This window comes from Ambystoma mexicanum, chromosome 11, assembly GCF_040938575.1.
Source record: "Ambystoma mexicanum isolate Mex_15411 chromosome 11, UKY_AmexF1_1, whole genome shotgun sequence".
In the NCBI taxonomy this organism is placed as follows: domain Eukaryota; kingdom Metazoa; phylum Chordata; class Amphibia; order Caudata; family Ambystomatidae; genus Ambystoma; species Ambystoma mexicanum.
This window is the reverse complement of record NC_090934.1, coordinates 491,903,306-491,975,394: the sequence shown is the minus strand read 5'-3', so window position 1 is coordinate 491,975,394 and position 72,089 is coordinate 491,903,306.

Sequence of the window (72,089 nt, the reverse complement as noted above, 5' to 3'; positions counted from 1 at the left end):
CACAACACCTTTAATAATCCGGTGCTGGGGATTTTAAAACCAAACGGCCAGTGGACACTCTGTTCTGACCTAAGGGAGCTAAACAAATGGGTCCACACGTCCCAATGGCCTCTTCTCTACATTTACCAAGGCCTGGCCAGATCCAGGGGTCAAGGGTATACACTGCCATTGAACTGACCAATGGGTATCAGTAAGGGGGAACCAATACAAGCTGGCCTTTACCTTCAGGGGGGCAGCAGTACACATGGACCCGGACTCCCTTCGGATACATCAACTCCAGCAATGAATTTAATATCTTCTTACACAAGGCCATGCCCGACTTGGGTGAAAGGGATAACCTGGCCTATGGCAATGATATTCTGATCAAAAGCTTAACTGTGGAGGAACACATAGTGGAAATCCGTTATGTTCTGACACAGTTGAGGGTTGCCAGAGCAAAACTATCTTTCCAAAAGGCACAGTGGTGCAGGACCTGTGTCAATTTCTTGGGGCATGAGATAACTTCTGAGGGTCTCTGTCCCCAGGAAAAGTGGAAGCACTCCTGAAACTAAAAGACCCCACAACTCTGCATGAGCTAAGGAGCCTCCTTGGACTGACTAATTATAGCAGAAAGTGTATTGATGATTACGCAGAGATCACAAGACCCCTGATCCAACTGTTGAGCGGGGGGTCAAGTGGGAGTGGGGTTCAGAACAAGCGAGGAAGTAAAGCAACTCAAAATAAGCCTCTCACAAGCACCTTGTTTAGCTTACCCCGTCGTAAACAAGGAGTTATTCTTGGAAACAGGGTTCTCAAATATATGCTTGACAGCATTATCATACCAAAAGCATGACAAGGTCAATAAAGTCATCTCCTATGCCAGCAAGACTTTATCCTCTGTGGAGGAAAAATTAAATGATTGTGAGAAGCACTCTGTTACGCTCACCACGGGGGCGCCACACGATACTGGATGGAGGTCTAAGCGCTATCCCGGACCCCCCTCTGTTTGGTTATGTGCCAGACATTGGGCAGTGCCTTAGGCTTTTGTGCGTTAAACTCTCCGTCCTGTGTCTCTGTGCGGGGGCGCGTGGTTGGTGCGGGCGTTCCGTGGACCTAGTTGCTTCACTGGTCCGTGTGCCCTTATGTCGGGTCCAGACCAGCTGTGACTCCGACTCTGCTTGCTGTCTTGCAGGTGAGTTATAATGTCTTTTCAGTCTTTATTCTGTCTCTTTCTTTCCCTGCACTTTCTCTGTCTTCTCGGCATCTTGCTCCACTACGCTGTTCCCTAACAATGTCTCTTTTTGTTTTCACAGGGATGGTTGCGATCTCGGAGTTGCCGTGCCGATGGAGAAGACTACAATGAGTTATTGATGTGCGGATCACTGCGCTGTTTATAGGTGTTAATTGCTAACCTGTTTTCTCTTCTCTTCTTTGTACAGGTTGCAGTAATGTTCCGGAGTGATAAGCGATCGAAGCGCTGATTGCCCAGGTAAGTGCTTTGTTAATGCTGATCTTGTTCCTTCTCCTTTGCAGTTTGCGGTGAAACCCAGAGATGGGCGAGGTAAGAGAAGCGCAGGGTGCTGCCAGGACTCGCTGCTTGTCCAGTTAAGAATTGTTATTAATGCTATCCTTGTTTCTTTACCTTTGCAGGATGCGGCAAACTCTGGAGATGGGCGTGGTAATCTCAGGATGGATTCAAGGCTGGTTACTTCACAGGTAAGTGTTCTTGCTTGCTAATACTGTTCTTGTTCTTCCAGGTTATTAATGAAATCCGGATCTAGGGAAAGGATCGGGCCACCGGAGGCGCAGATGAGCAGGAGCTGGACACTGTGAGTGTTACGCTGCAGGAGTGCAGAATAACTCGAAACATGTTCTGCTGTTTGGTTGTGGTTTAAATAGCCCAGGTAAAGTTGCTCCAGGCCCAGCCACACCCAAAACACTTGACCGCATGGCTTGGTTCTAAAGAATTGAGCTGTGTAATAGGCCTCCATGTTGGATTAAGGTCCAAAACTGGTATTTAGTGGTGGTTTGACCCGAGTTCCAGGCTTAACAGGTTTTAAGAGTGGCATGTGGAATACGGGATGGATCTGCATATTTGGTGGTAATGCTAGTTTTACTGCCACAGGATAGATAATAGCCTTGATGGTATAGGGCCTTAGATATCTGGGACAAAACATTCAAGTTCCTCTTATGGGCACATGCCGAGACGCCAACAAGACTTCATCTCCGACTTGGTAGTCTGGGGCTTTTCTTAGGTGTTGATCAGAGAATCTTTTCTGTCTTTCTTTGACTTGGAAGTGTTCTGCTGCCTTTTTGAAGGCTTGAGTGATGGTTGTATTTAAAGTCTTCAGCGCAGGCATTTCCAAGGCCATGGGGTATCTATTTCGGAAGTACGTGAGTGCCTTCCATATATGGCATAGATGGACTCTGTCTGGTACTGGTGTGTAGCTAGTTCTTGTAGCCATATTTGGCTATCCACCGCACATCCTTCAGCTTTCTTCCACTTGATGTAACATGCACCGTAGGTATTGCTCTAGTGTCTGATTTGTACGCTCCGTTTGGCCATCAGTTTGGGGAAGGTGACTAGTGGACAGACGGATATCGATTTGGGCAATTGCACAATTCTTCCTCCAGAAGTTAGACACAAACTGACTCCCTCGGTCAGAAATCAGGACAGAGGGGAAACCATGTAATCGAATGATTTGCTCTAAAAACACCTTTGCCAGACTGGATGCATTTAGTAGACCCTTAAGTGGAATGAAATGGGCCATTTTAGAGAACAGGTTAACAACCACTAGGATAGTGGACAGGGCGGCAGATCTGTGATTAAATCGAGGGAGTGTGAGTGCCAAGGTGCAGGTGGAATTTCCAGGGGTTGAAGAAGGCCTGCAGGTCTTTGTTTCTGGGATTTATTCTGTGCACAAATGCCACATGACAGAATAAACTGTGTAATGTCCTTTTGCCAGATCGGCCACCATTAATTTCTTTTCACCTTGGCAAGGATCTTGACAACGCCTGGATGTCCTTCTATTCGGGGGTCATGATAACCAGAAATGACTTGTTCTTGTAGTGCCTTATTCAGTAGATATATACGCCCTCTGAAATACGGGAGTTAGTTCTTTGTTGTGTAATGTTCACCTTGAGTGGTCCAGTCTTATAGAGCCTCAGTGTTCATTAGGAGCCGAATTTCCTTTTGGAGTTCGTCCAGAGATAACGTTGTTGTAAGTCCTAGTAGTTTGTCACCTGGAATAATGGCCACCGGGTCTGGGGTTGAATATGCATTCTCATCAATACCCATGTGGGATAGGGTGTCGGCTTTTCCGTTCTGGACTCCAGGTCGGTACGTGATTATGTAATCATATTCTGCGAAGAATAAAGCCCATCGGAGTTGATGGGATGATTGAGCCTTTGACGTCTTGAGTTATTGTAGGTTGCGATGATCAGTGATTTCTGTGATGGTATGTCTGGCGCCTAGGAGGTAATGCTGCCAAGCCTTAAAGGCTGCCTTGATCGTAACTGGCCTGTTTCGGGATCCCTTTGGAAAAAAACAGCCCCCATTGCCATGCTGGGGCATCTGTTTCCACTACATATGGGAGATCTGGGCGGGGGGTGTCGTAGCAGTGGGGCTGAGGTAAATCTTTTCTTGAGTTCCTTGAAGGCCTTCTCTGCTTCTTCTGTCCATTGGAACAGTTTGTTGTTTTTTCGTAAAACCCGGGATGAATCGGCGATAAATGTTCGCAAAGTCGAGAATACTTTGGGCACCTTTGACTAAAGACGGTGATGGCCAGCTAAGGATGGCATCTACTTTGTGCATATCCATCCGGATGCCTCTGGGAGTGAGGACTAAACCAAGGAACTCAACTTTGGTGACATGGAAGGAGCATTTTTCAAGTTTGGCGTATAGCTGGTGCTGTTGGAGTTTTGCAAGGACTGAGCGAACGGGCCTGACATGGTCCTGTTTAGAAGAGGAGTACACCAAGATGTTGTCGATGTAAACTAGGGCACATATGACGATCAATTCCAGTAGTACATCGTTCATGAAGTACTGGAAAGTGGCGTGAGTGTTGCAAAGCCCAAAGGGCATCACCTGATATTCGTACAGCCCATACTTAGAAAGAAAGGCGGTCTTCCATTTGTCTCCTTTCTTTACATGCACGAGATGCCCCCTGAGGTCCAATTTGGTGTAAATTTGGGCATCCTTGACTTGGTCCAGCAGATATGATTTCAAGTGGAGGTTTTCAGGTTCGGTGAGTGCATAAATTCGACTACACAGGATTTGTGCACCAGGTATGAGGTCGATCTGACAGTCATATGGCCTGTGAGGGGGTTAGATATTAGCCTGTTCTTTTTGGAAAACATCATGGAAATCATGGTATTCGCTTGGTAGTATACTTGTTACACCTAGTACCAACGCCTCTTTATCTTGAACATGTGTCTCTGGGTCAGACGATGGCATTTCCTCTTGGTAGCACGCATAAGCACTCTCATTGAAGAAGGCTAATTTCTTGGCTCGCCAGTCAATGTTAGGATTGTGAGCCACCAACCACGGCATCCCTAGATTCACTCGGAACTGAGGGGCCTTGATAAGGTCAAAGGCAATGGCTTCCCGATGTCCGTTTTGGCACAGAAGGGTCAATTCTGCTGTGCATTGAGTTACAGGACCAGAAGCTAGCTGTCACGACTCGCTCCCTTCGCTCCCGTTCCCACCACTTGGGGGCATGATTTGGGGTTTATTCCCTACTGGACCTTTCCTCCGAACCTTATGCTACAGTGCTGTGATGAATTGGGAGCGCTAAATCCCTATTTTCCAAGCTACTTCCCTTCCGGATCCATTCCAGGTTTTTGGCAGCCAGCATGCTTCTTTAACCAAATGACTATGCTTCCCAGAATGCCTGGCCCACTGCTCCACCTCCACCCTTGCAGGACAAGGTTGGGTGGAGGATAGGTAACAGCTGTGGCTGCAGGTGCAGCAATCAGCACACCTGAGGCGTGTGCTCGTTAAGCAGCTTTAAAAGCCTCAGTCTTACTTCAGTCCAGCGCTGGTCATCGTTGCAGTGTTTCCTGTTGTGACTAGTCCCTTTTTTCCTTGATCTTAGCTTTTGTACCTAGTTCCTAGTTCCTGTTTTCTTGTTCCTCCGCCCTGGATTTCGGATTCATACGCTAATTGATTTCTGCTCCCTTGATTCCCTTTTTGTCTTCCTCTGTTTGCAGGCAGCATTTCTCAGTGCTTTCCCCTTTTAGATGCAGCCCAGTTTGTCTGTGTTCTATATTTCTTTGACTCTGTCCTTTGCTGCTGTAAACCCGTATGCCTTAGCCTTCCTCTTAGATTAGCTTCCTGTCTTTTCCTTGGAGGGGTAGGGGGAAGTTTGCATTGGTTATTTCGTTTTTCCCTGCTCCTGATCCTTACTTTCTATTGGGATCCATTCCATGTTTTCCATTGCACTTCTGCATTTATTTCCCATTTGATTATTAGGTGTGGTGTGCGGTTGTAGCTAGCTCCTGTGTGAATGCTTATGTTTTCCTCACTAATTTGTAATCACTATTCCAACTTAGGTATTTAGTTTTCCTCCCATTGCTGTTATAGCCTTTCTGGGTCCCAGTTTCATCAACAGGATTCGTGGGCTAGCTGACATTCAAGAGTTTTATCTCGTCCTCGTGAGTACTGTTCTTTAGTTCCCTTATTTAATACCATCAAGAGTGTTAGTTCACAGATCCTGTCATTGCTTGCCCTCCACGTGGGTTTAGCGCTGTCAGTACCTGTAACAGCAATTGGGGGTAAGGCGCTTGCCGACTTTCCTCGCGGTCAGGTGCTTACCCCACATCCCTTTTCATATATTGGTTTTGTTGTCACACTCTATTTGCACTCCTGGGTTCTAGCATACATGAGTCGTTGTTCCTGTGTGCACGTAGTTTAATTCGAAGCTATTCACTGTGTGATTTAGTGCACATTTCCCTTGCCATATTCGCTGCCTTTGTACTCGCCTGACTAATCCTGATAGAATGACCAGCCCAAAATTCCCATTGAATATGGCAAGTTTAAGAAAGAAAGGCAGCAAGGCCTCTAACAAGTTTGTACAGAAAGCTTCCCCTACATTTACCTGTGACAATCAAATCACTAGTCCTGACTTAAATGAACTCCTTGTCACGAATGGGCATTTACGTGCAAAGTATTTTTCCCATAGGATGGCACATCCTACATTGCCTGATCCTAGTTCTATCTTTTGTTTTGATCCCGATTCTATGTCAGCGCAAGCCTTAGCCGCAGAAAACAACACACTGTTAGACTTACTATACAAGAGTACCTCTGTTGTTGAACCCCATGATTCCAGTTGTGCTTCACCTCAGATAGAACAGTTTCATGGTACAAACATAAAGAATGGAGGGGTTCCTTGCATAACTTCTGTTTTCTACCCTCAGTCTATAGCATACTCCTTTGCACAGGTACATACTGTAGTCCCTAATGCCAAGAGGTCTAATGTCAATAGTTTGCTTAAGGGAAACACAGACCAAGTTGGTAAGAGAAACTATACATCACAGAACCTGCAAGCAGTAGAGGACAATGTACAATCGGTGCACATCCAGATTGCTAGTGCAGGATCCAGCCCTGATGCCACTATGCCTCCCCCTGTGCCTACTGATAGTGATGTACAGTTAATGCAGGGCATGCTAAGAGCTAAGCTTGAGGAGTTAAGACAATAATTCATTTCTTTACAAGAGGAGAATAAAACCTTGCACTCTTTACTGAATACACCTCAGACTTTATCTGTTGATGTTGAGGAAGTGAACACTGTTCAGCCCCTGAGTGCAGAGACTTTGGTAAACCATGATATTTGTCAATATGTTAGATCTATTGGGAGTGAAGGTCTTTCGTCTAGCACAGCGCTTAATCTGGGCACAGTTTCTAACAATTGTTCTGCTGTTTGTCAGGGGTTGCAGTTAGCTGAAGATTTACAAGCCACTCCTTTACCTAAAATTTCCTGTGTAGCAGTTTGTCATAATTCTGAGCTAGCACACATACAAGCTTCTGATTTCCAAACACAATCCACAATGGTGGCATACACAGATTCAGTCACTACAGTAGGCTTAGGCCCTGCTCTTGATACAGCTGCTGAGACTGAAGTAGATGTTAAAGCTGATGTGGAAAACGATGTTACCTCTGGGTTCACTCTTCCTTCTGCCAATTCTGATCAATACGAACAGTCAGAGACAGTACAGATTTCATGTTCTGATGGACTCATTCCACAGTATACAGAACCAAAAAACCGGCAGGCGATTCCTGAACTGTTGATTGTTAATCTGCCTCTTTCAGAAGCTAAAACAGAGGAATGGACAATTGACGAAATCCTGATTAACAGAGACTTTACTATGGTGATTCCACTGGTTGATTTTGACTTCTACAAAGAAAGAGACTCTGTGTCACCCACTAAAGAAAGGGACTGCAAGGGTACAGCTCAGTCTTGGGTTACTGGTGCCAAGGAGTCTACTGCCCTAAAGGTGCCCTCCATTCCTGAGCCACCAATGTGTCTGTCAACTTCTGAGACTTCTGTCTGTCCTCCTGCAACCATTGACTCTTCTATGATCCAATCCACAGCCCTGCAGTCATCTTTGGCACACGTGTCTTCAACCAATGAACCGCTGCCATGTCTGCCATGTCTGCCATTTACTCAAGAGCCAGTCCCAAAGACCTGGACATGTTTGTATCCAGCAACCGAGATTGCTTCAGCTTGCATGCCTTCAGCCTCAAGGTTTCCCCTGGCCTGCCTGTCTTCAGCTACAGTGACTCATCCTGTAGATCATCCTTCAGCTTTAGAGCCTCCGGTAGTCCATCAAAAGTGCATGTCTTCAGTCCCGGAGTATACTGAGTATTTGCCTTCAGTTCATGAGACGCCTGTATCCTGCTTAGCCTCGCTGCCAATATCAGAGGTATACCTGTCTACACCATCAGATCCTGCTGTATTTTCTTCTGCTCCAGCGATTCCTCCTGAATCCCAACCATTTACTGTCGATGAACGTCTAGCTTGCCTTTCTTTTGCTTCAGGAGGAACACCAAAATGCCTGCCTTTTCCACAAGACGATTCTCCCAACTGCTTCACTTTAGCATCAGAGCCTCCTAAAAATGCAGCATCAGAGTTTGAGACTTTTGCCAGCTCCCGCTTCAGAGTCATCAAGCTGGACCAAGTGGTGAGTCAGAACCACTCACCTGGGTGTGCACAGGGGGTGGTGCAGACCGGCGTATTACCTACAGGACTTGTGCAACAGAATTCCGCCAAGAAGCACCAGTTGGGTGCTAGTAGCCAAAGGAAGGGAATGACTGCTGCAGTTCAAAATGTGTCTGTTATTGCTCCTTCTGCGAGTGTGCCTGAAATACCAAGTACTGCGTCTATCACTCCTATCAGTATGCCAAACGTCCCTGCTGTTGTATCCCACGTGCAACAAGGTGGTTACACGACTGTCACCAGGAGTACCAGCCTTGTACAACCCATTGGACTTTCAGGTCTCCAAGGCGTAGAACATGTGCAGTCAAACCTTAATCACTTTCAACCACAAGCCTTTTCCCAGATGGATGACAGAAGAAAATCTGAACCTCTACCTCAGCCGCCACCTTCTCTAATGGCTGAACATAAACCTTTCCTGAAGCCAGCAATTTCCTCACCTCCCGCATGTCCACTCTCGGCAGAAAGGCTAACAGGGCTTCTACCATTGTCTAAGGCATGTTGCACCAGCCTGCCTCCCTCCTCAAAGACTTATAAGGGTCCACTCCCAGTGACTGAGCTTCCTGGACCTTCCAACTCTGCTTCAGGTCCTGCAAGTCCTTCATGCCTTTTTTCGAACCATGAGTCTCTTCCTCACCAGAAGCCACCGTTTCCATCAGTACCACCTCCAAAGACAAAGCACTCCTATCATGGAAGTCCATCTGCCTTTGCCCACAGGCCACCATTTCCATCAGTGCCACCTCCAAAGAAAAAGCACTCCCATCATGGAAAGAAGATGTCTCGTGCAGGTGGCGGGCACCCGAAGGTGGCCGTAGGAGGGGGTATACTGTCACGACTCGCTCCCTTCGCTCCCGTTCCCACCACTTGGGGGCATGATTTGGGGTTTATTCCCTACTGGACCTTTCCTCCGAACCTTATGCTACAGTGCTGTGATGAATTGGGAGCGCTAAATCCCTATTTTCCAAGCTACTTCCCTTCCGGATCCATTCCAGGTTTTTGGCAGCCAGCATGCTTCTTTAACCAAATGACTATGCTTCCCAGAATGCCTGGCCCACTGCTCCACCTCCACCCTTGCAGGGCAAGGTTGGGTGGAGGATAGGTAACAGCTGTGGCTGCAGGTGCAGCAATCAGCACACCTGAGGCGTGTGCTCGTTAAGCAGCTTTAAAAGCCTCAGTCTTACTTCAGTCCAGCGCTGGTCATCGTTGCAGTGTTTCCTGTTGTGACTAGTCCCTTTTTTCCTTGATCTTAGCTTTTGTACCTAGTTCCTGGTTCCTGTTTTCTTGTTCCTCCGCCCTGGATTTCGGATTCATACGCTAATTGATTTCTGCTCCCTTGATTCCCTTTTTGTCTTCCTCTGTTTGCAGGCAGCATTTCTCAGTGCTTTCCCCTTTTAGATGCAGCCCAGTTTGTCTGTGTTCTATATTTCTTTGACTCTGTCCTTTGCTGCTGTAAACCCGTATGCCTTAGCCTTCCTCTTAGATTAGCTTCCTGTCTTTTCCTTGGAGGGGTAGGGGGAAGTTTGCATTGGTTATTTCGTTTTTCCCTGCTCCTGATCCTTACTTTCTATTGGGATCCATTCCATGTTTTCCATTGCACTTCTGCATTTATTTCCCATTTGATTATTAGGTGTGGTGTGCGGTTGTAGCTAGCTCCTGTGTGAATGCTTATGTTTTCCTCACTAATTTGTAATCACTATTCCAACTTAGGTATTTAGCTTTCCTCCCATTGCTGTTATAGCCTTTCTGGGTCCCAGTTTCATCAACAGGATTCGTGGGCTAGCTGACATTCAAGAGGTTTATCTCGTCCTCGTGAGTACTGTTCTTTAGTTCCCTTATTTAATACCATCAAGAGTGTTAGTTCACAGATCCTGTCATTGCTTGCCCTCCACGTGGGTTTAGCGCTGTCAGTACCTGTAACAGCAATTGGGGGTAAGGCGCTTGCCGACTTTCCTCGCGGTCAGGTGCTTACCCCACATCCCTTTTCATATATTGGTTTTGTTGTCACACTCTATTTGCACTCCTGGGTTCTAGCATACATGAGTCGTTGTTCCTGTGTGCACGTAGTTTAATTCGAAGCTATTCACTGTGTGATTTAGTGCACATTTCCCTTGCCATATTCGCTGCCTTTGTACTCGCCTGACTAATCCTGATACTATCTCTGTGCCGTCGACAGTGGTGACCTTCTCTGTTGTTGTTTTCTGACAGAAGGGAAGCCCCATACTTGTTGCCATGCCTTGGTCTATGTAGTTACCAACAGCTCCGCTGTCTATGTATGCCTCTACAGCATGCATCCAAGACGGTTGTTGGTGACTGATCAAAATCACAGGCAGGGCAAAGTGTGAGGTCTGTGGCTCTTTTCCTTCATTCGACAAACGGACCTCTACGCTTGCCGGGCCTATAAGTTTTCCGATTCTTGTTCTCCTCCTTCTTTCTCTGTAGCTCCGACTGTTCTCCTAGGAGATTTTACGGGACATTCTCTGAGGAAGTGACCTGATTTCCTGCAGTACAGGCATAATTGCTGTTGTCTCCTTTTGTCTCTTTCAGCCTTGGTTAATGGGCTCCGTACCCCCCAAATTTGCATTGGTTCCGAAGTGTTTTCTGACAAACGCGGGCTGTTCTTCTTTGTGCGTACATACACAGTCTGATTGTCCATTCTGGCTTGATATGTCCTTCGATCTTGCAGCCTGTGGTCTAGCTGCACCACTAGGTTGATGAACTCTGCATAGTCTTTGGCGGGTTTACCACCTGAGCTAGGACGTCTTTCAATTCCCCCGGTAATCCTCGATGGAATAACGTTGTTCGTTTCTCCTCAGGCCACCCAGTTTCAACAAAAAGTCTGTTATAAGTGGCGATATATGTTAACAAATCTTGGCTGCCTTGGCGGGGGGACAGAAGTTCATTATCCAGAGCTTGGCCCTGGGTATGTCAGACGAACAGCTTCTCCATCTCCTGTTCAAACCCCCTGAAATCCCACAGGAGTGGGTCATCCTGGCTTACTAAAGGTATGGACCAATCCGCGGCACTGCCACTCAGATATGAGAGAATGAAGGCAACCTTCGTCTGATCGTTAGGGAAAGGCTCTGGGTCTACAAAGAAAATGGAGGCGGCACAAGTTCATGAATACTGCATATTTTCTTGGGTCCCCGTAAAATGTTCCGGTGGGCCAAAGGAACTGCCCCAGGAAGGACCACCTGCAATGGATTGACGCATGTGGCTGGGACCGATGGAATACTTCCTGGCAACAGAGCCTGCCCAGCCTGTTTTTGGAGCAATTGTCTGGCTAATTCATCGGTGTGGTCCTTGGTGACAATCAACTCCCTCCTAAGGGCATTGGTTTCTTGCAGGGCGGAGTACACCTCGGCCCCTAATTCTCCCAGTAACTGGGCTAGTTGGTCAGTCTCTGATGTTTCCATGACACCCAGGTGGATGGTTTAATTAAGGCTTCGAGTTCTGTTACGCACACCTGGTATCCACGGGGGCACCACACGATACTGGATGGAGGTCTAAGTGCTATGTCGGACCCCTCTCTGCTTGGTTATGTTCCAGAAATTGGATAGCACCTTAGGATTTTGTGTGTTGAACTCTCCGTCCTGCGACTCTGTGCAGGGGCGCGTGGTTGGTGCGGGCGTTCCGTGGACCAAGTTGCTTCACTGGTCCATGTGCCCTTATGTCAGGTCCAGACCGACTGTGACGCTGACTCTGCTTGCTGTCTGCCAGGTGAGTTAAAATGTCTTTTCAGTCTTTATTCTGTCTCTTTCTTTCCCTCCATTTTCTCTGTCTTCTCGACGTCTTGCTCCACTACACTGTTAACAAACAATGTCTCTTTTTGTTTTCACAGGGATGGTTGCAATCTCGGAGTTGCTGCCTTGTTGGCGAAGACCACAGTGAGTTATTGATGCACGGAGCACTTCGCTGTTTATCAGTGTTAATTGCTAACCTGTGTTCTCTTTTCTTCTTTGTACAGGTTGCGGTGATGTTCCGGAGTGATGAGCAATCTAAGCGCTGCTTGCCCAAGTAAGTGCTTTGTTAATGCTGACCTTTTTCCTTCTCCTTTGCAGGTCGCGTTGAAACCTGGAGATGGGCGAGATAAGAGAAGCGCAGGGTGCTGCCAGCACTCGTTGCTTGCCCAGGTAAGAACTGTTATTAATGCTGTCCTTGTTTCTTTACCTTTGCAGGTTGCGGCGAACTCTGGAGATGGGCAAGGTAAGTGAAGCGCAGGATGGATTCAAGGCCGATTACTTCACAGTTAAGTGTTATTGCTTGCTAATGCTGTTCTTTTTCTTCCAGGTTATTAATGGAATCTGGATCTAGAGCTCCAGGATCGGGCCGCCAGCGAAGCCGATGAGCAGGAGCTGGACACTGTGAGCGTTACGCTTCAGGAGTGCAGAATAACTCGAAACGTGTTCTGCTGTTTGGGTGTGGTTTAAATAGCCCAGGTAAAGTAGTTCCAGGCCCAGCCACACCCAAAATACTAGACCGCATGGCTTGGTTCTAAAGAACTGAGCTGTGCAATTGGCCTCCATTTTGGATTAGGGTCCAAAACTGGTATTGCTTTATTCCTGATAATGAGCCTTGCCCCAAAGGTGCCAGGACTGACTCCATGTATGTTTCCGATGGAGACTAATGCCCTTGGGGCCAGTGTCAAGGGCTTTAGCCCCACTGCTGCCATGGAGCTGTTATACCTGAGGGGGTCAGGGGCATGGATTGTGACAATGGCACTCCTGGCAACGGTGTGGGCATTGAAAAAATACTGACCGTTCATCCAGGTGGAACACATCATAGTGGAGACTCCACATCAGCCTCTGCAATATCTTTATAGTGACAGAAACCGGGCCGGATTGTGTCCGAGAAAACTGTCTTGAGGACGAAAGTATTAAAATGCAGTACAACATGGAGGCGTACCTCAATTCCCCGCACAAAGTATATGAAGAGGGCAAGTGTAAGGGAATGCCCACTCTCTATGTGGATGGGGGTAGCCAGTCATAATGTCGAAAATAAAATGTCGAAAAAAATAATCTAAAAAAAACAAATGTCAAAAAAATAATTAGCATGTGTTTTTTTAATTTGTATGTTATTTTTCGGTTTAGCTAGTAAAAAAAACAGGGGGCTAGGGGAAACCCACCATTAAAAAAATAAAATAAAAAAAAATATTCAAAATTGAATTTTTTCAAGATTATTTGTTTTCGACATTTTTAAATTCAACATATTCACTATATACCGTGGATGGGTGCTCCTACCATGTTGACAACAACAGGGAAAATGAACCAGTGGCCGGCATGGGGAATGCCTGGGTGAATGATGCACCAGAACCCTCGGCTGGGTACAAAATCAGTCCCCGTAGTAGTCAGGTGGCAGTGCTGATGACAGTTCATCAAGCCATCCTCACTGCTGTCCAACACCAACTCCACAAACTAGTCATAATCACTGATTCAGATTATGTACGGAACGGGTTCGTGAGGCACTTGGTTAATTGGAAAACTAGAGGCATGCTATGTGCTAACAACAAACACTAAAACATGGAAAGCTAATACAAAATATTGATGATCTGGTCACCTCTAGTAGGATGACCATCTACTGGAAAAAGATCAAGGGTCATTCCAAAGTAAAGGGACCAGAAAAACTGGAAATTACTTAGCTGATCAGCTGGCCAAAACCAGAGCCATCCAAGGGGATCTCCTTGAGATCGAGTCCCTGTTGGTGGAAATTCAGGTCACTGCTATCACTAGGTCCCAGGCAAATGCTCACAATGAACTCTCAACTGCCCAGTGGAGTAAGGAGACCTCAGATGCTGATTTAATCATGGCTCAAAAAGGGGATCCAATAATTGTTAAGTTTTATCAACACATTGAGGACCCTCAGAAGGAGATACTTGGGGTAAAAAGGAACCCACACATTGATTACCGGCGTCCTCTAGTGTTGGAGTTGAGAGGTACAATAAAACCATTGTGAGCATATTAAAAAAGTTTGTGGCAGACTCTGGCCAAGTTGGGATATTTGATTACCCCTTGTCCTGATGGCCATCAGATCTACCCCTTCTTCTGCAACTAAAATGTCTAATTTTGAGCTGATGACTGGATGAAGGATGGTGCTACCCCAGCATTTGTTCTATAGAACCAAAGAGCAGACATTAATAAATGCCTCCACAACTCATGAGTATGTTCAGAATCTGAGAAGACACCTTCAACATGCTTTTGCGTATGCTCAGCAGAACCTAGAAAGATCTGCAGACAGTATGAAGACCCACTATGACCTTAAGACAGCCAAAAAGGAATATCAAGTAGAAGACAGGGTCTACTTGTACAATTTCCAAAGGAACCAAGCCAAGGAGTGCACACTTTTTTTGACCTAGTGAAATTGTGGACAAAATCTCACCAGTTGCCTACAGAATCCACATCCTCAAGGGCTATTTGACAGGAGAAGACAAGTGGGTCCACATAAACCAGCTAAAGAGTTGCCATCCCAGGTATACTTTGCAGCAAATAGAAAAGCCTACATAAAACCCAGAGGGAGAGAATGATGAAACCTAGGGAAATTTGAAATTGTCATTAAGTACATGTGAACAATATTGTAAATTGTCACTGAATGCATATGTATACCCCACGGCTGTCATCCCCATTGGAGGCAGTAGTGGGAACATTTTCATAACTGAGTTATGTTCTTTTTTCTAGTATTGGCACTAAGTGTACCTAATCACTAAGGAGGACCTCCTCAGGGACGCGGGAGGAAAAACCAAAGAGATCCAGAGCGTCGCTCCACACACCAGAAAAAAAAGCATGAGAGAAGATGGGGGTATCATTCCTATTCAATCCAGAGCCAGCAAGGAGAGCGTATTGCATCATTCACTGAGGGGAGAAGAACTGAAACCTGAAGAAACCTGTGTGCTTCACATGGATAGAAAGAAAAATCCCACGTGCCCGACTTCCCCATGACTGGAAGTCAAGCCAGAGTCGGCCGAGGGGGGCTTACGTGGGATATTTTGACCCATTCCAATGTGCCCCACTGCATCACTTTACAAATAGGGAAAGAAACAGACAAAAATGGATGCGCTAACCCCTGTGTGCGCAAAAATCTGCAAAACTGCATTTGGGTCACAACTGCAGGAGCATGCCAGTGGGTTCTGTTACATTCAACATGGAGCAAGGCAGTAGAATTGTCCTGAAAATCGAAATGCCTTTTAAAATGTAGCTTTGCAACCTTCAAAGTGCTGTTTTGGTGCTAGATCCATTTATTTTCCAGTGAATCCTTGAGAGTAAAAGGCTTACAGATCATCCAGTGTGGCTCAGAGGAGGCGGGCCTCATTGACTGACAGCAGCTAAGAAATGTATCTCATGAAAAACCAGCCCAACAACATTTGTTTTCAGTTCCACAGGGAAAATGTGGCTGAAATGGCAACATGTAACAATTTCAACTATGCAGGCAGCAACTTCAAACAAAGGCTGGATACATAAATCCAGACTGCAAAAAAAATCCTAGCACTCAAGGAAAGAACTGGTGCTGAATGAAATGTGTGCTGCACAGGACAATCTGATTTAAAAGACTCAGTTTAAATGTGCTTTTTTCAGGAAGAAAAGCATGTTTTGTTGAAAGCCTAATTCAGTAAGAAATGTCAAGGGATTGCTAAATATCAAAATCCGCCTACAAACTGTGTTCAATGTATGTGTTTTAATGAAAGATGTAGGCTACTTAAAGTTAAAACCCAGTCCTGAGTTAATGAACTATTTAATTATAATCTGAAACCTCAGCCTGGGAATGGGTGACACCTCACTGCGGGCAGGAAAGGACTAATTGTGCTGCTGGAAGATTTTGCATACTCATGACAAGAACTCATCAGACGTTTGTCTGGGACCCAGCCAAAAACAATGGCAGGTTTTAACACTCATCCCTACAGGGGAGGGGCAGGAAACTTCCCTCTCAAGGAAGAGGACCCTCACCCTGATCAAAGGAATTTGACAGCTGTTGCCAGTTGAAAGAAAAGTAAAAAAAAAAAAAAAAAAACTGCGAAAGACTTTTGGTGGTTAAACGCCTATTTGTAATTGACCTTTAAAGACGTTTAACTTTGCCAGAAGAAGGGGGATAAATCTAAAAGTTGGTAGTTGTAAATCTAATTTTATGCTCTTTCTTTGAAGACGTGATTGAACTCTGTACTACATAAAGACAAAAGTTATACAAAAACACTAATTGCGCAAAGACTATTGAGGCTGCAAATCTAATGTTGTATACCTTTGTTCTAGGGGTGATTGCACAGATATGTATCAAGTTAGGAATTGTTAGGCCAAACCTTTATGATTAAAATTGACAAAATTCCACAGAAAGACAACGCCAGGTCTCATTGACGTGGGAGTTGGATGTAAAGGTAAACCACACAATATGTAATGTATGTGTCCAATTTGATTAGAGGGCATAATTATAGGAATGTGTAGTTGTGAGAAGGTTAAATTGGGTCCAAATAACTGTTGGACCAAATAACTGTCAGAGTTTTCATCATAAAATATGACAGCCCTTTCTGTCTTCCAACCAGAAAAAGGCCAGTGCCTTTGACCAATTCCAGCCGTATGGGTGTATGTTGTAAATCTACCCCTATCATAAACTTAGTGATGTCACTTGGCATGATAAATAAGGGAACTTCGCAACACACAGACACACACTAATTCCTGACTACATCCTGAATTCCGCATGATGCCCTGTTCCAGAACTCTTCATTTTGTTCCTGATTCCATACTTCTTTGAAAAGCCAAGGCCTCAGCATTTGCTGAACTCTTTTTCAGCTACTTCCAAATCCTGAACCATCCCAAACTTCAGGGAAGCAATTTTGATCGAGTCTGTCTTGCTTCCATTCATGCTTGCCTGCTGAAACTCACCATCCAGCAGATCTACAGTGTCCAGTGACCAGAGGGCCAATCGAATCCAGTCTGAGGTGCCAGTCCAATTGACCAGAACCATCCAGCTGATCCAATCCCACCAGAAGTGCCCTGCTGTCTCTAGACCCAATCTGGATGAACAGAACCCTGATGGTCCATTCTTCATTTAAAGTAGATTGTAAGTATAAATAGGAATCATAGTGAACCATAGCATATCTTGTTTTACCTTGTCCTATCCCCATCTCTCAACCTATCCCATCCTTAACCTAAGAACCTCTAATAGTGTCAGAATCATTCTTGCCAACTTGCTTGTAATCCGTAGTGTTAGCACTGATTTTCTCTCATTTATTTTACTAGACCACAAACCATTAGTGATTTTGATTAAATAAAGTAACTCCCATAAAAGAAAAAAGGAGTATCCACCATGTGAAGGTTTACAATCAGCAATGCATAACTGTGGAGATTCCCGGGTTGCATTCTTCTTTTTCTTAGCATTAATATAGTTTAAATACAACCAACCTGTCAAATTTAAAACCGATTTGCTGTTTTTGTCTGTTCATTTTCCCAGAAATGCCTCTCATTCAAACTTGCATAACTTCCTCAGTTGTATAGCGTGAGACTTAATTTTAACTCTGACTTAAACCTAAGTCCTGTAGCTACATCATCTATGACCCGTTGTTATAAAAAATTGCATAGTGAAATTTAAGCGGGAATTGGCAATTTTGCAAAAGTTTTACATGTATGTTTTCGCATTCAGAGTATTTCCAAACTTCCATTCTGATTCAAAGTGTGTACTGTTACCCCTAGTGTAGCTTATGTTTGTTAGGACGTGTTCAGTGTTGCTCTCATGGGAATTTATATCAATTTAAGTATTTTTGCACACTTTTCATTGTTTTCCTAAGTCATTTTCAAATGTTATTTTAAAAGTGTAAATTTCCAAAAACACTTTTCTCTCTTGTTTGGGGAAGGAAGATTGCATTCTAACCCTACACACTGTTCTTTATTCCTAAATACCTGCTGCTTACTTACATCTGTGTAGAATTGCTTCTTCGTGAGTTGAGAAATTTGCAGGGGGAAATCTTAATCTAAGTACTATCTTTGCAACAAACCAAAAATTATTTTCTATGTGTTTTATCTTCTGTGCTGCTCAAAAGTGAAGTCAACTCCCTTATTTAGTTTCTGATTTGTATTGTCACCACATTGGTGATTGCTGCCCCATCTATTAAAACGTGTGTTTGATCTGAATTTTAAATAAATATTAATTTTACCAACTAGCCTGATTCCTGGCCAGTGTGACCTGGGGGGAATTTTGAGAAGGGTGTGATACGAGTGGTATATCACTCAGAATACTGAACCTATAGACACAATAAATAAGTATTTCATTTGTGCATTACATGCTAGGCGAGACCGGATGTATTGCCTGATTGAAATCCTTAACAAGTTGACTATATTCTGGGAATCATAGTTTAGATTGTGATTCAATAGGAGTATCTTGTTTAAAACCCTATTGAACAGCTTAGAGCATTTATGTGACTTACGTTTTATGTTCTATGCCCTAACTCTTCCATATTCTGTTACTATCTCTCTCCCTCTTTTGTGTACCTTAGTTGTTGTTTCCAACATGTACTGCCCATTTGTTTTTTTAACATGCATGTGTTGAAGCCAGCGATTTGTGGCATGACAACCCCCCTCATTTCTCCTCCTTTGTTGAATTGATCTGTATTTGGCCCAGGATATGAGGGTTTAAGGGCGAGTCTATGTTTTGTTCTCCAATTGATAGTTTACAACCATCAATGACTGGAACTTGTACGAGGAGATACTGAAGATGTGTAGAGAAAGATACTGGAGATGTAGGGATACTGTATTTGAGGGGTAGTAAGTGGGACATGACATTCATAGAAGGCAGTAAACTGAATACAAAAATACAGACAGCAAATGGAAATGCACATTAAGCACATTTAAAAATGATTCACTTCAGGGTGAATAGGTCATATGTCCAGTTTGCAGTGTATACATATATTAACCCAAATTAACCAACTAACAATTTCCCATTAACAGATCATTTACCTTTAACAAAGCAGTGCAAAATGTTTCACATGAAATGTCAAAAGTAATGTGCTGTTTTTCAGTAGAATTATAACAAGCATGCAGTTTTTTTAGCTGTGATTTCAGTACACAAGCTGCAAAGGAAAATATGCAAGTGTAGAAGGCTCTATTATGTGCTGCAGAAAACAATTGATACACATATCCTTGGGACGTGTTTCTCTGAGGGAAGAAATGCCAAACAGCTCAGATGATGTGCATGAGACAGGAAAAAAGGCATGTTTAGTGAGATTGACAGGGCTAGAATACAAATTCAGGGGACAGAAGGGATGGAGGGAGTTCTGCCCACAGATGAGCGAGTAACTGGCTGGAACCGTGGAGTGCAGAGAGGCAAGATTCTCACAGGCAGAAGACTGAGAAGACAAGCAGTAGCCGGAGAGAGGTTGTGGCCTTCTACCTGAATTGCCTCAGTGCGGGAGATGAGATACTGCTGCATGCTGTCTGGAAAACAAAGGAGGATTGCCCATGATAACAGTGCAGAAAGCTGGCTCATATGTGATGCGAGTATATCAGTGATAAGTGAGGCGCACATGTGTGAATGTATTCCGAGACAGCCAGGGAAGTTGTATTTTTATGTAAGAGAATTCAGCACCTTTCAAATGTAATTTGTAGAAATTGCATTTTATACTACGCGTGGTTCTTGCCAAATATTCACAACCCAAGATCGAAGTGGGTGAAACTCTCATTGTGTCATTGAGCTGAGTCATGTAGTATAATTTATTGTATTTTGGAGAGCAGCGTCACTGCATGGGATCACATTATTGCTATGATGTGGCACATATAGCCAGCCAGATGTTGCCAGTGTAACATATGGATATGCAAATGAAGACAGCTTACAGATTTAAAAGCATAATAGAATTTTTTTTTCTCTTTTCTCACTTGAAATGCCTCATCCCCAGGAGACCACATTAGTTATATAATTGACTAACTTAATTAACAAATACTAACACTAATTCTAACTAAATAACATTATAATTTGCTCTCCATGTGGAAAGAGAGGCAGAAGAGATTTGCCCTGAGAGTCATTTTTAAACGTGCATTTTTCTCTGATTTTCTCTTGCTGCATTGAAATGTGAAGGACGGAAAGGCAGCAGGAAGCAAGAAACAGAAACAGTTATTGCAGTATGAAGATCCCATTGTTTGTGAAACAGGGGTGGCAACCTAATACAATTTCTGTTAATATGATTGGAGGGAAGTATATCTGAAGACAGGCTGCATAAGCAACAGAGCTGTGCTGGACGAGCTCTGACAGAATTAGAGTTAGTTCACATTTGCGTAGCTGCTGTGAGGTTGCCTTTGCCGGGCTACTGGGAGGAGTCGTTCCAGCTGCACTGTTGACCTTCACAGACTGGGGGTTCCTGGTCACTTGGCAGCGGCTTGAGAAATGCAGATTGCAGATTGAACTGCATGTTCTCGCTGTGTGCTTTAAAAAAGAAAACCCCAGACCCACTTCTCGGAGGAGGCAAGCCAAGGGATTTCATGTGCCAGAGAGCTACAGATAACTGGTAATTATCACGTAAAAATTGAGGGTGCGCCGCGTGGATGAAGTAATTCTCAGGCAGGAAATATAACAATAGGGAATCCCTCTGTTTAACTGCCACATTATAATGTTGCAATGCAAATGCTGTCATATTGATGTAAATTTTATTTTTCTTGTTGCAAATGTAAAGTGAAATTCGTTGCATTATTGCATGTGTTTCTCTTCTGTTTATTTCAGTAAGGACTGTCTCACCAGAATGGTAATGTATCATTTTGAAATGAAACTGTTATAACACACAGTTTGTGTAAGACTATTTCTTTTTCCTTTGGTGCATCTAAAAAGAAATACCCTGCAAGAGAGGGAATGGTGTTTAATGTGCCAAGTTTCCTATACAGATGAAGCAATGTCATTAGCAATTATAAATAGCTGTGTGTGTAATTTCACTCAGTGTATGTGTGTGTGTGGTTTCCGAGTGGAACATAATACAATAGTTCTTGCTGAGTGTACAGGAATCAGCAAAAGAGGCCTATGGAAACATAATCTCACTAATGTAAATAAATTAGTGATAATATCACAGGGGATTGGGAATGCTATTGGTGAAAATTGTGGTATCCGTGAATGCAGGTCCGAGGCCTCTAGTGATCACACGAACAGTCTAAGCAAAAAGAAGGGGTTTTGCATATTGGGGCCATGAATAAAACAGAAAGATATGCTCACCAAAATACCACCAACAAAATGTATTCCACTATAAAGCCAAACCCAATCTGAATGCAAGGAGTAGTCATCATCAAATTACCATTATTTTTGGCGGTAAGAAAATACTGCCAAGCCCCAAATCTACACAAAATACCCTACATATTTATGGTGCGTTGCAGGCCAGGAAAGTGATCATAGAGCACCTTCTGGGCGTGGCAAGTGTGTCTCACACTGCCATCTGTATATTAAAGGGACCCCATTTCATAATAGCAGTGTGTCACTAAAAACACATTTCAGAATGTCTCAAATGGAAGCCACATTCCCAGAGCTAGTGCAATATTTAGAGGCAAATGTATATGCACATGGGACATGGTAATCGAACAGTGCCACAGAATGGCATGACCGCATTCAGGGTGAAGTGCAGAAAGAAAAATTAGACAATATTTTTGCAGAAGGCAGCATAATTCAGGTCTGCTTTCTGAGGTTATTAAATGCAGCTGATAAACATGCAATGAAAGATTGTCTGATACGGCTATGCGCCAAGATCTGGTTTATTTTGAATAGGTCCCTGTGAATGCAAGAAAATGATGATAAGCTGATTAACAGGTTAAAAGCTGACCTAGATGGGGCAAGTAAAAAGGAGGAAATGTTAAGAGCAGAATTAGAAGGATGTCAAAAAGACATGCAGTTAAAATGCAGAGATTTTGATATTCAATTGTCCAAAAGCAAGAAACAATTTGAGGACAGTGAACAAGAATTGGTACACTTAAAAGCATTAGTGGACCACATTAGGCAAGATAAAGATGAGATGGTTTCAGAAATGCAGGTCTTACAAAAAGAACATTTTGAAAAAGAAAGTGATCTCCAAAATGCAGAACAGGAAATGGTTAAAATGCTTCAAGAAAGAGACAAGAGAAACAAAGAATTCAATGAATGCCAAATGCAAATGTGCGACATGCAGGAGGTAATTAATAAAATGAGTGATGAAAACAATTACTTGCAAAACGAGGTAGACTGGCTCCTTAAGAAGTGTAAGGATTTGGAACAACAAATGTGCATTCCCAGGTCCCAGGATAGACGGCAGGGCACCACATTCAATGGAGTTGAGGTGAATTCTATTTCTACCCAAAGAGCTAGTGCCCCAGTGACTGGGCCGGTGACTGAACTTGGTTGCAGCGCCCTTGGGGGATTTGATACTCCCCGTGGGGGCCGCCACCAATCCCATACACCTGGAACCAGGGTTGAATCACCAAGTAGTGCAATTCCATGCATTGCAACAAGTAGCCCCATAAAGATAATGAAATCCATCAAAGCCCTGATCAAACCATTTAAAAAGTGAGGGGAATGCTGCATAGGGGATCACTTAGAAGCGGTTCATGACATTTTTAAAGCCCTCCAGATTCCTAAGGAACAATACAGGCAGTATTTTCATTTAACTTTAGATGCTCCCATGGCCAGTATCATAAGGGGATTGAATGAGCAGCAGAATATGACATGGGCAGAGTTTGAAAAAGAGATTAGGTGTCATTTTTCTCCTTTCCAGTCATTGCAGGAGGCAAAGAAAGTTGCTTACACAATCACTGCTGGGCCTAATACATCCCCTCGCCAGTTTTTACGAGACTTAAAAAGAGCATTTTCTCGCTTTGATGTATCTTTTGACCCCAGTTCTAATGAGTTTAAAACTGCCTACTTCTATGGGCTACAGGAAGATATTATATCACAACTGGTCCGTGAATTTGATTGTGACAAGTCCCTTGAGTGGATTGTGCACCAAAGCACAAAACTATATGAAGTACTCTATTGTCAGGTTAGAGAAAGTGATAAAATAAAAGACACTAGACCAACATCTAAAGAAGCCTCAACAACAGTGATGAAAATCAGGTCAGCCAAAATGTCCCTTGAGTCTGCTCAAAGTCCAGGTAAAAATAACTTGACACCTGAACAAAGGGGTAATCAACAAAGATCATCATTCCTGTACCAATGTTTCAATCACATGATCCCAGTAATAGGGAAAGCTACACCAGCCCTAGGTACTTGGGAGATAGGCCCCGGGCAGGCTATCGGCCTGATATGTCAGGTATGAACAATAACCAGAGACAAAATCTGGATCAAAGAAATGATGGTCCCTACCAGACATTGGGGACACAGAGCAGATTTGACCCCAATACCATGATATATGGTAATCAAGCTAGACCCTGATATGTGGATCGATTTGCTGATAATGGGAATCAACATAGGGGTCAATACCCACAACATGAGAGATAGGACATGAGGCAGAATATGAATTATGCAACACGTCAGTACAATGATTCCCCACCAGGGGATTACAACCAAAGGATGGGTGCACCCCGATCCCCTCCACATATGAATCAAGAGTTCAGGAACAACCCCAATAGAAATCATTCACCTGAGAGGTACCGGAATAGATCCAATCAGGGGGAAAACAACCAATATCGATCTAGGCCACAGAGAGAGGATTCTAGAAAGATGGAAAGATTCCAGTGTCTCGAGGCCCAAGTGAAAATGTTTGCTGAGCAAATAGGAAAGCTCTGTACAGCACAACAACAGTCATCAAAGGAGGGGGCAAAAAACCATAGCAATGACCGGGGGGTTTCTGAAAAGTGACTAAGTATTTATAATACCTGCAGTGCCAAAAATACAGATTGCTCTGATGCAATTATGCATAATGACTCTGAGATGACTAATTATTTAAAAGTGAAAGTACCAGTAAATGAACATGTGACAGAAATTGCAAATACATCTAAAAGAGGGGTATGGTTTAACCTAGAGCTAAATCAACCATTGGAGATCTGTACAAATGAAAAAAGAAAACCTGAAATTCCAAAAGAACAAAGAGACAGATTTAAGAAAAATGACTCATGCATGGGGAATACCAGTGAACAGGGAGTAAGTGGAGATGCTATAACTCCTTCCTTGGGCAATCAAAACAATGACCAAACACAGACAGAAAAAAGAAATACTCAAAAGGAGGGTACAGGTAAATCACCTGAAGAATTCTTTGAGCCACATATTTTTGAAGAGGTTAAAAGGGCTGGGACCATACTAAATGATCACAAATGCACATAACTAGACAATGACAAATTGCCAAGTGATGTTGTTACAGATGTTCAGTTGGAGGATTGTAATGTGGTCTCTGATATTACCTGGATGGATGGGCGAACAGTGGCCACACTCCAAAAAACTTCTGAACATGGAGAAATGAATAAAGTCTCCCACGCAGAAATGGGCAAAAAGGAGGGAAAAATGTCATACCAATGTGCTTAGCCAAAAGTGAAAAAGGCCTGAGAAAGGTGAGCCCTGAAATCAGTACGAATTCTCACTTCTTCTGTGTGTTAGAGGAAGTTGTAGACAGGTATTATGCTCCCATCACTGTAGAAAAAAAATGCAATACATTTGCAATGATTGACACTGGCGCACAGGCCATAATTATGTGTAAAGAATTGGTAAAGAGTATCAATGAAGGGAGATCCCCACAGAATCAGATCACAGTGAAGGAAAATCAAGGTCCAGTGCATAATTTTAACGGGGAGGAGGTGCCAATTATAGGCGTCAATGAGGTTGACATAAAGATAGGTAAACACAGAATGAAACAGGAGGTATTGGTCACATCCATTTGTGAAATTCCTTTTCTGATGGGAACAGATTGCCTGAAAGATTGTCTCCTCTCATAGATGGGGTGAATGGAGTACTGAGGTCCTTAACCAAAAAAACATTGAGACCTAAGAAATTAAAATCACAAAACAGCAATATAAATGAATGTCACACTGTTGCCAAAACAAATGATGCAGTGGAGGTATATCTCCAGAATAGCTGCATCCCTAGCGTCACTGTTATATTAATGTTTCAAAGACAAAATGCAGAGTGAAAATGAAAAACTACCTGTACAAATATACTTGGACCCAAGGAAAAAATGGCAAACTGCCATAGATGAGCACACATTACGTTTTTATTTAAAAGAGAAGACATGTAAACAGAATACTGTTCCTAAAGCAGATTCGGAAAAACACATCACCACTCTTGCTGAAATACACATGGAAAATGAGCAACCATGGGTTCACATTGGTATAAATGATTATTCTAAAACAACAAAATCCACTTTAGCACTTGAACAGGAAAGGTGTTTCATTAATGAGAGACTGTTGCAAAAAAAAATGGAGAGGGAAGAGATCCCAACATTTAAAATTAAAAACCAATATGTCTCTGGTTTGGACAGTCCAGACTTTGAAAACCGAATTGCAGGCAGATGCATGCTGAAAATTGGTATTGGACAAAAAACAATTCACCATAATGTTTGGATAGTGAGTGGGACACAAAATGACTTTTACATGGGCAATGATATAATGCACAGACTGTGCATGGTGTTAGATTTCCTTAATCAGAAAATATGGTCACACCTAGGTGGGCCGGCACCTGAGTGTGAAGATAAAAGAAGAGCTTATCATTGCGCACAGCTGGTCCCATATGCAATTGAGTTACAGCTGAGGAAGGATACTATTATCCCTGCATTCACCAAACAGGTTGCAATAACACTGAAATGCAAAAATGGACAGCAGATGAAAGATTCTGATGCATTTGTGTGCTTAAATGAATCCATAAAACAGCAAGGCCTGGATTATGAATACATTACATTGATAGATATTGGTGAAGGGTCTGTAAAAATGATGGTGACTAATAAAGGTTGTCAAGATATTCATTTAGAGGAAAACTCCTCATTAGGAATGGCCATACAAAAATCACATTATACTGCAGATCTTAAATAACATGCTGATTGGAAATATCCCTGAAAAGTATGTGGATGCCAGGGGTGAGTTGCCAGAATACCTGGACTCTCAGCCCAAAGGAATATTTAGAATTCATTCTGTGTACCCTTATGATTCAAATGAGACAGTGTGCTGTCATCAAGAGGATTGCATAACATTTAACTTAAATGGAAATGAAACAGAAAATCAGCCCATTGAAGTGGAAGCTGATATGCCAAAATATTTAAAAGTGACAGCTTTACAGAGAGACACAGCCACACAGTTAGAGGAAAGCACAGAGATTCCTCTACTGGAAGATTTTCCAGAATTTTCCAAAATGGTAGAGGAGCAGATTTTATCAGCGGATGCATGTGACAGCGATGAGGATAGAAATGAACTGAGGAAGATATTTATGGAGTTTATAGATATATTTGCAAAAGATGCTTATGATTGCGGTCTAACTGATTTACATGTGGCCACGCTGCCGGAAGGGTGTAGTAGAAGCCCAGTATTTGTGCGCCAGTACAGAATACCACTGGCATGTTTAGAGTCATTGGCAGAGATTATTAAAAAATTGAAATTGAATTGAAATTTCTCTCATGCTGCTTCTTTTAACTGAATTATATTCACATGACCATTTGTATCGCTATTCAGTGTTGCTGTTTTACATCAGAAGTTAATTTGTAAATGCACATTCTAAAAGTTGTGTGTCTTGATACATTATTCATGGTGCTCGGGTTGTGTCATTTGATTTACTGTGGGTTTTATAGAAAGACAGATTGTCTGAGTGTGGTGTCTAGGCTTTGCATGCTGACAGCTGAGCAGATTTGTCAAAGACAGTAGGCCAGCCTCATAAATACGTTGCTGGAGTGACATTTAGCTCTGTCAACATTTCAAGTGTGTGAGGCCCAGAAGTCTGTATTTAGAGTTGAACCCAAACAGAATACAGGTATTAGAGGGGAGTCTTGTCACACCATGTAGGTCAATATCATAATAACGCCAGTCCATTTTACCACTATTTTACCATGGTACTAAAATACCACCAAATTAGGTATAGCCCTCTGACAAAATCCCTAACAAACGGTAAATGAAAGCAAGGAAGGCACAATAGCATTTGGAAACGTTAATGCATACTCTCACAGGCATATATACAATCAGAGCACAGCAAAGGGCAGTGTAGGGAAGCAAGATAGGGGAAGTAACACACCAATGATCACTCCAAATTGATGGAAAGGCCACACAACATGAGAACAAGTTGTTATGGCAAACACAATCAACTCTAATGCGATGCTTTTGAGTAGAGCTCAATACAATTCACACAAATTCCAATATAAGATGATTGTCTATAAGGGATCATAGATGAGGGGTTGAAGATTTCTGTCACCATATATTAAAATCACCCAATGGGTTTGCCTGGTATGAATCAATCTTAATTCTGTAGCAAGTTGTGAAATAGATTCAGCAAATCAAATGGTAAGACAATGTTCGTGACCAGGAGAGCAACAGAGGTCTGAGAGGCAGATTTTAATTTTGGCTAGGTGAATTGTGGCTCTAGTTGTTGAGGTAATCATTAGTTGTGTTACTAAAATGTGAACCCTTCTGGACTCTGAAAATAGATAAGTTAGGACATCACAGAGAATGAAATATGACTTCCTAGTGAGGAAGTAGAAAAAACAGCAGATATGAGACTTTCCTGTGAGTGGGAATACCATCACAGAAGGTAACTCCTGAATCTTTCTATGGGAACAACATATTTGAGAGTGACATCTGATTTCTTTGTGAGGATGCAGAAAATCGCAGAGTGGCACATGATTGCTTGTGAGGGAACCTATAACCAAACAGAGCAGGATGTGTTTTGATGTGAGGCAGTTTGAAAACATAGACGGTTGAATGAGTCAAAAGGTGTATCAGGTTCCAATATGACCAAAGCCTCCAAACATGTCATGTGCAAAAGCCAATAGGGATAATCGGCCAGTAGATATTTCATTCCTGTGCTCCAGTTGCTGAATGTGCTACGGATGTCCAAAATGGATATGTCTGGATATGATACTGCTCAGCCATGCTCAATATTTAAAAGTAGTGTGTATCCTACCTGTCACTAGATGAGGGCAGTCTACCACAATTCACTCTGGTTTGCAACAAGTTGTAGTTCATTCACTGGTCTTTCAGGCAGATCAATTAACAAAAGGTGGAGGACCTTCAGTCCACTTTATGTTGGGTGGGTGTGGCCAGATCACATCCATTTATGCTCATCCAGGATAATCATAACACAGTGCAGAGGAGCAAAATGTCGGAAATTCCCATCCTGTCGATTACTGTGTATCAGATAGTGATGATGATGAAGCTAGAGATTGCACTCTCTCCCATTGCCCAAGCCGTACTGAATTCTTGATGGAAGACACCACTGATACCAAGGAGGCAAAGCAGCAGGCAGAGAGCAAGGAGGGATACGGGAAGGAACTGAAGAGACTGGTTGTTGATTAGTGCCTGGCAGCAAATGCCATATGCACACCCATCTATGTACAGCCATGGGTACGGAGTTCTTGCTTGGCCAATGCCTCCACCTTGCAGTGAAACATTTAATTAGCCATTCCAACCTCTCACTGCCATGATTAGTATGGCCCGGAAGGGGTGTTCACATTTCAGCAAGTCACACAAGGGCTAGAAATGAGTTGCACACATTGCCACACCACCAGCTAAAGTGTGGTGTTGACTATGATGAATTGCCCACATACGTATAGCGATGTGGTGTGTGACTACTGCAACAATTACAGATAATCCCTGGAAGAAATATCCCTCACACAGACTCGGTAACAGCTGCTGAGTAGTGCCTGTTCTGAGCTACATGCATTTGACAAAGCCCACCGACGTGTTAACCTGTACGTTCCATCACTTATCAAGATGCTGCCACGTTCATACTTACTGGGACTGGTCCTGCTCAACATAGAAAGATAACATATCTTTGCTGATGAGGAAGGTAACGTGCGGTTCGTTAGGCAACTATGGTCTACATTAGGCGGGCAATGCACACATTGTTGCAATCAAGGGACACATTCAATAACTCAGGTTAAAGTCAACGTGGCTACCTATTAGAATCATGTGGTTGAAGATGGCTCAATGAATGTACACTTAGACGAAGACAGGCTCAACATGTGCCAGGATGCATTGATGAGGAAAATCAAGTGCGCGGGCAGCAAAGACACACTGCAAACCCTGATGTGTGCGCTGCACCACAGCTATTAAGAAAACCACAAAGCATGACTCAACTTGTGTTGCCTACATCTGATTCACATGTAGGGAACAACACTGTATATGCACTGTAGACAGCCATTAGAAACTCTGGGAAAAGTTCTCCTTGTATCGTCGATTTTATGTATATGTATTTTTGTATTGGGTGTTTCTAATGTGCCTATAAACAAGGTGTTTCAGGGGACAACAAGACAGGGTATGTGTGAAAAAACAGGGAGGAAGAACAACTAAAACGTTACTACAGGGTCTTGTGACATTCACATCGTGCAAGTGTAGTAACAAGAAGTGCAGAGGGGGTGCAGATCAGGGCGGAAGGGCCCGTAGGTAAAGCGAGAGCCAGGGGAGGCCAGGTGGACAGTGGCAGGGGAATGTAGAGACTGCACGGGAAAGAGGGTCCACGTGGTAATGTGAATCTGGGTTCACACCAACAGATGTCAGCAGTCCTGCAGCAACACAGAAGACGGGGACACGTATCTGTTTAACACAATAACCAGACTGAACATGCATCACTAAATAAGAAGAGATACATATAACCGATGACTATGTAATTAATGTAAACAGGAAAAATAATATAATTTTGAATTAAGAAATTAAAATATGTTAACGTTTTACATTTACTTGTTTTCCATAAAACAAAGAGTGTCCAAATCTATCTATATGTGTTTAATTCTTGGGTTTCTGGTTCCTTATTGACATGGTGGTACAAGTGAAACCCCTGGCACTTCACTTAGCGCAACCTAGCACCCACAGATTGCACCTACCTATTTTCACCCTTTAAGGTCTATTTTCAAAACAAGGGGAACCCTATAGATTCTAGTACCCTTCCTACTCTTCTCCACCCTCTTGACCTAGTCTTAACCATACTGCTCCTGCCCAGAGGCGTTCATCCTTTGGCTTTAATCTATTATTTATTTATTTTATTTGTTCATAAAATGCATTTTTATTTCTTTAATTTCAGTATTCTAATAAAAATCAAATGATGGTCAAATCATAGCCAAGACAAGATAACAACCAAGATCACACCTTCGCCAAATTGCATCTAGGCGATGTTACATTTCTCACTGGACCACTGTCAAGGCATAACTATGGTCACATCCCAGCCAAATTGTGAATAACCTCATTGCATTTAGCATTGGAATTCCATCATCACTCGTCTAATATGTTGGCCTGTGCTGCCCCCGTTTGATGTTCGCATTTATTCCCCTTCCCACTGAGATAGGTTCGTAAATCGTCTGCTCTTACTTCATTGCTCTGCTGTTATAAAGCTGGGACTGTTCCACCTACTGTTTGATTGTGTGTTCTAAATGACTGCTTGTTTGACAGACATGCCATACCAGCCATGTTTTCAATACGAACAGTCATGTTTATTATCTTGCTGAATTATGGCAAAACATGTCTGCTAAACATGACCTAATAATATTTGTAACAGTTAAGCAATCAACCAAAACATTGTATATTATTAACTTTCTACTGCCCAATTTACTGTGCTATTTCAAATAGTCTGGAATTTCAAGCATTGTGGCCAATCAGGGTATCAGGGACGTCATTTGGGGTCGCCAGGGGGTGCACCTCTGACCCCTGAGGCCTAACTTGATACCCCTGTGGTCTCCCTTGCTACCTGAAAAAAAACATTTTTTTGAATTTTAATTTGAAGCTCCTGGGCTGTGGCCAGCGCCATGTGGCTCTTTGTTTCTGGAGTGGATGGCTTTCTTGTCCAGGCCTCTTTAAAAAAAACAGAGGGTTATCCAAGTGTAATACTCTGAGCAGTGACCCTAAATAAGAAAGCATAGGAATATCAAACAATTTGTCTTTCTGGAATTCAATACAATAATTGCTAGACTCGCTAAAGGTTAATTTCAATCATACTTCAGGGGGTGAGTCACTGATTTAGTCTGTTCTTAAACACCTCAAATTCACAATGCAGACAAAACTTCCAAAAAGCATTTAAGCTTTCCACCTATGGCAGCAAGTCTCCCAGCCGCCGAGATTGAGAAATGGATAAAGGATTGCACCTCTAAATTGGCGGCCCAAAAAGAGTATCATAACATTCTTAGCCAATCCACTAAGAAATATCGGTACGATAAAGCCACCCGCAAAGCAAAAAGGGCCCTCAGGATCGGTTGGAGCAGTATTACCTTAGAGGATGCTGTGACTGCAAAGCAAATAGCAAAACATTGATAATGTAGGTGGCTGCTGAATCGGGTCCATTCTGGCAGAACCGTCCAATGGCAATACCTGGTAAGTGTAGCCAAGACAAAGGATTCACTAAATTTGTGGAAACTATTGAATTCTTTTAACTCGCATGCTACTATTCGGGAGAAATGTGCTATTGGCGAGCAGGAATGGACCAGATATGTATGTGAGACTTTTTACGAACACGCTCTCCTGTGGGAAACCTACTATGGCCTGGTGAGAAGTTCCGTCTGAACTTCACAGATTCTGAAATCATGATAAAAATCACTGCATTAAAAGACTCTAGAGCCCCCGTCCCAAAGGGGCTCCCAAGGAGGGTTTGATTCCTACATCTTGGCTTCATTCAATATGTGTTCCCATATACAAGAAAGGGCCCAGAACATGCCCCATGAATTACCAACTCTTAGCCATGCTAGACTCCATCAGGAACATCTTTGCTTCCCTAATAATAGATAAATTAACCAATTGGGAAGAGTCTGTGGCCTATTGAGAAAGTTCCAAAGGGGTTTTAGAACCGGCTCGGGTACGTCCACTGCCTGCTGGTTTTTCACTTTCTTATTAGACGGGCGAAAAAAAAGGGGCAACCTGGACTATATGTTGTCATGATAAACTTCCGGGCAGCCTTCGACACAGTAAATAGGAGCAATCTATGGGGTAAAATGAATCGTTTGGGCTGCCCACGGGATCCATTGCTGGCAACTGCCGACCTGCATGAAAATACTTTGGTATAGGTGAGGCTGGATAGTAGAGGTATGGTAATGGCAACAATTAACACAAATCTTGGTGTAAAACAGGGGTGTTCACTGGCCCCCCAACTGTTCAATATATATTTAGCTGAACTATCGCGTGTACTTGTGAAGGTGCACAACTGTCCGCCAAGGATATGGCGGCACAAGGTATATTGACCATAATATGCAGATGATTTGATCTTGTTCAAACATACCTTTACTGGTATTAAAAGACCTATGGAGGCACAACTACGCTTCTCTAAGGAACATGACCTTATATTGAAGTACGAGAAAACTAAGATCATGTACTTTTCCCACAATCATGTTAGGGTCCCCAGCCTGGTAATTGATGGGAATATCATAGAGCAAGTCTGCAGTTTTAAATGCTTGGGTGTTGAATTCACTTCCAAGACAGACTACGTTGAATTGGTGGAGGTCAGGAAAAGAAAGGCAATGTCTAAAATTAACATGATATATAGATGTGTAAACGTGGTATCAGGCTTTAGCTTCCATGGTATACTCACACTGTATAAAAAATGCTTTTACACAGCAGTATTATACGGTCTGGATGCTATCACTATGAAGGACTTTTCCTGGCTTAATGTTTTAGAGGGTAGATTTTGGAGGAAAATGCTTGGATTGGCCCCAGGGGTACTGGTTGAAATCATCGGTCTAGAGATGCGTCTTATGTCTTTGGCTTTAATGGCACTGAAAAGAACAAATTAACTACTACTAAAAGCTTGTAAGTCCCTTATCTGCCGCCTCCTCTCATTGCTGGGACAGTTACCCCCTGGTAAGACTTGTGATTCTATGGTATCTCTGCGCTTAGTAAGTTTTGTTAATATGGGATGTAGCCCGTTCTGGTAAGATAATGGGCCTCATTACAAGTCTTTCCGGACCGGCATACGACAGGTTTGCCTGCCGGAGCTACTACGCCTGACAGGGCTGACCCTGCCAAATCCAGCGGCCATGGTAAGGAAGCTGTAACAGCGCCAGTGCTTCCATGTGCCCTATTCCCATTGAGTCCTATGGGACTCAATGAGAATGGGGAATTACAATTTACCGGCGCCTGACTTTCCGGAATGCCAGGGTTGTAATACCCCGGTGTTACCGGCAAGCCGGGCGCCAGTAAATCTTACAAGTCCGGCAGCAACCCAAACTTGTGATGGGGCACAATTTGCATGAATTGATCAAGACATCTATTGTTAATTTACCACAATGGGACTGGTGTGCTAATTACACTCACCTCACGGCATAAGTAACTTCCGTCCTCTTATCAATTCATTGGCTCCTAGTTTTATGACCGTCCGCTTCCATTGCATTGCACCGGTTTGTTCTCTTGTTGCGAAATGGCAAACTGCAATTGCTAACTGCCATTGGCCCAGAGCAGGGTATCTCGAAAGAAAGGAGAATCTGCTATCATGTGGTGTTACGGGAACACTGGAGACCACACAACACGTCCTGACACAATGCAGGGAGCATGAACCCTTTATGAACCCTTTATATACAATGCTGCTGAGCCCTTTGTGTCGACTGTAATAACATCAAGAGTGATCCATTTTGGCTTTACTGTTTGAATTCTGGCCACAAAACCATGCACATAACTCTGTTTAACATCTGGAAGGCCGTTTTAAGGCTGGACAAAGTTGGGAATAATGCTTTGATTGCATCGCCAGCTTTCTAGTTTTCAGTTGGCTCTCTAACTGTATTTTGCACAATTGTATTTTGCACAAACTACCCGACTGCATCATGGACACCATCATTGCCAAACATGCAATAAAATGGGAAGTTTGAGTTAGATTCAAAACTATACTTGAAGACTGTAATGAAATTGCGAAATTAAGTAATTTGAAGAGACGGAATTAATTCATTGTCATGATGATATTCGACATGTATTTGTGATTTGATAGTTGTATTCATGTATCTATTTCTGTGAATTTAATGCGCCTGCTATGTGTCATTTTATGAGTGTTATGATAAAGCTCTTTCAGTTATAAACATAACAATAAATAAAATAAAACATTCAGGTATAATGAACATCCATTTCAGACTATGGGCCTCATTCCGACCCTGGCGTTAACTAAGGCACTATTAGCGCCTTGGTTGACGCCGTTATTTTTCCGACTCCGCCATGGTGAAAGGCGGAATTACCGCCCCATTCCAAGGTTGGCGGGGTCGGTAATTCCCTATTCACCAAGGGCCCTTCCCCATTCCCATTTTTGCCCCATAGGGCTCAATGGGAATGGGGAAGGCGCTAATTACGGCACCGTAAATTACGGTGCCCTAATTAGCTCCTAGGTCCCTATGCGGGTTGGTTTTTTAACGCCTGCAAAAAGCAGGCGTTAAGTACCAACCCGCAAAGGGAACTCGGAATAGGGCGGTAAAGGTTTAACGGCACCAGTCTCGTTACCGGTGACCGTTAACCCTTACCGCCCTACTCGGAATGACCCCCTATGTATTTTGTTTTTTGGAAGTTGCAGGTACCATGTTTTTATTTTCTGCCATTGTCTTTGTTACGATTATTACAAGACATTCCATCTCAGTGTCCTCGGTCACTTGACAAAATCCTTGTACCTAAAAGCCTGTGTATAGTGTAGAAATGTTTGATAATAGCATATAAAGTGGTCCTTGATTTCATTATGCCACAAGTGAGGCTTTGTTGTAATGTGTCTATCTTTCCTGTCTCCATGGCATGCTTTTCAGGATGTTTGTTTGCATGTATGAGGTAATGAGTGCCCAGAGTACGGGATGCCTGTAAGAACGTTGTTCCCCTGCCCACTACTGTACATGCTTTAATACACAGTTATGAACCCTCCCAATGGAATGCATTTTTCAAACCCTGAAGCCTGAAAAGTAGATTCACACAGTCATGACATGTGGCCAACTTTGCACCAGACCTGCAGATGAGCTGCCTGATGGTACCAGTTTTATGGTGTCCACTACAGAGTGTAATTTGCTTTCTGAATTTGAGAACATTCAGACATAGAATTGCTCATTTTACTGTAGCCAGTAAGATAGCCATAACCCATTGAGCACCTTCTGCTGTGATGTGTGTCTGATCTGCAGGTTGCAGGTTTCAATTCCCGCAAGGCCAACTCATAAACACAGTGTTTAAGCTTAAGTACTATATAATAACACATCATTATCATTTAGCCTTGGACGTCTGCTTGCATTCACAGTAATTTGGTATTATAGGCATATGAACACTGATATTATTGATACATATGGCGATCCATTCTTGTATGAAAAGTATATCACATTACAGTGATATTGTAACCATATTTTTCTTAGTGCAATTAGTTACAATGCTATGTTCTGCCACTTCCTGTTTTGTCAAGGGGAGAACGTCGTGTTCCATCGCTTCCATTGTGTCACTTTGGGGTGGGGTGAACTGACACCACTTCCTGCGATGTCATCAGAGGTCAACGGTCATGTGATGTCACTTCGACTACCCCTGGAATTTTGGTGAAATTAGGTCCCGCAGGGTATGCAGAATGTCCTAGCCCATTGTTCAAAATATCTCCACGCCCTTTTTAGGAGAATTTGTCAGCCTCTCAGATTCTCACACATTCCTGCTGAATTTGAGGTATTAGCCTAGTTGATCATTTATAAACGATCGAATGGTACATTTGACCAAATTCGGCCAGTGCCATTTGATCGATTATAAAACATAGCGAAAATGTGGAGCGGGGGATGCGGGGGTTTCCCATGCTTCTCATGTTCAGTATTTTTGGCCTTGGGGTTTGCGGGGGTGTCCCCTGCTTCCTCAACATGGGAGATGGGGGGCCAGAAAAAAAGGGGAAAAAGAAGAAAAACTGGCCCTGCGGCATCACATCTCACCCACGTTAGAGGGACGGATCTGACGCTCCAGGGTTGCCAGGGACCTGGAGGGGAGCAAGCAGGTTAAGTAGGGGACTGGGGGCATTTTGGTTGCACGTGTACAGGGATGAGGGTTATTTCTTAGTTTGGTAATTGTTTGCCTGCGAGCACATTTATTTCGAACAGTTTGCTGTGAAAAATTATCAGCGTACAAACAACTTCAAACCAAATTTGAGAGGCCGGTGGTGCTAAAAACAGAAATCTGCACCATAGGCAGAATGGCACTCTGGTAGATTTTGCTCTAAATTTGCCAATTTTGCCATTGCGATCTGGGGTCTTCCACTGTTGTTCGTGATGCCTGTGTCCTTCAATCACAATCAGATCAGTCCCAGAATCCTCCCTTTTGTTGTAAAGATGCTGTCAAGTGATCCTTGGTCTTCGACTGCAGTATGTGTGTTGTCTTAGTCCTCAGCACCTGTCTTTGCTGAGACTACAAAGAAAAGTGTTCACTTGCACTTTGCTAGCTGTGCAACCCTACAAAACCTGATCTTTATCTATGCTGTTTCTGTAAATCGATCCCTTTGATGCTATGCCAGCTTCCAAAGTCAATCAATGCAAAAACTCTCTCCTTTATCAAGGACAAGAAAACGATCTTACTAGACCAAGTGAAATTGAGATTGCGCAAGTGCGGGGGATAGGGAAGAGGAAAAGTGCAAGGGGAAGAGGGGGAGGAGAAGTGCGAGACATGGATCAAGATATAGAAAAAAGAGTGCGGCCAACAGGTGGCAGTGCAGGGGTTAAGTGCAGACAGCAAGTGTTGGATAAGTTCAATTAGGGGGATTGTAGAGATGCAGATACAGCCCCCAAGTGCAGGGTTGCTAGGGGGCAGTTCAGGTGTGCAACTGGGAGGGCAGGGACCCGGGACCGTGGTTCAGAGGGTAGCCAGGTAACCAGTGTATTATCAGACAACAGATCAGCAAGGAAGTGGAAGAAATAAGGCAGAACATAGAGGAAAGACTTGAGCTGCTTCCGGAACCGGAGATGGTTCTACTCAAGTTTCAGAGAGGCAGGGAGGCTGTTCCAGAGGGCGGCACCGGCCGAAGAGAGAGATCTGCCCCTTACTCGTTCCTTAGAAAAGCGACTGACCCTCAGGGAGTTGGAGATGGAAGAGCGAAGAGATGCTTAAAATGAGCTTTGTCTGGTCTTTCTATGACTGCATGGATGTTTTGCTGGTTTCACACAACTGTCTCATGTGTAAAGGGGCTGAAATCCAGACAAAGGGGTAAGGTGTCCAAATGTCAAATAGCCAGTAATGTCTGGAGAGTCCGAACAGCTAACTGTGCAAAATCTGATGCAGTTTGGTGGAACAGTGTGGAATTGTATACGGAACAAACTAACACTTCTTCTGCTTTATATATATATTGAGAGAGTGATTCTATATTATGTGGGAAACATGGTCTGCATTTTCATGAGATATATGCGGGGAGCTGTTAAAAAAAGCCTTTTGACTTAATGTGTGTCTGGGAAAAGGGACTGGGACAATGTTGCAACTGAAGAATTAGGTTATACATGAGTTAGATTTAACCACATTCATGTAGCTAACACTCAGGCTAAAATTCCTCAGCTGCTTATAGTGGCTGTGGAAAGGATGTGGTCTTTGCTTCCAGTGCAATTGACAAGGCTCTTAAGTCATTTGTATTTCTTTGCTCCATGTCCGAATTCTTCTGGTGTAAGATGGCAAGAGATAGGAGAACTGTATTTGTTGTCTAGGAAACCAAATTTAAAACAATATAACAATGATACGTATAACATTTTTGCACCATTATTGGCCTGATTCACAAAAGCATTTTTGAATGGGACAGTCCCATTCAAAAATGCTTTGTAAATTAGGTCCATATGTTTGTTACCCTCAGTTAGGGCAGTTTTTTGGAAGTCCAACTAAGGGGTTAGTAAAATCATTCAACTGAGGCAATGCAAGACTCCACTCTTAGTAGAAGGCTGTACCCCCTGAGGTCATGGTAGCATAGACAGAGCAGCCAGGATTAACTTAGGAGGGAGAGAGGGCTGTACAATGAGTACAAATGAAATTGTAATCCAAATGCTCCAAAGAAACACAGAAACACGATGTATTGTAATAATAAATGGTTCATTTAAATACAAGTAGGCCCAGATAAATCTTGGGGGGAATAAGTAAGATCACATTATATACAGCAACCATTATAAAAACACAACACTATGCTTGAAGGTGCACAGACCAAAGCATATAACCTTATTTGGAACACCTAACAGAGGTTCTAGGGAAGTCAAAACCAATAGTGACTTTTAGATTACTTTCATTAATACTGAGTTAGTAGACCCTATCAGTTGTACCGTGACGTTCAGCAGGCAATCACATAGTAATATCAACTGGACAATATACTTTGCTGATCTAGTGAAACACAGATTCTAGGAACAGTATAAACATATATCTCTGATTCAGGATAACACAGTAATTGGAGAGGAGTTGGACTTTGGGGTGTAATATTCAATTACAGTTGCTTTTCAGTTCACAGACTAAGGGAAGCAATAATTCAAATTTATTTTAGGATAACAAAGTTATACTCAAGGTAAGTAAACACTTTTGATGTAATATTCAACCACAGTTGCTTTTCAGTTCACAGACTAAGGGAAGCAATGCCTCTAACTTAATTCAGGATAACACACTCATACTCAAGGTAAGTAAAACCTATACACATTTTACAGGTGCTTTAAGCAACTTAAAAGCATGTGTAAACCTAAGACTCTTTTTGTGTCTGTCTAAAACAGAGCAGGGAAAGCAAAACCCACCTACACTTTATAAATGACTCAACGTTGTTCTAGGTAGGTAAAACCTAATGCGACTTATTCTGGACAGGCTAAGAGCAAGTCAGGGGAAGCAAGACCCAGTTGGGAAACTTAAACACTAATTTTCTGAAAGAAATAGTTAAGCAAAGCCAACCGCATTACTTTTGGTGAAGAGGCGCAACCAAATCACATGTGAGCAAAATAACCTTATATCTACTTTTAGAATGGTACAACATTTCTAAGGTAAGTAAACCAAACTTATATTTACTTTTCACAGTGGCAGAACATTTCTAAGGTAAGTAATAACTTTTGTAACTGTTCACTCTCAGAGTTACAGTTACCAACCAACTCTTTTACAAGTAAATCACTTTTAAACATGTATTCTCTTTTCTAGGCAAAAGGCCCAATCCTTTAAAAGTATTTCCATTATTCTTGGAGCATGAGTATTCTCAGTGGCCGAAGGGGGGTCAGTAGGGTCTAGTGTCCAACAGATAGTTCAGGCTAGGTTCTTAAGTAGCAATAATCAGAGTTCCTAAGGAAGAATGTTAGAACAAGTATGTACTTTACTTTAGAGTTAGTTGAAGACCCAGGGGCTTCAACGAAGACACGCTAGGAGTATTCCAGCAGAGGGCCTGGGTGAACTGGACAAGAGGCCTCCCAATCACATAAAACACTAATGACTTTGAGAACATTCAGACATATAATTGCTCATTTTACTGTTGCCGGTAAGATAGCTATAACCCATTGAGCACCTTCTGCTGTGATGTGTGTCTGATCTGCAGGTTGCAGGTTTCCATTCTGGCAAGGCCAACTCAACTACACAGGAATCACCAAAAACTTAAGGTAAGTAAATACACAATCCAGCACAGTACCTCAGCACAGAAGAAGATTTTGCAGCAGGAGGACTTCAGGATCTACAGCCAAAAACCCAGTCATTGAATTCCTTCATCAAATAGACAGAAGACACCACACTGGAAAGAATTTTTGTGGTTCTGTGGATTTGGCACCTTTTTCACAAGCAAAGAAGAAGACAGAATATCACTGGTTGGATTCATGTCATTTGCAAGGTTCAGCACTCTGGTGAGGGGAGTTTTTGGACTGGAATCATGCCTCTGGAGATTCAGCAGGATTTCCACGAAGTTTCAGTGAGATTAAAAATTCAGAAGACCATGCACCACACAAAGGATTGAGATCCTAGGGTTTTGGGGTATTGCCATCCCGCAACATTGTAGCATGGCGTGGGATGGCTCAAAATGCAGGTTCTCTTGAGTCTTATCCGTCTCACTAGGCTCCAGGCCGGGATCTTTGTTTTTGGAGTCCCCAGGTTAATTCGAAGGAAGGGATACAGCAGGCTCTGGTTACACCGCAGGCTCGCTGGTCGCTGGAAATCATTTCAGCTGCAAATTCTTCATTTTCTTCTTCAGTATTGGATTCAGTGGTCAACTACCTCTTCAGCTTCCAGGTTCAGACTTCTATGCAGGGACCCAGCCAATCAAACAGCCTTGCAACATTCAGACTTGGGGGTTGGCAATCCTTTCAGGTCAGCCAGCCTTCCAGTTTGAAATGGAATCTCTCACTCAGGCTGCAAGACAAAGAACTGCAGAGTTGTTCACTCTTCCTTTGCTTCCTGCCTCCACAGACACTCTGGAACCTGGGCAGGGAGTCCCCAGGACTCCAGCTGAAGATAAAAATCACAAAAAGGAATTTCCCACACTGGAGTTCAAGAGAAGGATCATGAAAGGACATAGAACACTAAAATGGCAACAAACAAGACAGAGCCATTTTGGTAAATTGAGCACCCAATGGTGCCTTTACCAGGGCTGTGTATATAGCCCTCAGTAAAGGTGCACTTAATGATAAAATGGTTCACGGCCATCAGCAATTAAAGGTAAGTTTGTCCTTGTAACATAGATCTTACATTTAAAATGAGAGAGGGGATACTCAGTATCTCCCCAGCAGGGGGTGCTAGTCTCACCTAATAAAATGTAAGAGTGATCCAAATATCCTTTCTACCTTTGGGAACTGTAGTTCTCACAAGGTTTGTCAGAGAAAGTTAAAAGAGGAGCCCCTAGGGCAACCTATCAACAATAGGCACTTATTTCCAAAAAGTTGTCAAAGAGTATAACTTTTAAAATACACTATGGAGAGTTTTAAAAATGACACCCATAAAAACAATAATAGATTCTGTGAGTGTGGGAAAAAGGTTCCCACTCACAGAGGTATAAGGAACAATAATCCACTAGTAAAATCAAAATGTTCTGGGGTTGACACAGGTCTGGAAGATTGATCATTACTATGAAAATCTTACCTAAGACCCTCACAATAAACACATTGAAACCAATTAAGCTATTGTGTTCAATGTCCATGGAGTGTGCCCTATTAATTTCCAATCCCCATTACATGTGTGGTGTAGCCACTGTAACGCATGAGGAATGGAAGACAACCAATCCTCATGCGTTACAGTAAACCCAACACCGCTCCAAAAATAAAACAGTCTTGTACAATCTTCTCAAGAAACCAGTTAGCTTGTTGAGAAGTTTGAGCTCGACAAGCATTTTGCCCATAGGTAGCTTACTCTCTTATGAAATGTCTTTTGATTTTACATTTTTCATTGCAGTAGACTGGCCATGGGTGAAATGGGAGGTTATTGGTAAGGTGAAAGTGGGATCTTACCTGCAACGCCAAACTAAAGGCTTACTGGGAATGCCAAGCTTACTAGGAATGTCAAAATTGGTGCTTAAAGGAAATGCCAAACTGGGAGCAATGGCGAACCAAGATGCCACACTTCCTCAGGAAGTGGGCTCAGCCATACCAGGCATTATTTTATAAGTTGTGAGCTACATGAATTTAGTTCACAATGGTAGCTGCTGAGTCTTCCTCCTTGCCCATGCCCCCTCTTTAATCAAACAGACCCAGACGTTGAGTTAGAAGACTTAGTTTCTGATAATAGATAAACTAGGAAAATACACGGACCAATTCCTCAGTACCCTAGCCCCATTCTAAATATATATGTAGCTGGAAGAAATCCAGAAATCCAGATGAAAAGCATTTTAACAGGGGCAAGAGCCCCACAGGATTTCACATGTAATGTGGGATCCCTATGAAGAAAGATTGCACCAAAATGGTAAACCAGAGCTAAAAGAGGAAAGAAAGGGATATATTAGGCAGTGTCATCCAAATTGTTCATTTATAATTGATCGAATGGTACATTTGACTGAATTTGGCCAGTACCATTCAAATGATTATATAACATACCGCACATGTGGAGCAGGAGTTGCGGGGGACCGAAAAAAAGGGGACCGTGCAGTTTTGGATCCGACCTGCGTTAGGGCATGGATCTGATGCTGCAGGAGTACAGAGGAGGTGGAGGCAAGCAAATAGGTAAGTAGGGTGGGTGGGGGCAGACACATTTCGGTTTCATATTTATTGGGGTTGTTTGTTCATCTGATAATTGTTCTAATGCAAGAATATTTATTGCAGACAGTTCTCTGCTAACAATTATCAGACAAACAAACAACCCCAATCCATGTAGGCACATCCAAAGAGGAATCTCTGCCTGCTCTTTCTGAAATCATCCCAACAACATTACCCCCAGCAAGCGCACTTCCTCGAGGGGACAGCAGAAGAGGCCCTTGCAAGGATCTACGAGTGACAGAGGTGAGCAAAACTGCAGGGGTGTGCCTTGGTTACATGTCTTTATATCGAACACTTTATAGTAAAAGACACATATATTGAGTATTTTATAACAAAAACCCTTATACCAAATGCAATATTATTATTATTATTATTCCCACCACAAACATTTCCCAAAAAATGTAAACCGTTTACCCCACCCCAAAATACATTCAGTATACAGGTTTTCGTTATAACATACTTGATATATGTGTCTGGTTCAACATAAAATTACCTATGGATGTTTTCAAGCACCGGCAAGCAGTAGACCAACAAGAGCGGTTGCACGTCACTTCATGGAGCCAATAAGTCTGCACGAAGTCTCCTGCAACAGTGATTCGTGAACTACCAATGGAATCACATGCAAGCTAGGTCTTGGCACAACAAGACATGTAAAGAGGGAGAAATTAACACACAGAGAAAAGCAGTGTATTAGGGGATGATGCATCACACGCGTGCTGGAAGAGAGATTGAACTGCCTAGACTGAAAAAGAGATGTGACCTAGATCCCTTGTGCAGACTGATCAAAGGAGAAGGGCTGAGTTTCTCAGGAATGTGTGATAGTCTGGCCAAGGTGTTGCTGGTTATAGAGATGCTAAATCAGAGAGGGTGGAAGGCCTGAGATTCCAAATTAAGCCTGGGCAAACTTTTTCAAAAGTGATCTGCAGGATTTCCTCAAACTCCTAGTGAGATTTGGGTAGATTGCCAGGTTCCCACTGATCTTTCGTTCAGCAAAATCAGCCCGAATCCCCTCGAAGTTCCATCAATCTTCAGGAATTTGCATGAGAAGTTCTGTCAGGTGTGGGCTGATTTTTAGGAAAAAAATAAACCCAAAAATAACATTAAAGGTTTAGGAATGGAGAGGAAGGGTGCAAGAATGGTAGGGGTCAGGTGAGGCTGACTGGGGGAATATATAGGAAATAGAGTTATGTGCATCTAGGTAGGAACTTGTTCTGCAAGTAGGACAGAACATTAAACTCTGCAGTACGATACCTCAGTAGATTGGTGCACTTACTGCAGGGACTGTTTTGTAAACTGAAGGTCCCGAGTTTGAATTTGGGTAAGAGGAACTCAGACTTCCTTCCTTCTGAAGTTGATGAAATTAGTAAAGTTGACATGTGGAATTGTACGTTTGCATGCAAGATCAGTAAAGTTGGTCACCTGTCAAGAAAGTGATGCTCTGCTTTTCATCATTCAAGTATTTTTTAGCAAATCGCTGGGGCCCACATTAACACTGCCTTTGCCAAACTGTACATGTGAAAGGATTTGTTTTTCCTTTTTTATGTTACTTTCAACTTTCAAAAATAAAGGTGTTCTGTTTCCAAACGGTTATGTCTTTCCTGCTTCCAAGAGCTTTATGTCTTGGGGGGATAACTAAGGGGCAACGTGCTCCCATTGAAAGCAAGACGACATCGAGCAACACAGGTTCGATCCACGGGTCCGCACTTAGAAAACTCTGTCTATTGAGCGTGTTATAAATATCTTATATCATTTATGGTCTATTAGATAAGAGAGCAGTTTCCAGACCCACACACCAGACATACTGTGCATTCAGCCAATGAAGTCTTAATGTTTCTTTTTTTATTTCATTTTGAGAACAAACTGTGCTATTACATGAATCTCTTCATAAATCATTTCACACTCCACCATCTGACGAAGAAGCTTGTCGGACTTCAAAAGCTAATGCATGGTTCCATCTCTGAACAGTATTTTCAGTTAGTCCATTAAAAGGTATCAGGCCTGCATCCTGTATCATTCGGGGTTGAAATGTGGGTATTTTAGAGGATAACAATATTACAATACATGGAATTCAAAACAGAGATGGGACTCTTAAAAGTCTATTGGGATGGGAACAGTAGTCTTGCATTAAGGGACATGATGTTTCATCTTGCTGATCTGCTTGCATGAAGCCTACTGAGGTTATTAATCGAAGACAATAGGGAGGGAACATGGTTGCAAGTCAGTGACCTAAGGAAGTCCAGTAAGGATGAGGCAGAGACAGTCACATGTCAAGCATTTAAGACATAGATTTAGATATTCTTTAAAGGAATAGCATCTAAGTCAAATAGGATTGCAATGTCAGAAGCTCTGTACCTGGGAAAAACACATAACATATGTACAACATCAGCGGCCAATTCTCAAACCATTTGTTTTTGCACGTAATGACATGCACTGATGCATTTCATCACTTGCACTTCCAAAAAAGATGTGCACTATTCACAAAGTTCCTTTGAATAGGTGCATCATAGATGTGTGCATTACGATTCATTTTGCTATCCCCTTTGCACAGTTGCACAAATAAGACAGTTGCACATTTTACTCCACATACTGAATTCAGAATTGTGATACACATTACAAAACGCAGGATTCAAACACATTCCCCTGTACCTCTACTGAACAGGTGTAGGGGGAAAGCAATGCATGACAGGGTCATTTCTGTCCTGTTCATGCATTTGTTTGAAGTGTGGAACAGCAGCGGCATGAACCACTGCTGTCCCTCATACATTACAATCTTTCAAGCAGGGATATAAAAACCTTTTTCTGTTTTTAAACATTTCACATCGACAGGCACTTTTAGGTGCAGACATGATGAAATGCACCCCCAGCATCCAGATGGGTGCAGGGAGTACCACACATGCTCCAAACAATAATGTATGCAAGGGGGATAACCAGTGCATCATTTGTGGTGTGCACAACACTCTATAAATACACACAGTACATGTGTGAATAAGATATCCTGCACCTTTCTCGAAGTGATGCAAACAAAAAGAATGAATCCGTTACACATTTTTAATTTTCATTTCAGCTGCAATTCATTATTAATTTAGACACTTTCATTTCTTTATTCATAGCAGGCACTAAAGTTTCTGACCTGTCCCATTAATGTTTTACTTTGTTTGCTTTGAACAAATTCTGTCAGGACCCGGTCTGACCTCTTCAACCCAATGTTTACAGCAACATTTCTTCATTATGAAATTGTCATGACCTTACCCTGTATATGTCACCTGAATATCGTACAAGTTCAGCCAAACCGGAAACCTCTAAATATAGGTGATTCAAGGCTCAGCCATATTTGTTTCTATCTTCAAGGCCGTCTAGCTCAGGGGTCACAGCACCATCAAACATTGCATTGTTTCAAATGAGTGGACTATGATTTTGTGACTACGCCACATAGTTTCACTTTAATCAGGAAGAGACTCATAGTTTCTTTAATCATGCTTTGATTGTTTGATATAATTCGTTTTCTTCGCCAGCTAATTCAGTGGTTGAAAATAGACCATAGCCCATTCAAAACATGCTGAATGAAGGGGTATCACAAATGAAGATGTAAATACAATGGGCCTCATTACGACCCTGGCGCTAATGGGTTAACGGCGCCGTAAAAGGCTATGGCGCTGTTAACCCATTAGCGCCTTACCACGAGGTCCCTTTGCGGGACCCGACCTGAACGGCTGGTCTAGACCAGCCGTTAAAGTAGGGACCCGCAAAGGGACCTTGGTGCTAAGTACGGTACCGCAATTTGCGGTACCGTACTTAGCGCCTTCCCCAGTCCCGTTGAGCCCTATGGGGCAAAAATGTGAATGGGGAAGGGCCAATGTTCAATGGGGAATTACCGCCCCACCAACCTTGTAATGGGGTGGTAATTCCCCATTGAACATTGGCGGACTCGTTACGATACCGGCACCAGCGCCATGGTTTAGCGCCAGTATCGTAATGAGGGCCAATATATCTTAAACATATCGTCCGTTTTTTCTTACTGGTTTACATTAGCGACAGTCTGGCCATCTATAAGGGGGAAGTCAGGGATCAATGAAAGGGTCACATCGAAACATATTGAAGTAACGTGCAACTGAACCAAGACATATGCGTCTCTACCTGATTAAAGGAATAGTGTAATAATAAATTATAGATTTAAAAACACTGGGGGACTTTTATGAAGGAATAATGCTTAATGGAAATGTCAGGGTGAATGAGAGTTTAGTGCTCATGTCAGGTTTGCTGGGTATCTACGTGGATGGGAAGATTCATTTTCTATAGATTCCTTTAACAACTCATGACTGGAGAGTTTGTCTACATGCACCCATTCTAGATTAAAGACAGAATCTTTCTACTTCATTCATAGTTTGATGTGTAATTAATCGTACCTTGTTTCTTTAAAGCTTTATGGGATTGTCAAACGAAAGTCTCCATTAAATGTAAATCAGGAGCTAAGTAGAAATGTCATGTCAGGTCATTAAATGCCATGACATGCAATGGTATATCATGGCATGCCTTAACATACCATTACATGGTATATTATGACCTGATCAATCATAACATGACCTTTCAGGATGATGCATGCCCTGACATGACATGTTACACAGCATATCCTCATCTGTCATGGCATATGGCGTGACATTTGGTAGCATAACATATAGCATGACATAACACATTATGACACCACATATGTAATGACAAATGTTATGACGTATATCATCATAAAGACCAACACCTAAGACCAACCCAAGTTGTTCCTAGTTGTTAACCCTCCATGGACCCGGCCCAGATTACAGCGTTGTCCCCTTTTCAATATGAGTGGTGCCAAATATAAGCAAACTGCATCTTGTTGCACCTGCCTTATTGCAATTAGTAAGCTTGTCAGAATTGCCTCATCTGCTTCTGTTTCTCCAGCCTTTCCTGTGCTCTGACCCTGCTTCCAAGTGGTGTGTAGAATGGCACAATTCCCTAAAGAATACATACACATATCAAGAGGTGACATATCATGATGATATATAATGACATGACATACTTGAAGCACGCTATAGCATAACACAATTACATATTATGACATCATTTGAGATGACATATCATGACATGACATGAGGTATTGGGACATAGCATGACAAACCATATAATGACATGATGCGTTGTAACATGACATAGGACTAGTCAATTTGACATGACACATCATGACATGATAACATGACATGTAATATGATATAGTATGACATTACGTTGTTATAATATGACAGATAACATGTAATCACATATCATAAAATGCATATCATAGCATGACCTCTGACTTGACAACATGATATCACTAATAATAAAATATATCATAACCAGTAGCATTACATGGCCTATAGCATGGTCTGACATATTTTTGCATGGCTGATAATTAAGGCATGACTGATTTATTTGATGTATTTATTGGGTATTTAAAATGTGCATATAAAGCAAAAGGTGCTTCAGGAACAGGGATGAAAAAATAATGTTCCTACTAGGCCTTGTGCCATTCAGATTGTGTAAGTGCAGTAACAAGAAGTGCAGGCAAGAGGCGAGGGGGGAAGTACCAGTCAGGGAGGAAGGGCGCAATGGTTTGAAAGCTAATGCATCAACCAGATTCATGTTGCTTCTAACATTCGTGGAATCAAATGATTTGTGCAGGGACATCATTTGGGGGTCACCAGGAGTTGCACCTGCAACCCCTGAGGTCTCCATTACTACACTTGGGGGTCTCCCTTGCTACCTCGAAAAATCATATTTTTTTTGTATTTGAGTCTTATGGTCTGTGGCCAGTGGCATGTAACTCTTCGTTTCTGGAGTGGCTGGCTTTCTTGGTCAGTCCTCTTAAAAAAAAAAAAAAGATAAAACAAGGGGTTCCACCAGTCTAACACATAAGAAAGAATACAAATAATGTGTCTTTCTGGAATACTATACAATAATTGCTAGACTCATTAAAGGTTTATTTCAGGCTCACTTCAGGGGGTGAATCACTGATTTAGTCTGTTCTTAAACACCTCAAATTCGCAATGCAGACACAAACTTCCAAAAAGCATTTAAGTAGAATAAGCATCCATTTCGGACTATGGGCCTCATTACACGAAAGGCGGTAAGGGTTAATGGTCACCGGTAATGGTACCGGTGACCGATAACCCTTACCGCCTTACTACGAGGTCCCTTTGCGGGTTGGTACTTTAACACCTGATTTTTAGCAGGCGTTAAAAACCAACCCGCAAAGGGACCAGGTTGCTAATTACGGTACCGCAATTTGCGGTACCGTAATTAGAACCTTCCCCATTCCCATTATGCCCTATGGGGCAAAAATGGGAATGGGGAAGGGCAATGGGGGAAGGGGGAATTACCGCCCCACCAAGCTTGGAATAGGGCGGTAATTCCCCTTTCCTCCAAGGCGGTGCCGGTATTTTACCGGCATGGACCAAGGTGCTGGTAGCACCTTGGTCCACCGCCTACCGTGTAATGAGGCCCTATGTATTTTGCTTTTTGAAAGTTGTGACTCATTGGCCCTCATTATGACCCTGGCGCTAAGTGAAAAACGATGGCAGTAAATTTTTACCGCCATCCTTTTCTGCTAGGTCCAATCATGACCCGTGACCGTTAACTACGATGCCATTAGCGGCATCGTAGTTAACGCTGCCGCTAACTGCACCAAGGACGCGCGCACGCAACCTCCCACACCGTAATTATCGGCATGGCGCAAAGGTACGCGAATGCCGACCCAAGCGGACATGCACCTAACGCCATCACCCAGCCCGTTAAGTACCTTACCGCCATGGTGCTAATTACGCCATCACGAACCAACCGTAAAGGGCCTTGCAGAGTGAATCCAGCTGCCACAGGTGCCAGAATCAGCAGAGGTGGAGGCAATACAGACTTAGGAAGTAGAAAAAGACCACACCCAACCCCTTCCCAGGCCCAGTCACACTCCACAATGATACCTATAGGACTAGCAATGTTGGGGCTGGAGGACCTGATAGCAATGCAAGTGCTACAACTTCAACTACAACAACAACAACAACAACAGGCTGCACAGAGGAGACGCAGGAGGAGAAGGAGGGCAAGGCAGGGCCAGAAAGCCCCCCCAGCACAGCCAGTGGCACCACACAGGCAGCCCCCAATCCCACGCATCAGAGCCAGTCCATTCAACCTCACCGCTGAGCAGATCCACACCCTGTACCGACTGGACCGGGACACCATCACCACCATTGTGGACATGATACACAACGACATCGTCAGCATGATTGAAACACCCACCGCCACCCCCACCCTACTGAAGGTAGTGTCCGTGCTCCACTTCCTGGCCACAGGCACCTACCAGAACACAGTGGGGCACTTGCATGGCATATCACAACCATTATTCTCACGTACACTGATCCAAGTGCTCGATGCCCTCCTCAAGCACACAGACGACCACATCTCATTGCCACGGTCTGCCCAGGAGATTGCTAACACCAAAGTGGGTTTCCATGCACTAGCTGGCATACCTGGTTGCATTGGTGCCACCGACTGTACCCATGTGAAATTGGTGGTCCCACATGCCATGGAGGTAGCGTACAGCAACCGTAAACTATTTCACTCAATCAACGTGCAAATGGTCTGTGACTCCAACAGGATCTTCACACATTGTTGTGCCCGATTCCCTGGATCAACCCATGATTCAATGGTCCTGAGGAACTCCACAATACCACTCTACATGGAGCGACATGCAGGCCCAAGATCCTGGCTACTCGGTGAGTCTAATGTCATGAGCATGGAAATGTGAAGTGGGTAGGTGATCGACGTACCAATGCATACTTCACCTGGCAGAAAGGGGGGGGGGAATGATGCATACTTCACCTGGCAGAAAGGGGGGGAGGAATGATGCATACTTCACCTGGCAGAAAGGGGGGGGGGAATGATGCATACTTCACCTGGCAGAAAGGGGGGGGGGATGATGCATACTTCACCTGGCTGCGACTAGCACCTACATGCACGTCACCAAACACCATTAACTGAAAGGCCTGTCCCCCATAACTGCGCACAAAGGAGGCACATGACGGACAGGAACATCAATACCCCACAACACAGACAGCAAGGCCCACAAACTGTCCCTATTGACATCAGTATTGTTCACTGGGGTCATAATGAGGCAGACAGCAATGTTGCAATCATGTGAGTGTTGACCTCACAGGACACGTGCCAGGTCACCTAAAGAAACGGCCTGAATGGACACAGTGGATGGGCACTCACAAGGCACTTGTCCCCCCTGCATTGTGTCTTGGCATGCAAAACTGTACATGAGAGCGATGAACATATACCGGTTGCATAGTGTGAATCCATTAGCGCAACCAAAAGTGGTCCAAAGTAACAGTTGAATGCAAGGCATGGTGGCACGTCATGTTCAGAAATCAATCTCATCCCTGACACATACATTGTTGCCCACTTACAGGTGATGCAGGCTATCCCCTGAAGAGGTGGCTCCTTAAACCAGTCCGAAACCCACAGAACCAGCATGAGGAGGACTTCAACCATGCCCATGCACGTACCCGTGTGGTGATTGAGCAGGCATTCGGCCTACTGAAGGCACTCCTGTACTGCCATGAGAAGGTTCTGAAGATCGTCATGGCATGTGTCATGCTACACAATATGTGCGTCAGACGAAATGTGCCCCTGCCCCCTGATGCAGAACTGCAACCACCTGACGATGAGGATGATGAGGGTGGGGATGGGGCAGCACCTCAAGGAGGCAGCGATGCACAGGAGGGGCGTGAAATGTGTCAGAATCTCATTGACCAATGCTTCTAGCACACACAACGTGTTCATGTAACATGGAGACGGCACTTGGGGCACTGTGTGTGTCTGGGACATGCACACTAGGGACTGTACAACAATAAAGCACACATACGCAATGAGCAATGTCCACACATTTGATTTGTGCTAAACAAAAAAGTGTATTATGATTGTGAAAAGGTATGACACACCCACTCCCTCCTCCCACTTCCCCCTGAACACCCCAACACACCCACTCCCCCCTCACCCTCCCCCTGAACACCCCAACACACCCACGCCCCCCTCTCTCCTCCCCCCTGAACACCCCAACACATCCACTCCCCCCTCTCCCCTCCCCCTGAACACCCCAACACACCTACTCCCCCCCCCTGGAATCCCTACGAAGGTGTGAGTAAGTCTGTGCAGCAGTGTGTGATGCAGTAATTCTCCACTGTCCAGCCACTAATGACAGTCCCCTCCCCTGGCCCCCGGGGCACCCCTGCCCGTGCTGCGGAGGTTCCTCCCTGATCGTCGGATGGGGCTGCTCTGTGCCAAGCTGGTTGACGAGGAGGTTCCTGCATGCACATTTGGACGCATGTCCCGAGTGGTCTGCACCACTTCTGAGATTACGTGCCGCACAGCGGCGAGTTCTGTGCAGATGTCCTTCGTGGAGGACTCAATGGCAGCCATGACTCTGTCTGCACATCTCTCCATTGCATCCCTTGCCCCCCCACACTCTGCAACGTGCTCATTGAGGAGCGATGATAGTTGCTGCTGCCGGGTGACGATCTCATCCAGGGTCTGTTGATTCCTCTGGCTCATGACTAATGGCATTGGCATACCCATTGGGCTGATCACCTCCGGCAGCGGGGATGGGGTGGCTGGCCAATCCTCGTCCTCTAACTGCCCCTGTGTGGCATCCGCATGCAGGCTGCTTAGGGATTTGTAGGGGGAATGTAGGTGGGCAGTGGGGCTTGCATCCTCAATCTCCTCAATGATCCCAGCTTCACTATCGGAGGAGGCTGCATTGGAAGCGATTTTGCCAAGAGTGCAGAGCCTGTCCCTTCGGTGGGCATGATTTGTGTAATGTGCGCTGCTGCTGCTGATTCTGTGGTGACAGTTGTGGTGGCTGTCAGTGCCCTGTCCTCTTTCCCTGGCAGGGATTGTGGCTGCTGTGGTGTTTTCCTCGGGACGGCAGAGGTGGAGGCTTGCGGTCTTGCCACAGTTGTCCTGGCCCTCTTGGTGGCTGTGGAGGTAGTGGTGTCCTCATCCTGAGGGTCAGAATCTAAGCCTGTGGTGGAGCAAAGGAGGGATAGTGTTATTAATGGGTCTGCGGACATTGGGCCTGCATTGTGACAAATGACATCTTATCAGTTAGTACATGCAGCACATTTGAGGCAGGGGCATACAGGTTGTCTGCCTTTTGTGTGGAAGTAGCATGGTGGTATGTGAGTGCCGGCAGTTAGGGTGTGCATGCTGCATGTGTACAGGGTGGAGATCGGATGTGTCTGTGGGCAGTCTCCTGCTGCTGTGTTGCATTTGCACTATGGGGCAACATTGTACTTCACATGATTGGACTTTGGTGAATTTTGCATGGCTTGATTTGAGCCACCTACCTGCATCTCCTGATGTCGGGACTCCTCTCTCCATCCCTCCTACTCCTTCTATGCTCTCCATTCCGATAGTGGAGGCACAGATTTCCTCCCATGCTTGCAATTTGACGGGTGATTCAGATCCTCCCCCGGTTTTGCCGTGCCCAGGTTCCTGTTCGCTGAGAGGATGCTCCTGACGCGGAGCCTCAGGTCGTCCCACCGCTTTCTACACTGCTGTGCGTTGCGGGGTACGGCTCCCACCGCACTGAACCGCTGTGCCACCAGGGCCCATATGGCCTTCTTCTTGGCAATTGCCGGCCTGGTCATTTGCGTGGAGAAGACCACCGCAGCATTGTCCTGGAGGGTCTCCGCAAGCATGGTGAGTTCCTCACGAGAGAAGCGGTCCTGGCGCTGCCGATCGCAGGCTTTTTTGACAGCTTTTGGCATTTTCAAGTTGGTAAATGGGTGGGTAATGGGTTTTGACAGGTCTCAGGGTCCGATGTGGAGTGGTTGGGGAGGATGGCAATGGATTGTGTTTTTAAAGATGGCCGCCGTGCTCTTTCCCGTTCCGCCGCGATGACGCTACTTCCGGTTCCGCTTATTTACAGTCACCGCTAATTACGGTCACCGCTAATTGCGGTGACCGCTATGATGGGTGACGGAAGTGCACCTTGCGCGGCGTACGATGCCGGTAGGGGCCGTTTTGGAGTCATTTACGGCATTGCGTACTTTACATTACCGCCATGGCGTAATGCTCGTGCGCGATGGGTCGGAATGTGCCGCACTTTACGGCATGGGGCCAGGGCATAAATGTAAATTACGCCATGGCGGTAATGTTCGATACTTACCGCCTGGGTCGTAATGAGGGCCATAGCATGTTTTATTTCTGCTGTTGTCTCTGTTACGATCATCACAAGACATTCCATCTCGGTGTCCTCAGTCACTTGGCAAAAACAGTGTGCCGAAAAGTTTGTGTACAGTGTATACATGTTTGAACATAGCACATAAAGTGGCACTTGCTTTCATTGTGCCACAATTAATGCTTTGTTGTGCCTATCTTTTCTGTCTCCACAGCATGCTGTTCAGAATGTTTGCATCTATGAGGCAATGAGTGCCCATCATACGGGATGCTGTGTGAGGGTGTTACTTCCCTTCAATACTCTAAATTATTTAATACACAGTTATGAACCTTCCAAATGCTATGCATTTTGCCAACCTCTGAAGCCTGAAAAGTAGATCCACACAGCTTTGACATGTGGACAACTTTGCAGCAGACCTGCAGATGAACTGGCCTGCTGTCAAATCACAGTTACCAGTTTAATGGTATCCACTACACAGTGTAATTTTCTTTCTGACTTTGAGCACATTCAGATATGTAATTTCTCATTTTACTATAGATGGCAAGATAGCTATAGCCGGTAAAATAGCTCAGTGAGTTGAGCACTTGCTGCTGTGATGTTTGTGTGATTTGCAGGTCGGAGGTTCGATCCCGGCATGGCCAACTGAGCCTTCCATCCTTCTGAGGTTTATGAGTACCACCACAGGTTGGGTGATAATGTATATATATTTGCTCAATATAAAACACGTAAGCGTGCTATGTAATAACACATCATTATCATTTGGCCTTTGATGTCTGAATATATTTACAGTAATTGGGTTATATGAGCCTATACGCACTGATATTAACTATATATATGGTGATCCATTCTTGTGTGAAATGAATATCACATTACCATGATATCGTAACCTTATTTTTCGTAGGGAAATTGGGAACAATGCAATGTGATTTGTCAAGGAGTGAAAGGTTGTGTTCCATCGCATCCTGTGATGTCACTGTGGGGGTCGGGTAAAATGACATCACGTCCTGTGATGTCATCAGAGGTCAAGGGGCATGTGATGTCACTCCCGCTACCACTGGCATTTTGGTGAAATCACATTCCTGCAGAAGTGATAAGATTTGCACTGGTATTGATGCAAATGGTGTCATTTCAGCAGGACAAAAACAATGCATATTTGGTCTTTTGCTGTCATTTCAATTATTAATGCAGGTGCAATGCCCCCGTTTGCACTGGGTCAAGATTATTATTATTATTTTTTAATCCATAATAGTTGCAAAAAAATATGTTACACATGCAAGAAAGATTTGCATAATTTTGGGTCCAAATATAGCAGTCATGTAGCTAAAAAAAAAGTAAAGGATTAGGAAAACAAGGCTTTGTAATGTATCATTTCTTTTTCTGTGTGTGTACCATGACTCACAATTCATGTTACCATGGGCGCATTTTATACATTTTTAACACATAAATATCACAATTATATATATTGAACAAGACTACAGCTTAATAAACTGTGTATGAGTGAGACTTTCTCTCACGCACATCATGAGCTCAGTCACTGTGCAATCCCAATTTTGTTAGGCAAATATGCCACAGTGAGTTAAAGAGATTCGCTTAGGATCACATTTGGCCTTATTTACAAAAAAAGTCTGAGCAAAGTAGTTAGTGCACGAAAATAGCGCTAAGAGCCAATTAATGGAATTACATTTGTGCAGAAACCTGCAGAGCAAAGAATAACGAGCAGAACCGTAACGCCCCAACACACCCCCATTGCAAGCAGAACATAGTGGTGTCAAACAACCTTTTGCGCCACACTTATAAGCAATCACCTTTACTCCCACTCAACTCCTGCAACTGACAAGTTCTCGATCCAGCACCCCCAATAAACTGCACCCAGCCCCTTCATTAAAGCAGCCCCCACATAGCCCCACTAAACTGTGCCCCAGCCCATTACATGAAGGCAGCACCAACGTTCCTCCAATAAACTGCACCCTGGTCCCCTAACTTAAGGCAGCACCCTTGTACCCCCACTAAACTGCGACACAGCCCCCTAACTGAAGGCAGTACACATTTACTTGCACTAAACTGAACCCCAATGCCCTAACCTAAGGCTGCATCTTCAAGTCCGCCCTCATCCGAGTACCCCCACTGATCTGTGCCCGAAACCCCTAACCTAAGGCAGCACCCATAAATCCACCCTCATCCCAGTACCCCCACTGATCGGTGCCCCAAACCCGTAACATAAGGCAACACTCACAGGTCCGCCCTCATCCCAGTTCCCCATTAAACTGTGCCCCCAATCTGCATCACTCTATGCCCACTCCTCACCCTCACAGTACTTGCCTCAAAAGGTGTCACATTACTATCAAGCTCCTCAAACACACATCAACTGAACGCCCACGAGTACACATAACCTGCACAATACTGACAGCAGGAGTTGGGTGAAACTTGACATTTCTGACAGAACATCCATTGAACAATCCTGTTTACAGAGGTCCATGATGAATCCCCAGACTACCTAAGTAGAACACATGCACTCCCATGTAATTTGGACACAACACTTTCTTAACGACAGCTCACTGGATGTTCACTCCATACCCCTTACACGTTGTGAAGCAACAATCTTACTCCCACAGGTGCACTAACCATGTTGCCTTCTGAACACACAGACCTGTGTTCTGGCACACACTTATGATCTTTTGAGGAATGGGTACTGTCACATACCCAACAGCAATGGATACCCACACTCATACACTGCCCCTACAAGGTGACAAATAGGCTTGCGGGCCCTGTTCAGTATGATGGTGGCATCAGCCTGATAATCATTGTAACACTAACAAAACTTGGCAGCAATGCATCAGGAATACACACGCCCAGTTCACTGTGGAGCACTTATCTTCCTCAACCATCCTGGCCTGTGTCTTCCATGAACTACATCTGAAAGACATTATCCTCCACCATGATCACGTGGAATCAGTGCTGGTGAATCCAGGACAGTCAGCCCGACCATGGCTTTCCCTTTAATCACACTCAGCTGAACAACAACAGCCAACCAAAATGTCACAACAGCTATAACGTTGTTCCTGAATGGGAGAATAAATTAGTCCACATGTGAGGTGTGTATCGCAGTGAATCAGAGGGAGATCAAATCCCTCCCCCTCGTCACCAATACCAATAAGAAATACCTGTACATGAAGTGTGAGAACATCCACATGAACAAGCAAGTAACAAAGGGCCAGCGTACCTTCTGTGAAAGCATAAAGGAACATAATGTCCAAGAAACAGAAATCCTGAGAAGAGAATGGGCAGAGGTGAATCAGCTGCCAACAACTCCTAGACATCCCTCCTCGTGGAACACCTAGCCTGACACTTAAACAAATGAGTATCCATCCTCAATGAGAGACTTAAAACATCATAATGAAACATAACCTCCATCTTGAATTGTCTCCCCACATCGCCACCATTACACACACAACTCAAAACATACCCAACCAGCACTGATACACCGTCAGCAATCATGAAATGCCCGTGCATTACAAATGGCATCAGACAACCATCCCTTGCCACCTCCACACTTGAGATGCCCCCTTTCCTACTTGCCAAACCCATGTCCACATGGCCATATGTTATGTCATGTTATGTTACTTTGCATTTATATAGCGCCTTATGTAACATTGGTATGGTCTGAAGGCGCTGGTAGATTGAACGCCCTCGGGAACCAAAGTTCAAGTCAGTAAAGAGAGTAGAGAGAGTCAAAGGTGATTGTGAGCACTGGATATGTGTGCAGCTGGTGTGGCATTCATGTAATAGCTGCTTCATAGCGGTAGGTGTGGTGGTGAGAGATCAGGGGTATGTGTTCGTTCTGGCAGGTTTTATCCAGACTGGTTCTGGCTATGTTAGGCCTGAGGAGAACACCTGGCTGAGGGGTGTGAAACCAGCAGTGATTAGTTAGAGTGATGTGGACTATGAGGCAGATATTGGTATGAGAACAGCTATACCGAATGGTGACATAGTATCTCTGTGTTCTAGTTGAGTGGTGGTGTAAAGAGGAGAGTAAGCATGGTGATGTGATAAAATGGTTTATATGCTCTTTCAAACGTTGGCCAAGTCTATCAAAGTAATGGCACCAGGTCTAACTCAGACAACCCCAACATGACCCAACTCCCATAAACACATGTACAAAGGACAAAGGAAGTGCCATGCCAACCACAGACTACGGGTCAGACACACCCAAGCACACTATGCACAATATTAACCAACATACCTGTACTGCAACGCATGGAAGTAGCCAAGTCACAGATTTGAATGACAAAGACATTAAACATGTGACACTCCAAACACGTAACCTCCCCATATCTACCATTGTCCACATATGTACATTGGCCATGAAGGCATCATATTAAAGATCACACTTTTAGGGAGCATGCACTCATGCCCCCTGTTAAAATGGATTTCTGAACTTGGACCTGGAGGGGCAGAGGTTCAGAAGGCCAGCCTAGTTTCTTGGAACAGGGTAACCTCTGAACAAGCCAGACCAATCAGGGTAGCGATGGCAGCGGTCAAGACTAAGTCTCAAGAGGGGTGAGGGTGACTGAAAGACCTCAATGAGCACACAAAGCAAGGACACTTATGAATTACTCCAGACAGGTGTTATATTAAAAATATAGACACATTTATTACAAGGCCTTTGTAACATCGACCATAGCAAAGAATCACAATAATACTAAAGTAAACCAACACATCACAATCAATAAAATATATATACAAGACCGAGGGGTCTAAGGAGTTATGAGAACTTAATATGTAGACCACCTAGATGGGGATCAAAACAGGCAGTGCAAGTAATCAGTAGACCCAGTTTGACATCAGAAATACACCTAAATAGGAGGATGTCCGAGCCCTATGAAGAGAGGAGCCTTATGCTCAAAAGTACCTGCATGTGCTGGTGCCAATGGATAAAGTAGGGTCTCTTGAAGGGTCTCAGGCAGTTCAGGAAGGTGAATGAAGAGATGCAGAACAAGTCCCCACTACTCAAGCAAGGCCTCCACTTGTGGGCAGAGGCAGGGTGAAAGTGTGGGATAGAGTCGCTATTTCGCAACAGCGGTAGAAAAGAAACAGGCTCCTGCGCGAGGGGCCACCGGTTGGGGTATGGACTACTCACCGGTCCCTGATGCAGGCAGACCCAGACTTCTCCAGTTCAGTTCACGTTGCTGGCAGGTTCAGCTGCGATGATCAGGACGTCTCAACACCATATAGATTCTGTGTAGCAGGATGCAGGGTCGAGGGTGTCCCAAATGCAGCGGACGTGCACAGGTTGTTAACGCAGCAGGGCAACACGGCAACCGTGTTTATTCTGGTCCGGGCGCACTCGTCTCACTTCAGACCTGGGAATGCCAAGTGTACAACATTCGGTGTGAGGGTGCCGTGGACGCAGAGCAAGCAGTAGACCAAGTTTCAAGGGCTTCCGCGAAACGGCGGCGGTGACAGAGCAAAGCGTTCTGCGTAAGCTGGTCAGCCCACTGGTTGGCCCAGGGACACTCCTGAAGAACTTACTTGCAGGGTTTGATGAAGGTGCCGGGAGTAGTTGATCCCACTATTCCAATGGGTCGAAGCGCCTTCGCAGACCTTCTACGACGATCAGATGCAGATGGGTCTCGCAGGACGACAGCAGTTCAGGGTGCCAAACCTTCAGCGGGTCACCAGCGGTTCCTCGACTCAGCTTCTTGTAGCAGGATACTTGGCTCCTTATCCCTTGTTCGGTGTGAACTCAGGAGATCGACATGGTAGTGGTGTTATCAGCCTCCTCTTATCCAAAGTTCCCTTCGCGCCAAAACGGAGAGGACCCAATGGGAGATCTGCTCACAAACACTCACACCATACGTGGACCTATCACGCACCACAGTGGTCCCAGGATTTCAGGACACTCCAGACTCTCTGGCACCCAGGATGTGTATTGGGAACAGACATCCCAGCCCACATCCTGGAGGCACACAAAAGGCATGCAGAAGCCCGTGAAAGCATTGGGTTTCATGGGAAAGTGCTTGACCAAATAAGGACGGACCCGGGTCGGCTCGACCTGGGGAAGGTGAAGGGGCAAGAAGGTCAGAGGACAGTACAAAGAACCTCGTGGCATGGGCATTTTGGAGCCTGGCCACTCATTTGTGGCAAACACGGTAAGCACGGATAACATGGCGAAAAAGGGTTCAAAACACAAGAGAAATGATAGCTGCCATCAGTCCTGTCCGTGACACACCTGCACAGTTCATAATAAGTCCAGCGAGAGTTTATAGGGCCTTTGGAATGACTAGAGACCCAAGAGCGCAGTAAAGTAAGTTACAGTGCACTCTTGTTTCATTTTGCATAAAAGCTGCAACATGAGGAAAGGACTAAGGGAAACAAAGTTTCCCAGTACTGACTGTCTTAAGGGCATGTCAGTTTCCCCATAAGAATTGAACGAAAGCCCAGGGGAGTGTGGCGGAAGGCTGCGCCTCTCTGGCAATGTCTAGATCACGGTGTAAAACAGCAGCAAAAAGTTTGGGGATTGCCACATGGAGGGAAAATTACATACAATTATGAAATCTTTCCTAAAACCCCCCAGATAATTAGACAGTACCAACATGACCCACAGAGTGTGGCCTCAGCCCACATGACAGCCATAGGACATACTTAGTTGGACATCATGCACAAACAAAATGTGCACATGGACAAAAAGACATCAAACGGTGATGTTCAATAACAAAAGTGAACTGCATTGATGAAAACCTATGTGCAACAATGCCAACAATTAAACAGTCCGGTGAAAATTAAGTATAAAAAAGGACACCTACAATTAATGAACTATACCCAGGAGTCATGGGGCTAGTTCATGTCAATCTCTGACAAAGCCTCAGCCAAGGCAGTTTCTCCCTCCACTTCCGTCTCCTGCAGGCACACCTCTGTAGTTTCCTGGAGGACTTTCAGTGCCTCAGTCATTCCATGCTCAATTCCCAATGCAGGATTCCTCCAGGATAGCAGCCCACACCTGTGCCATCCTTTCCTCAGCTTCAGCCCTGGCTCTGGCTATTGCACACCAGAGCATGCAATCGCAGTCATGCCTCCTGCTTAAATTGAGCCATGTGTGTGCCTTCTTATCTCCTATTTCGGGCAATGCCATCCATGATTTGCATCCTCACTATCAACATTTCCTGCTGCCTGGCAATGTGTCTGCTTCACAGTTCTCCATCCAACTGGATGGCCGTATACAGCGGAAAAGTACAACACCTGCAATGCCCTCAAGTGCCTGGTGTTCCTCCACAGTGTGTTCCCCTGTAGGCTCCTGGACAGGCTCAGTGACCACCTCATTTGCCATTGAATGGACTGCCGCCTCCGCCAGGGACACAGGAACATTCAGGCTGGGCAATGTTGAGACAGGTGGACAGGTTGCCATGGTGGTAGATGTCATGGAGGCCTCAGTTAAAGATGACTGTGGCATAGATGGGAAGGAGGGGGATGGTGACATTGCTGTGGCCTGTCCAGAGGGACCAGCAAAACGAAGTGTTGCTGCCAGTTGTGACAAGAGCTGGCCCATCTGCACTTGATGCACTGCAATCCACTCACAAGATGCTTGCACAGCATCATGCATAGAAGCCTGCCACATCAAGCCACACATCAGCAAAGGCAAAACCTCTTCCTGGGTGGCCACATTGGTTGGCATTGTGGGTACTATTTGGGTGGAGGCATCAGTGAAGGTGGGTATTGCTGCAGCAGATGGCCCTTGAATAGGAGTTTGTGCCAACCCCTCTGTAGTGGACTGCTCATCCTCCTTACTCAGGTCCTGGCATGCAGCCTGCATATCCCTGTCAATACCCCACCTGACACCATTGGCAGGCCTGCAATGGCCTCCTTCACCTTCTCCTCCTCCATTAACCCAGATTCCTCCAATAATGTTTCCATTGTTTGTGGCCCCTGTGTGGCAATGTCACCCACCCTGACCCACTGCAGCTGAGGAGCCCACCATAATGCACCACCTCTGCAGCATTTCAGGATGTTTGGAATGCTTCCCCACCACATTGCCCTCAGAAGAAGTGGAAACAACTTGGCATGGCCAGTGTTTGTGTCTGGGTCTGGAAGCCTTGTCTCTGGGTTGCAGCTCCGCAGCACATGCTGTACCCATTTCTCCAGCCACAGCAACTGTGGAAAGGGGAACAACAGAAATAGGTAATCAATTATAGTCTTCTCAATAGTAACAATAGCATGCAGTCAGCCTGAGCCAACACACAACTGCCTCACACACACAGGCCCATGTCTCACAAGTGAAAGCAACATGGCAAGTTATAATTACGAGACATGCACATGTGAACCTAGCACACTGATGTGTGGCCAAATAAACATGGCAACAAGATCACAATACCAATGTTGCAGTGACCCAAGTATATCCTGCAGGCTGGGCCATTGAAAGGGCACCTGGCCACATGTGTCTGCAGCACCATGGGCACATCTCCAACCAACCACATTTAGCAACATGCCCCCCTGACATCCAACATGAAAGCATACAACACATACATGCACCAGTTGCTGAGGATCAAGAAGCAATGCAGATGCTCCCAACTCCAACAGATGCCCGGATGACATACCGTGAATGGCTCCTCATCCAGTGGCCTGACAGATCACAATGTTGTCCCACATAGTCAAATGCGATAAACTGCCATTACCACACATCCATAACCATGTTTCAGTCTCATCTGCTGAGTGGGAATTATGCAATTATCATACACAATTGAACAACCCATGGATAAGGTGCACATGAATGTACCTCCCATGCCGGCCACATGTCAATCTGGCAGTTGTTTGCCTCTGCTGTCAGCATCTTATATTGCATGCACACAAGTATACTTTGTCACCAAGATCTGACAGAGCTCATCCCTACACCTGCCCACTTCACAGATGTGCGCCATCATATACTCCCATCATCAACATGAGGCTGCATGTCCTTTCCTCCATGTATGGTCTGATTTGGGAGCAATGCGGTTCCATGAGAAGGGCATCTAAGACTACCCTGGGACATTACATTGCCTCCAGAAGCACGCCGGCGCACAAATGAGAAGTCCTGCCACCCATGAGGTAAGAGCTGCTGGTCTGATTTGATACCCATGGAGCTCAATTTAAACATGGCTGCTGCTACTTCACCAGAACCACAGTACACCAGAGGGCTGCTGTTAGACCCGGCCCTACATGATCCGGATTGGCCACATCTCACTACTTCTAATCCAGTCCTGGAGAGCCAGCAGGCAAAGCTGCCCCCACCTCCTCCAAGGCCGCATATCAAGGCCATTGTTCCCTGTCTGGCCTTATTCGGAAGCTGTTTGGGTCCATAAGCAGGGCATCCAAGACACCCCTGCAACATTACATTGCCTTCACAAGCATGTCTGTGCACAAAGGAGAAGCCCTTCCGCCCACAATGTAAGCTCTGCTGGGTTTATTTCATACCCAGCGGAGCACAAGCTCCATTCAAACATGGCCGACACCACTTTGCCAGAACTACAGCACACCCGATGGCTGCTGTTAGACCTGCCCCTATATGCTGTGGATTGGCAGCATTTTTGTACTTTTAATCTAATCCTGGAGAGCCGGAAGATGAAGCTGGCACCCGCCATGGGCCCCATCTCAAGGCCATCATTCCCTGTCTGGCCCTGTTAAGCCACGGATGGCTAACTGAAACTCTGGCCGAAAAATGATCTGCAGCTCTGACCCTCCAGAGGTATGTTTACTCTTCAATACAGTCCACCCTCCCACTTGACTCATCCATTCTGCCCTCCCCCTTCCACCATGCCTACTTACCCATGAGCTTTGGAAAACCCTCATGAACACCCTCCAATCAACCAGACCCATTTCCAAACAATGACCAAACTAGCCTTTTCAGGCCCATCCGTGCCTTGTCTAGGCAACACCAGAAGGGCCTGATTAAATGCACTCATAACCCAACATCTCAGACTCCACTGTCCAACTATGCCACCTCCACTCTGCAATTTGCACCTGTGGTCACACACTCATGTAGCCTCACCACACTACGACATTCCTCATAGTGCACCTAGTGTACCCCCACAAGCAGGCATGTCGGCTAGCACATCTATTATCACCCCTGCCCGCCACCCACATACTGCAATGTGCAGCACCTCACTTTCTATTCCTACATTGTGCCTCACCCAAGCCACCTCTCAGCTGTACCCACAGAATCCTATGTGGTATCCTTATGCCACCCAGCTCACTGCCCCTTTTGCACAATCTAGCCTGTGCACAGTCCTTCACGGAACTCCCCTTTCAAGGTCAACCAGAATAAGAGGTCCAGAACTACCAACAGCTGTGCCCCAAATTCCACCACCTCTATCGCCTCCTCCAAGGCTGTTAACCATAAAAACGACCACAACATAACACTGGAATTATCTCCCCATGCACCTGCCAACACAAAGAATGACACCAACTGTAAACTGCTTCCTCACAGTAACAAGTCCCCTTAGAACTCCCCTGTCATATCACTAAAGGGAGCACCCGTTAGCCCCAGATCAATCCCAGCTCACCCACTTGACATTTTTGACCTTTTCAGATCTAAGAATCTCGACCTATTAGCCATCTCAGAAACTTGGATAGATGCTGCTTCTGGCCCTTCGCTAAGGCTAGGTTTACCCCCTAATTATACCATTCTATGCAAAGACTGACTAGACTCTAGAGGTGGGGGTGGCACTCATAGTAAAAGTTCTCTCCACATCAGAGAATTTGGCAACTCATCCTTTACAAGCAGAGAGCTATTCATGACCAAATTAAGTCTTTCCTACACTGCCACCATAACTATGCATGTGGTGTACAGTGCCCCTGGCCCAGTGGTCACTTTCAAATAGGACATTTTGTACCCCCTCTCTACAAACATCAAACCCTCCTCCAAGATCCTATTCCTTGGTGACCTAAATTGAAGCTTCATGGATGACCCGGATGAAAATGCCCCCTCTCTAGCTAGCTCCCTGACAGCTCTAGGCTTTACTCAACAAATCCTCAGCCCCATGCACTCCAAAGGTCGCTTCTTGGACTGGTCAGTCAATCATAACTGTAATCCCTTAGTGATCTCTAGTCTGCCATGTCCTTGAACAGATGATCAAATCATCCTATTCAACATAACTATGTCAAACCATTCTCCAAACATGGCCCTGCCCCTACCACCCACACTAACCTGGTGCTCTAGCAAATTAATTAAAGATTGCATCCTACAATTGCAAACAATGTTTCATCCTTCAATATTACCTACCAGCGATGCTGCCTTGCTGTTTGGCATCTACAACCAAACCCTCACACATGCGGTTAACACCCTAGCCCCACTGGCCCCACGCAAAGCCAAACTGACCTTGAATCTCAATGCTTGGTTCACAGCCGACATCAAAGCCCTCTGCCTGAAAAAATTCAAGACGGAAACAAAATGGAGAAAAACACTCCCTCTGAACCCAATACGGCTGACTTTAGCTCCTTAACAAGATAATATAATAAAGCCATACTTCAAGCTAAAACCGGTACCTATATTACAAGGATTTCTAATACCAAATCAAGCACTCACAAACTCTTCACAATTCTGAGTAAGCTTGAATAACCCACGTCACCTCCTGCCAACTGCACCTAGGACAGCACCTGGTGCGCGAACATCCAAAATGTCCTCCTAAGGAATATTGACTCCCTTAAACAAATCCTAATTTACTCAGCACTATCTCCTCAGACCTTCCTAACACTTGTCCCTTGCCTATCCGGCAAGACATACCTCTATTTACCTTTAAACCAGTCACATAAATGGAGGTCCCCCAGATCATGAAAGATCTCAAGCCCTCCCGTTTCCAAGGAGATGTCTGACTGACCTCTATTATGAAGGACTGTGCTGAAGCCCTCTCTCCCTTCATCAACATTCTCATCAATGCCTCCTTCTCTGGCTGCTCTGTCCCACCTAGTCTAAAGGATGCCCTGGTTCTTCCTTTACTAAAGAAAACCCTGGTTTGACCCAGCAATCCCTAGCAAGTACCGCCCAATCACCACCATCCACTTCCTCCTAAAAATCTTGGATTGGGTGGTTTAACTTCAAATCCAGTCATACCTCAAACCCAACAGCATTTTAGGGCTGCCGCACACCGGTATTAGGCCTGGTCATGGCACCACATATGCACTGATGAGATCAAAGATGCTGGAAACTCAGCCCTCCTGCTTCTGCTTGACCTTTCCACATCCTTTGACCTTGTTGACCATCAAATCCTGTGGCAGCACCTTGTGTCTGCATTTTATTTTTCCACCAAAGCTATTTCATGGATCTCCTCCTTTCTGGCAGATCATGCAAGGAGACTCTTTGTGGACTATGTCTTGGCCCTTTCAGCCCCCATCAGCAGTGGTATACCTCAAGGCTCCTGTGTCTCCCTGACGCTTTATAACATATTCACGAAACCTCTTTTGACCTCCTCAATGACCTGGGCATCTCCTATATGAACAACACTGATGACACACAGAGCATCCTCCCAATAACAGGAAACTAAACCACTGACTCCAGCACGCTGCAATTCGTTTACCAGATCATCCAAGCATGGCTGGCCTCCTATATTCTCTGTCTCAATAATGAGAAGACATTTTTTTCTGATTGTATTGCCACCACTACTCGGCAAACTAGGCCATGATTACAACTCCTTCACCATTAACAACATGACTATCCCTGTCTCTACCAGGGTCAAAACCTTAGGTTTTCCCTTGGATGCCACCCGAAAGTTTATGCAACAGATCAATGCTATTGCTTCTTCTGTTTACACCTTCAAGTTAATCAATGTCAGCAGGTCATTCCTGTCCTCAGACAGCTGCCTTACCATTGCACTACAGCTTATTGGCTCTAGATTGAATTATTGCAATGTTTTCTTTGCCGGCACCTCCACTCAAAACATTAACATACTCCAGGTTATTCAGAATAATGCACTCAGGGCAGCACTTAACATCCCCAGAAGGGAGCCCATCTCGGTGGCCATACGAAATGCCCACTGGCTATAAATACATGAGCATATTATCTTCAAAACACTAGCCATTACCAACAAATGCCTCTCTAACTCCGCCCCATCTATCGATCCAAAAAAATCAAGAAGGCACAATCTTCAAGACCCTCCAGGGATGCCTACGCCCACCGGCTTCCTGGGCATTGCCTCTAAGAACTGGAACACACTATCATCTGGAAAATGATACTGGGTCTTCCGAAAAAACACCTCAAGACACAGTTATTCTCCGCCGGCCCGACTCTGTGCTGATTTACTCTCATATGTCTACTGTTTCATCTGATAACTTGCACCTGTTGTTCCTTTCCTGTAGGATTGCCTTGATGCCTCTGGGCTTACGGCACTTTATAAATGCAAAATAAATAAATGCAATAAATACATTCCAGTTAAGAATTGTGCATCACACATGCAGTGAAAAGAAGACATTTTCCCAATTCACGCATACCCATGCAGGCCACACAAACCCAGTGGAAAGGTTTGCCCTGTGCGTACTCACCAGCTGCTTGGATCCATGCCTGTGAACTGGGTGACCTCCAGCCCTTTAAGATGAGTAACAATACCCTTGAGATGGATGGGGATGCAGAATGTATTCATACATCAATCGAAATGACTCAGGTAGTTGGCAAAAAGGATAACTATTTGAATATCAATTATCTAAAACAGGGAGTAAATCGGACATCTGAGCCGACGTCTCAGTGCAAATTCTCCCAATGCATCTTAGAAGAAAGCATTCTTTTATAGCAAAAAATCATCATAGAAGACGTCAACCTACGTATTTACTAACATCATTCTATGTGGCAAACTACAAAACCTATTGAAGTAAGTGATAGAACTGGAGGGAACATCTAAGTATGCTATCGATACTAGTCTAAGAGAGTGAAGAAAAGTGATAGGTTTCTTAACATCAGGTGGAGCAACTAAGCCCTCCCCACAAACAGGTCACCATGAACATCACTAAATATACAACGTCCTATTGGACCCTTGATTACGTGGTCCCCTACAATTGGTTGGCATTCTAACCTTTGTCAGTACTTTTCGTCCTTATGATAGCAGCACGCAGGCTGTGCTTCCAGGTGCGGGTGAGCTCATCTTAACCATAGGTTCCCACCAATTAGCATATGCATCTATCATCACCTTAGTGGTCTGCTGTCAATTAGGTCTTTGAACTTGTCCTTGGGAGGGTGTATGCTCTTTCCATCTAATGCCATTGCATCTAATGCCATTCCATTAAATTGTTTCCATCTAAAAAATGTGCTTCTAATGCATTGACATTTTAAAAAAATGTTGTTGGGGGAGTCCTCCAACCCCCGTTTTTTACCCTTTATAATGCACCTAAACAAAAATTAACCCTTTACCCCCCAAAAATATGCATTCAATGGACATTTTTTAAATGGAAACGTTTTGATGGAATGGCATTAAATGTAATGGCATTAGATGGAAAGACCAGATATCCATGGGAGTGTTCTTAATCTGAAGAATTCAGGGGAGTGAAGTCACGCTCTGCCTTCATGTGTAGGTGTGACCATTTTGTTCGTCCAACTTCATCCTTCCACGTGACTGAAGACCACACAATTAAGCCTCTTGTGTATTAAAATACTATTTTCTAATAGCCCTCTGACGTCTTCCTTGTTTTGTTCATGCCTTCTGAACCGGAATTTCGTTCTTTCACATGATTTGTATCCAATGTCTGCTCACCCCAGCCCAATAAGACCTTGGCTTGGCTTCATGGCTCACCCAGCCTCGCCTTTCTGAGATTCACTTTGTAATTCATTTATTTTCTTAGTGCGACACACTGGAAAAGAGGTCTTCCTTTTTTAGCACATCTCCGCTATAGTTCGTAGTGGAGACAACATGAGTGGGTGGGCCCGATGGAGAGGACGAGGATCAAGAAGAAGTCAGAACAAGTATCCAGATGCTTAACATGGTGGTAAGCCTACAGGTTCCCCTGTACCACCAAGGCCCACTAGGAGCAGGAGGAGCAAGCCTGCAGAGCAGGAACAGGCAGCACCCCACGAAGAGGCACAGGTGAAGGAGAAGGGGGCACCAAGCAAGAGGCGCTTTACAGATGAGGAGCTGACAATCCTCACTCATGTTGATGATCACCATGACGACCTGTAAACTTCGGCTGGTATGACATGCATGCCTCCATCTCCACATGTTATGCTGTCAAATGTTGTGGTACAGTTGTCTGGGGTACTTCTGACCCATCCATGATTACTACAGTAATGCATCCATGGCCACCTCGATCACATGTTGTACATCCTTCAGGGTGGAAGTTTGAACTCTGTGTGTGGTTGGCATCGATCTAACAGCACACATCACTTTATTGATATTGTTTAACAACAATACACTATATGTGGCAACAGCATGGAAGACATCTCACTGACACTCTCACAATGTAATGTTTGTGGATAGTGCCTTGTGAACACAAATTCTGACTGACATGGAATGCCACCAAGCAGTGGGCGACGTCATAGTTATCTATTCACTGGCTCTTGTGGCCAGTGGACATGGATGAGTGATATTGTCAGTGAGAAGTCACATGAGAGTGTGTTCCAGGCAGGAGTTGCTGAGGTTAGACATGAGATAGTTGAGTGCTGCTCAATCCACATTAGAAGTATCAATTGTTCAGTGGTCATGCCAGTGTACACGTTGCACTCTCCTCACACACAGTTCAGATGCATGTGGGCATGGGTAACCATGAATATTACATTGGGCAATGTGGCAAAAGGGGTGATGGGTATTTTTGCAACACTAATGGCTGCAAGCATGTTTGATCATCAGGAGTGAATGTGATACTTACACGTGCTGCAAGTAGGCATGATTGAAGGAGAGAGGGGCTCAGCAATGAGGCACAGACCTCCATCAGTCCAATGTTAGGCCTTCCAAACTCACACATGCATTTATGCATGTAGGGTCACACACTCCCCCAATCTGTAGCTTTATGCATGATAGCACAGAGCATTGAATGTCAGTCACATGTGCCTTTCACATTTCACAGTGCCCAGTCACAATGTGTGCTGTATGAGTGGCTGGCCCTATTGTGTCTGTATGCATTTGAATCCACATATGTATGGTCAGCCAGATAGGTAGGCCTCTGAATATTGTTGTCTGACTTTGTGCAGATGAGGGCATTGTGGACCAGGAACAAGGGGAAGAAGAGGATAAGGAGGAGGCAGATAAGGCAACACCACCCATCAGTGCAGCATGGCGTGCTGTGCCTGGTGAGAATCCCCTCATGTTGCAATGCATCATCAGCAGGCCTGCCGACTCTTCAGATGATGCTGCCGAATCTGATGTGGAGGGCATAGTGAGGGACATGATTGAGTGTACACCACTTTGTAGCCCAGATGCTTTGGAACACCGTGAGTTCATTGAGGCTACTCAGAATGAGAAGGAGAGCCAGGAGTCCCCAGGCCCAGCAGTGCGAACCCTGTTTCAATGGTGGCTTCAGTCACTGCAAGAATGGTGTCAACCATCAAAACGCCTGCAACAGATTCTGTTATTAGTGGGAGAGTTGAAGGGTGCAAACCACTGACAGTGCACTGACTGCGATGGGCACGGGATTCGGTATCCTGGCTTGGCAGGCTGCACACACATGGTGGATATGTGCCTGCTGGACACTCAGAGTGGGAGACGGAGTTGCTGTGTGAAAGTGCCCAACGGGCTGAGGTACTGAAGAAGATGGCCGACATCCATTGCCTTGCTGAAAAATGCCATCTCCTTCCGTGCTGCACATGATGCTGAACTCCGCCTATTGTGGCACAAGCGGAGAGAGGTCATGCAACTACTGATGGTTCGGCTTTGAGACAATCCCTGCATGATGAGTTGTTAGCCTCAAGGAACAACAAGCAGCAGGAGTTAAACACCATGAGAGAAACACTGCATGTGGAGATGTTGGCCTGAACGGAATCCCAACATCAAGACACTCAATCCCAGAGTAAATGCCTTAAGGCAGAGATGTTAGCCTTAAGGGAATCCTACCGACAAGACAGAGAATCCCATAATAAATGCCTGCAGGTGGAGATGTTTGGATTTAACGGTGTCCTGCTATTAAAACATGAACATCTCTGAATGATGAAATGTTTGCCACAAGGGACAACCTCCACCAAGAGATGGATTCCTTGAGACAATCTCTCAACATCTAGTTAGAGACGTTACGGTCAACATGCATGGTGACTCTTTGGTCACTCAGGACATCCATCATCAGGACCTTGTAGCAATTGGGACCATCATGCATGCATCCCTCAAATGTGTTTCCATACCCAATAAGGACCAGGCTTTGGCTTTGCATGGTCAGAGTGCAACTTCTTAAGACCCACCACAGGATAGGGTTTCCAGCTGAACCACATAGGTGATGCTGTTAGCCATGTCCCCACAGACCCCTATCCTCTTGCCACCACCACCCCTTGTTCATGCACCCTGGTGTTCATGTGACCGAGTATTTCTTTTTCTATTTGATTTTATATTATAACCACCCATATAAGGGTGGACATGTTTATGGATGTGGTGTTGTTGACTGCTTCAGCCTCCCACTTATGGGTGAACATTCCACACTACTATGATGTGTATATGTGCAGTCTGTCAGACAGACTTCTTTAGCTGTCCCAAAAGTATGTCCAATTAATTTCAGGTATGCTGCCTGATCCATTGCCCACACTTCCTGAGAGGCCACCCCACGCCCTATATGCACCCAAGTCCCCATTCCCTCTGCTGAACATTGGCCCTCCTAGCACCAATGCAGAGACCCAGTGTTAGCTGGAGGTGGCTAGGGATTCAAAGCACCACAGCTGTACCACCAGGTAAGGTTGTGCTCTGTCATATATGTTCATGGCTGTAGACATATGCATCCCAATTGTGGCATGAAGTAGCACTCATACATGTGATTTGCTGATGATTGGGGGATGGTCACTGTCACTGAAGGTGTGAGTTGTCCTACATAATTGTGTATGTGCATGTCTTCTAGATCAGCTAAGCCTGAGCTTAGGGTTACTGATTGCACATCCACAATTTGCTGCATGGAGTCAGTTCCATTGGGATGTTCCTGCATATTTTTGGTGGTGAGGGATGATGCAACATCCTAGAAAGACTTGTGCATGGATGCGTTATAAATGCCATATCATATCATATCAGTAGTTTAATTGTTTGCATGGCATTACATTGTCACTCCTGTCATGTCAGCCTTGCATGCCGTCCCATGACTTGTGTCATGTTCTGTAGCCAATCCATGATCAGACATGGCCTATTGGGAGCTAGTTCTCTGCACCCGGTGCCTCTTTTGGGTGGTTTTTCAGCATTTTGTCCTGGGGAAAGTGTTGGCTGTGTAGTAGTATAAGAGTGATAGATAGTCACCATTGGTATTATTTCCATGTCCTCTTTAGGTTCCCAGCTCACCACCTTCCACATTGTATGGGCATGCTAAATAACTGACTGTCAAAATTCACATGGGTGGATGTTCCATTTCACAAGTATGCACATGGGTGATGTGTCTAGTATGCATTGCATTGCGGTGAGGTGCAGATGTTGGTCGC